The sequence below is a fragment of the Condylura cristata genome, unplaced genomic scaffold, assembly GCF_000260355.1.
Source record: "Condylura cristata isolate star-nosed mole 26May11 unplaced genomic scaffold, ConCri1.0 scaffold00017, whole genome shotgun sequence".
Taxonomy (NCBI): Eukaryota; Metazoa; Chordata; class Mammalia; order Eulipotyphla; family Talpidae; genus Condylura; species Condylura cristata.
Window position 1 is genome coordinate 20,400,462 of NW_004567118.1, and position 50,968 is coordinate 20,451,429.

Genomic DNA, 50,968 nt, shown 5'->3' on the forward strand with positions numbered 1-50,968 from the left:
TTCTTTCTTTCTTTCTTTCTTTCTTTCTTTCTTTCTTTCTTTCTTTCTTTCTTCCTTTCTTTCTTTCTTTCTTTCTTTCTTTCTTCCTTTCTTTCTTCCTTTCTTTCTTTCTTTCTTTCTTTCTTTCTTTCTTTTTTTGATGGGGTTGTTCACTTTATTTTTGTCCAGTTTTTTCAGTTCCTTGTGATCAGTCCTTTCTCACTAGTATTGTGTGCAAAATTTTTCTCCCGATCAGTGGGTGTCTCTTTGTTTTGGTTAATGTGTCTTTTGCTATACAGAAGTTCTTTATCTTGATGTAGTCCCAGGTGTTTATCCTTTCTTTTACTATCCTTCTGCTGCTGTTTTTGATAATTATGTGTAAGGGCATTGAGCTGTGGAATTTGTTACACACTTTAGTTCCCCACATTCCAGCTCATCTGCTCAGCCCAAGGAGCAAATGACTCATCAGTCTCCTTAGTTGTAATGCAGTTGGTGCTCTGGGGCATTTCATATCCTCAGCTATATCTTTGATTTGTGAAGCACCTTGCAGAGACTCCAGTTTATTTATCCCATACAGGATGTTTTTCTTACTTTCAATGACATCTGAAGATAGTGGACAGCAACAACATAAAGGCTTGGTGATTCTGTCCTATGTAATATATCTATTTATATATGACTTTATTTCTAGGTCCTCTTATACAATTTGTTACACAGAACCAAGAACACATATGGAGAGAGGACCTCTTCAATAAATAGCATTGTGATAATAGGACAGCTACATGTGAAAGATTAAAAGTACACCATTATGTTATATATGAGGAACTTACCTGGTTACATCCAGTTTCAATCCAGGACTTCATAAAATAATTCTATTCTTCACCTTCTCTCATCTGTTTAATTACCTGTTTCAGCTGTGAGAGTTGGGTTTTATTATACTCAATATTCACTTATTTTCAAGAAAAATTTTAAATATTTCAGAATTGGTAAATTATACTGCAATGCAAATACCTATGAAATGAGTTATCATTATTTTAATTTTATTCTTTAGTTCACAAGATAAAATTTACAAACATTGTATATTATTTATTATTCAATGATGAAAAATAAAGCATCTCCAGCCTTAGTACTTAAAAAAGAAATTATTGTACACATTAGTAACATCTCATGACATCTGGGGTTCAGGCATCTGGGGCTTGGTCAGGAGGCTGTGGTTCTCTCTCTCATGAAGGTGCAGCTCAATGTTGGGTAGATTGGTCTGGACTTTTCACATCAACGTGACTCATCCTCGTGGTTACTAGTAGAAGACCTCAGTTTTTGAGCTTATGTGATTCTCCACAGGATGACTTGAGTGTCCTCATGTTATGGAGAGAATGAGTAATAACATTATCTAGTGAAGAAAGAAAAAAAGGACACAATCACTTAGAAAAATTAGATCGAGTGGTTATTGCTCTTTATTTCTTTATTGTAGAAGGGGAAATAATGGCATTGAGTATACTGATGAGAATGATCTGATGGACATGAGAGAAAACAGAAACCAAATTCCATATTTTATTGATCTTTTTTGACTGGAGAATCTTTGGTTGTGATTGTGAGATTAGGCTGGAGAGATGACTTCTGTTTGCCACTGATCTACAAACTGCATTTCAGGATAAGGTAATTCAATCGCAAAGCTCATGCTTTGCAGAGCTGTGCATTCATTTAAAGGGATCTTTTCTGAAAAAAAAAATCTCTCCTTTTTAATGACTCAATTCTTATTTTTGATAGCATTAGACCCACATATTTAAAATAAAATGATATTCTGGTTCAAATAGACTTACAGATTATTTGGGCAAAGCCATTTTTTTTTTTACAACATAATACCAAAAAGGGTAAATGACACACATTATTAAATGTGCATTTAACTGTTAGTGACACCATTTAAACCCAAAAAACAGAAACATTTAAAGCGAACTTGGCAGGTAGGGCTTGCTGTAAGTAATGACATACAGCAAGTAGCATTTTTTGTCATTTTGATGTCACTTACTGTAGGAAAATTTTTTGGATACTCGTCCTGCAACCAACCAGAGAGAGAGGTCAAAATTCCAGGGGAATACAGATTATATTTTCAATTTATCATATGTTAGAAATAGAACTTGTCAAAGTGTTTACTGTTTTCATTTTATTTATATTTTTTATCTTAAAATGCTTTATTTTTTAATTTATTTTTCATATGTTTATTTACATTATTGTTCATTTTATAACAGTGTCTACTTTCCCCCTCCCATCATCACCTTAGCCAGCCTCCCACATTCCTTCTTCCTTCTGATTTCTCTCTGATTTTTACTTGTCTGTTTATTTTGTCTTGTTTTGTTGTATTTTGTATTAAAATACCCTTCCCTCACCACCAACCCCATCTTATCTGGCTTTCTTAATTGCCTCCTATAAGTGAAACCATTCGATATTTTTCTTTTTCCTTCTGAATTATTTCACTGAGCATGATCCCTTTCAGCTCCATCCATGTTGCTGAGAATGGCATGAGTTTATCTTTTTTGATTGCTGAATAGTATTCCTGTGTGTGTATGTGTGTGTGTATATCACAACTTCTTGATCCAGTCATCTAGTTTTGAGCATTTGGGTTGTTTCCAGGATTTACCTATTGTAAGTAGTGCTGCAATAAACATAGGGGTGCATCTATCTTTTTGAATTAATGATTTTGTGTCCTTTGGGTAGATTTCTAGGAGTGGAATTGCTGGGTCATATGGTAGATTCATTTTTAGTAGTCTGAGGAATCTACATACAGCTTTCCATAATGATTGGACCAGTTTGCAGTGCATTCGCACTGGCAGTGTAGGAGAGTTCCTTTTTCACTGTATCCTTGCCAACATTTGCTGTTAGTTTTTTTGATATGTGCCATTCTCATGGGTGTGAGGTGGTATTTCATTGTGGTTTTGATTTGCATTTCCCTGATTATGAGGAAAGTTGAACATTTTTCATACAGCTGTTGGCTATTTGCAATACCTTTTTGGATAATTGTCTTTTAAATTCTTCTGCCCATTTCTTGATCATGGTAGTTTTAAATTCTTTCTCTGATAGGTTATGGAGCTCCTACATGTCGTTGTTGTTGTGTTCTGGTTGCTGGCTTTCCCCCTGTGGTGTGTCTTTCTGGGGACTTGTTTGGTTGTTTGTGTTTCTCTGTCTCCCTGAGGCTTGCCTTCTAATTTGTGCTAAGTTGACACTGTACCACTACTATTGTCAGGTATCTCTGTTGGGTGCTCCTTTTGATTTTCATAGAACTGGTGGTCAAGCCAGTTGTGCCAAACTTCCACTAGAGTGTTGAGGTTGTGGCTGGGTTGATGGGCGCTGACACTTGAGATTCACTTGTTTTGGATCTACTTAGTTTAAGAAGGGGCTTGTGAGTTCTCTATCTTTGTTTTTGGAGTAGTCCTTTTATCAGATCAAGGGAAATTTGGGGACCCTGATTTCCAATAATAGGTAGTAGTTGATTTTGTTCTAGGTACTATGTGATGCCAGCAACCTCTTCTTGTGAACTTTCAGAACTGTGTTTTTCCCATTGTTTCTCTGAGAAACAGATGGGCTGGGAGGGAAGACTCAGTGCCAGAGTGCATGTTCAGTGCTGTGCCAGCCCTGAAGCAGTGTCTGGTGTTTAAAGTCCCAACACTGGTATGTTCCCAGGATATAGTCTTGCAGCCACTGTGGTTTTAGAGCTCCTGTCTCAAGCTGCATGCCATAGGCCCCAGATGGCCTCTTCCTGATACTGGCTGCACACTTTTTTTTTATTATTACAAAAGTTTATTTTTACATCATTTTGTACATTTTTTTTTCCATCTCAGTTGTAATCCCCGCGGTTTCCCATCACCAAGTCACCCGTGTGCCATCACCATAATCCCGTGCATTTCCCTCCCCACCCTCCCACCCCCGTTTTTTATCCCATTCCCCACTCCACCCCTGCAAAATGTCTCTGGTATATGGTTGTTCATTATTTTTGTTATTTTCTCGCCTGGTCCATTATACTCCTGCTACGAGTGAGACCATCTGGTATTTTTCTTTCTCTTTCTGGCTTATCTCACTAAGCATGATCTTTTCCAGCTCCATCCAAGTTGCTGCAAAAGACATGTGTTCTCTTTTTTGGTTGCTGAGTAATATTCCATTGTATATATGTACCACATCTTTTTTATCCAGTCATCCACTTTTGGGCATTTGGGCTGCTTCCATGTTTTTCCAATTGTAAATAAAGCAGCAATAAACATGTTTCAATCCATGTTTTTGTGTCTTTTGGGTAGATACCTAGGAGTGGGATTGCTGGGTCGTAGGGAAGCTCCATGTTTAGCAGTTTGAGGAACCTCCAAACAGTTTTCCATAGTGGTTGTACTAGTTTGCATTCCCACCAGCAGTGCAGGAGGGTTCCTTTTTCTCCACATCCTCGCCAACATTTGTTGTTGCTAGTTGTTTGAAGATGGCTGCACACACTTTTAAACTCACCTTTGTCGGGGGATTTACCTTTCTCTATCCCCTACAAGCCCCAGGGTGGCTGTGTGCACACAGCTTTCCCAATAATGGTGTCTGGAGTGCACTGGCCAGTGCTCATGGTCTGCCTGGACTGAGGCTCTAGCGATGTGTGGGTCCAAAACCCTAGCTGTGCACACTTTCCACTTTGTGTGTGTGTGGGCGGTGGGGGGGAGCATTTACCTTATCACCACTCCTCAACTTCCTGGAGACCCTGGCGGTGCTCTCTTTCTCTGGGCTGTGGTATGCTTGCATTCCTTGGGCTGTAGTAGGTCTTCACTGAGGACTGAGAGCTTCTCATAGACAGGGCTGGGTTATGCATACTTTCCCCTACTGTTTTCATTAAAAAAATAAATAAAATGAAGTGGTTAAAAATATTAGTTTCGGCCCTCCCTGGTGGCGCAGTGGGTTAAAGCACAGCACTGAGAAGCTGAGGCCACTTCCGCATGAGTTCGATTCCCGCCTGCCCTGGAGGTGACCACATGGCATGGCAGACCTCTCCTGAACTGCCCGCTGCTCCCCTCAGCAGTGTACTTGGTCGATCTGCCTGTTCTGCTCCCCACTCTGTCTCTGGTGAAGCCTCCCGCCACCCCTGAGCCTCTGGCCTGTACCCCAGTTCTATATGCACAAATAAATAAATCTTTAAAAAAAAATATTAGTTTCTGATATTCCAAGAAGTTTGATGATATGCTTTGGACCTAAATAAATTGTAATTTATCAATGAATATCTGAGCTAACTTTCTCTAGTTTTTGAGGTTAAAAGACAGAGGGCAATTTGGCCTAGACATCCATATGGGACACAACTCAGTTTGTTCAGCAAACCTGCCACTTAGATCTGCACGCTTTGCTTCTTTAGTTTTTTACAAGTAACTCTTTCATCACTTTTCAACAATTACTGCATTGATTCAATTTCCACTCACAGCATTCCTGAATTTGTTGGGGGAAAAAATTTCTATTCACCTATCAAGGTTTTGCATTTAAGTTTCCTTTAGTTTCTGTACCAGCGATAAAGTAATTGGTTTGACAGTCACTCTACTCACACACAGCTTGCTACCAGCTTGTCAGTTATAGCTGTCCTAGAAACACTCCATGCTTTAAGTGGACAAAGAAAGTCTACCTCAGGAATTCCTATAGCTTTTTTGACAACAATTTCAAAAAAATCTTTTTTGCTTAATTATAAATACTGTCTGCTCATTTCAAAAGCATTGTATGTTCATTTATTTAAAATTCAAAGAGATTAAAAAGCAATCCCATTGGTTTGCTATTACCCAGATACAACCACTATGGGACATCTTGCCATGAACACCTCCAGAATACTTTTATCTTTTAACATCAAAAAGGGTTCTAATACATGCTATTTCATAATCCTTTCTATATATTTAAAATAGCAATTTTTAATAATGTCCTTGAAAATGAACACTTTTATAGCATAACTAAAAGTTTGAGGGTATTAATTTTTATAAATGACATTTATTTTTCACTATTTTGAGGCATTTAAATTTGATTTTCCTTTATTTATATAGAATAAGTAATACCAAAAATATTGATCATTTATAAATCTCATCTATGAGATTATATTTCTGAGAGAAAAAGTTAAAAAGAGGCAAATGATGCTTGAAAAAGAGAAAGAAATACTGTTCGATTTTAGTCACAAGTGGAAGATAAAGAAATAGAGGAAACAAAATAAAAACAACCCTTTATCTACCGAGAACAGAATGGATGCTACTAGAATGAAAAGGGTGAAGGGTTGGTGGAATGAGTAGGGAGGTTTTTTTGAATGGTGATAGTTAGTAACTAATCCTTTGCTGGAGGGTATGCTGTGGTACTTAATTTTCTGAAGTGAGGCACTGGGCTAAGCATATCCTTGTGTGGAAGTGGGATTTTTTTTTTTTGAAGATTTATTTATTTATTTATGCATAAAGTACTGAGGCACAGGCTGGAAGTGCAGGGGCAGTGAAAGGATTCACCAGAGACAGAGTGCAAAGCAGACCAGGCAGACTGACTAAGTACCCTGCTAAGGGGAGCAGCAGGTGAGAAAGGAGAAGTTTGCTGTACCATGTGGATCACCTCCAGAGCAGGGTATTGAATTCCCATGGAAGTGGCCACTGCCAGCTTCACTGTGCTGTGCTTTAACCTGCCATGCCACCAGGAGGGGCCCTGAAGTGGGTATTTCTTAAATTAAAAATGAAAAGAAAAAGAAAAATGATTCTATGGGCAAAGCCACACAAAATACTACTACTAATAGTAGTAATAATGATGATGATGATGTTTGTGACTTTAACAATTAAAGATGAAACAATAAATTAAAAACAGAAAAAGGTTACACCTTTTGGCCAAGCACCAGTCAGAGCTGGGTACTGCCTATCAGAAGTCTTGGCAAATGGAGAAATCATGAGTGTTAAGAGAACTGAGGCATTACTGAATTCCTTGTTTAACATATTAAATGTCACCCTATCTTAGAAATGGAACTATGTATCCAGTTACATAGGATGGAAAGTAGTGCACTTCCTCCTCCATCATCTCTGAATTTACCATTCATATTGATTCTTCAGACTTCTTGATTCTGGCCCAACATAGATCTCAGCTGCTTTGCTCTCCCTTTCACTAATTCTATCCACTGTCACTACCTGTGGTGATTTCCTGAACTACTGGGAGTCTTTTCTCTGGCTCACTAATATCCTCTCTTGACTACGGCCATACCACCTTGAATGCACCTGATCACATCTAATATCCTCTCTTGCACATAAATATGGATTTGATAGTGCAGCTTTTACAAGAACACAAATCTTACGATCTTTTTATGTTAAAGATTTCTCCCCTCAAATTTTTTCAGTTCTGTTCACAACTATTTTTGTTTTTTCAATAGTGACTTTTATTTCATCTTAAAGATATATCACAAACTGTTCTGAGAAATCACCCCAATATCTTGGTGTTTCTGTAGCTGGACAACATCAATATTATTATTTAGTCTGCTGAAATAATCTTTTTTCAGAAACATAGATACCATCTACAAATTTCCTGATATCCTTGTTTTTAACTGTTATGGCTTTATTGAATCAAAACAGCTACAATTGAACAAGCACAATATCCTTTCCTTCAAGAATTAACTCATCTTTCTGGGTTTGAGATACTGAAAAAAGAATGCCTGGCTGTAACAGGCTGGTCCCCAGGAAAAGGGAAAGTTCCACATTCTCTGCCCTACGCAGAAGGAGGGTAGGGCTGAGCAAAGAAAAGGAGAAGGAATCTGAGGAAGAAGGAAGCAGGATGGAGAGCCAGAAGGAGACCTGAGGAAGCCACATGGAGCAGCAAGCATGTAATGAAGAAACTGTGCTTATTTCTTGGCCCTGGACTGGTTGTAAGCAATATGGGTGAGAGACCTGTGGGGATGTTGATTATGGCAGTGTCCTCCCAGACTTGTCTGGCCATTTCTGACCCTTTTCTATGGGTCCCGGCCAGAAAGTGCTTTAGTCTTTTGGCGGGCTTTCAGGCCTTGCTTTGGGCCAATCCCTTTTAGGTTGACTTTTGCCCACGAGAGGATGGGTAACTTCAGATGTTTGATTTAGAAGTTATATTTTTTTCCTTCTGTGTTGTGTACTCACTGTATTAAAGTTCCTTTTTCATTAAAGTCTTACATGATTTGTTTTAATGCAATGGATGGCAGGACCTATTTAGAGCAGACAGGTTTGTGGGTTCACTGGTACCCCTCTCTCCCTGCCCTGTAACATGGCTTCATCCAAACCCTGGGAATGTATTTTTCACCCAAGAAATTTCATATTTCAACAAGAGGTCTGTTCTGAACTAATATTGAAGCACTGATAGGGAAGTGAGCACACACACACCTTACATTGTTATAGAAGCCCAGTGTATCGGCCTTGATTATGTTCTCTATGGGACTACAGAAAGCTTCAAACAGTAACCAGTTCCTTTCTATTTCCTCATCATTTGTCAATGCAGAAATATTTCTTTCTTTTCAAGGAGACTGACTTCCAAATTGATGTGAGTGGAGGACCTCCACAGGGTGCCTCTGAGGCCCTTCACAATAAGTGAAAGCCACCAAGGAGAGGTCAACTTTATCTGGAAAGCTAACAGTCTGATTGCTGAGAATGACCTTCATTCTTGCGGTATATGGGCAAAGAGATCCCTTTATAACTTTTAAAATGAATATAAAAATCTTAAAAGTGATTTGAAAGGTTCTTTATGATCTTTACTTTGTCTACCCCTCTAGTTTTATATTTTTTGGTAGTTATCCATGACCTGTTTATTTAATATTTTCATTCTTATTTTAATGTTACAGACACAAAAAAAGGAATACATCTTGTTTATATGCTCACCTGTCACCATTGTAGATCATAATTTTGTTATAATGGGGAGTGATTGAAAAATAAATGAAGAATGATGATGATTAGCTAACTTTCTCCACATGGCTACTTAAATGATCTTTTTGTTGGCATACTTTGGAACATTCATTTAAATTTTCTTTTACTCAAAAGAAATACTAATCTTAGTCTGGGAAATGAGTTGAATTATTAGAAATTTAAAAATCGACATGGAGTGGTTTTCAAGTTGAAAGATGAAAAAGCTAAAATGTCTAGCAAGTGATCAGATACACAAATGGTATTCAATTTGAATCTTGCAGTTGATTTCTAATCAGCAATAAAGACTAACAAAATGGATGTATAATCTCATAATAATTATGCTTAAAGACACATGCAGCCCCTACAAATCTGCACTGGCTCCCGAAACTCTGTTGGTTGGGCCCAAAGTGAGTGGTGTTTACCTTTTAGTGACCGAGCGCTGCTGGAATAGCATGGATCATTTGGCCACTTTGAAGGGTCTGGTGGCTGGGTATCAGGGGCAGGTTCAGGAGGGTAGTTGAATTTTGCTGGTTTGTATCTATCCCTGCTCCTGAGATTTGGGTCTGTCCCTGCTCCTGAGGTGCTGATAGCTGAGGTTGGTGCCACGTTGCCTTTTTGTTTCCTTGATGGTGAGACATAACTTGTGAGATCCAGATTGGACCTTGCACTGTAGTTACTAGTCTCCGTTGGTTTTTCTTAAAGAAACAGGAAAAAAAATATTTATAAAGAGCCACAAAAGGCCCCACGTAGCCAAAGCAATCCTAAGAAAGAAGATCTAAAGTAGAAACACCATCTTCCTGACTTCACGCTAGATCATGAATTTATAGCAATTGTCTCCACAAGACTCTTTTGACGGGATAAGGGGGAGAAGGGAGCAGAGGGAAGAGCAATGTGAATGAAATCTGAGGCCCATGCTGAACCATAGATTTTTGTATATTACTTACGATTCTCTCTCTGTAATTGTTCTGTATGAAAACAACAACAAATCAAAACAAGTGTGTTAGATTGTGTGTTCACCTCCTTACCCATAGAATGTTGGTTTTAGATCTTGGTCCTTTTTGACAACAAAAATCATAAGGTCAAGACATAAGGTACAACATGATGATTGTAATTACCAACAAATTTGAAGGCTAAGAGAGTGGAGCTTAAAACATTTTTAGCCAAAGTAAAATAAGAAGTTTATAATATGTGAGGGATGGATGATAATTACATTATGGTGGTAATCACATAGAAAACACATGCATATCAAATACTACTTTTGGTGTATACTTGAAATGTATAAGAATATATGCATATATACAAATATATATATATATTTGTGTATTATATATATATATTCTCAGGAAAACTGTTTGTGTATGTGTTTGTGTGAAATAAAAAAAATCTGAGAGCATTATTAACTTGGATTGTAATGATTTTTTGCTACATATAACTTACCTAAAGATTTCTGTATGTGTCCTATAAGGAAAAAAGTAAAAGCATACAAAAAATGTTAGAGAGTATATCTCCAACCTCACAGAAATTCCACCTCAGTTCTTGGTCCCCACCTGACAAGGACATAATGTACAATGTAATGGATGCATTTAAAAAACAAAGTTGAATGTTGCTAAGAAAGTAGATGTTAAGCATTCTCATCAAAAGTAAACAGAAATTTGTGACAGGTGGGGGATGAATGGGACTATACTTATTGTGGTGATCATTCTGCAATATATATGCATAAAAATCTTATGCTGTGCACTTAAAATTTTTATGATGGTATATGAGACAACATACCATTACATTCAAAATGGTGTGTGTAAGAGAACAAAGTCTGAGGTCAATGCTAAAATTCAGTAGTGGTGGGTCTTGTTGTCATCACTCACCTATCTGTTCCTTTATATCTTCTGTATGAAAAAACCAAAGAAACAACACAAAAGCATGTTAGACAGTGTTTTCCTCTCCTTACTCACAGAAAACCTACCTCAGATCATGGTCCCATTTGACAATAGATACTGTAAACTACAGATATATGTACAATATAATGGCTACAGTTAATTTGCAAATATGAAGGTTGCTAAGAGAGTAGATCTCAGTCATTCTCACTAAAAGAAAATAAGAAGTTTTTAATGTTTGAGGGAAGGATGGTAGCTATTCCATTGTGATAATCACATCGCAATTCACATACATATCAAATTTTTATGCTGTACATTTAAAATTTATACATCATATGTATCAATTATTTTAATAGTACTTTGTGTGTGAGGGGCTTAGGGTGATGAGCAATATCTGAGATTAATGCTTAACTCAATCAGAGTGGGTTTTTTTGTACATCATTTACCTTTCTCTTGATGTCAGTATGACAAAAAATCAGAACAAATGATTGTTAGTGTGTTCTACCTACCCATAGAAAACCCACTTCATATCCTGACAGTTTCTGACAACAGAAACTGTAAAGCCACAGACATCATGTGCAACATATTGATTATGTTAACAAGAAATTTGAAAATTGCTAAGAAAGCAGATCTGGAAAGTTCTTAGCAATAATAAACTAACTTTGTAACCCTGTAGATGATGACTGGTAGCTATATTTAGAGTGGTAATCACTTTGTAACACACTTGCATATCACATCCTTATGGTAAATTTAAGATTTATGTTCTGTTATATACCACAGACTGAATGCAATGTTCTGTGTGTATGTGTGTGTGTGGCAGACAGAAATGAACAAAATCTGTGATTACTTTTGAATATAACAAACATGAATTTTTGTTATACATCACTTACCCAAAAATATTTTTAGGGTGTCTGTAAGAAAAAAAAGCCAGACCAAAATTATGTTAAAATTTTTTTTTGTCTCCTTATCCATAGACTATCCACTCAGAATTTGATCCCCATTTACAACAGATTTGTAAGGTTCCAGATATAGCATACAACATGATGACAATAGTCAAAGGGCAAATTTGAAAGTTGGTAATAGAGTAGAACTTAAAAGGTCTCAGCCACAGAAAAATAACTGTAATTCTGTGAGAGCATGAGTGGTGACTATACTACTGTGGGAATCATTTTGCAACACACATATCAAGTCTTTATGTGGTGCATTCAAAATATACTGAGGTATAATAATATCAATTGTCTTCACAGAACTCTGTGTATTTGGGGGAGGGGTAGGAAAAGGGTGATGTGAACCAAAACTAAGGTCAATGCTGAATTCCAAGTGGTATTTTGTTTTTTGGTATATTACTTACCATTCTCTTTCTGTAAATGTACTGTATGAAAAACAAGAAAGCAAAAGTGTGTCAGATTGTATCTTCTCCTCCCTACTGTTAGAAAATCCACCTCAGATCCCAGTCCCCATTTGACCACAAAAACGGTAAGATCAAGTTGTACATAATGGACAGCATGATGACTGTAGTTAAGAAGCAAAGTTGAAGGTTGCTAAGAGAGTAGATCTTAGCCATTCCCAGCAAAAACTAAATAAGAAGTTTATAATGTGGTATAAAGGAACTAAATAGGAAGTTTATAATGTGGCAAGTTTATAACGGATGGTATCTTTGCTATTGTAGTAATCATTTTATGACACAATTTCATATCAAATCTTATGATGTGCACTTAAAATTTACATGATATTATATGTAAATTATCTCAACAAAATGGCATATGGTAGAGAACAAAACCTGAGGTCAATGCTAAATTCAATAGTAGTTGGTTTTGTGGTGATAACTTACTTTTCTCATCTGTTATCCTTTCTGTGTGGGGAAAAAAAAAGACAAACAACAAAAAGTATGTTAGAGAGTGTCTTTCCCTATTCACACGAAAACTACCTCCGGTCTTGTTTCCCACTGACAAAAGATATCGTTAACACTACAGAACTGATGGCTCCTTCTACCTGACACAGAGACTCCTTTTTTGATTAAAAAAATTAACACAGGGCCCTCCCTGTTGTCGAAATGGGTTAAAGTGCAGCACTATGAAGCTAGCCTCAACCGCTTCAGTACAAGTTCAACCCCAGGTCAGGAAGGTGACCCACAGGGCACAACCAACCTCTTCTGTCTCACCCACTGCTCCCCTCAGCAGTGTATTTCAGTCAACTTGCCTGAAATTTTTGCTACCCACTCTGTCTCTGGTAAATCACCTCAACCCCCACACCTCCGGCCTGTACCCTAGTTCTGTATGCATAAATAAATAAATCTTAAAAAAAAAACCACAATGTTGGGCCCTCCCTGGTGGCACAGTAGGTTAAAGCACAGCACTAAGAAGCTAGAGCCATTTCCACACGAGTTCAATCCCCGCCTGCCCAGGAGGTGACCCACATGGTGCTGCAGACCTCTCCTGACTTCCCGCTGCTCCCTCAGCAGTGTACTTCCTCGATCTACCTGTTCTGCCCCCCACTCTGTCTTTGGTGAATCCTCTCACTGCCCCTGCACATCTGGCCTCTACCCCAGTTCTGTATGTGCAAATAAATAAATCTTTAAAAACATTAACACAATCTAAATACTCTCTGACTTGTGAATATACTAACATAAAATTTAATTAATTAATTTTCTTTCTTTTTTGTTTGATTTTGTTGAAAATATACGTGCCAAATACCTACAAACTCTTTACTACTCATGACACCCAAAAGGTTTGGTCTAAAAGACTTTCATATTTTCATTTAAAAATAAAAGCAATTAAGAGGAGATCTGGCAAGTGATTCAAAGAAACTGGAATGGCAATTGAGGAATTATATATTTCTTATAGGGAGAGATGCCACTGGATAGAGGATTTGAAATATGGAGCTGCTTTACCTTAGCTTGGGTCAAAGAGGTTGGTTGTGTTTTGCATACTCAAGTCAAGCAATAGAGACTTTCAATAAGTAATAACCCTACAAATAAACATGTCCCTTGGAGTTTCAGAAATAGAGGCCATCTTCTGATTCACACCTTAAAATGCTCCAAACCACTGGTTGCTGAACTGTCCGTTAGCCTCAGGAGCCTGTAGCTGTGGACCTTATCTTGATCTAAAACTGACAGCTGATAATGAACCATGTGTATAGACAATTAAAAAGAGTGCTCTTTTCTTATATGGAATATAATGTTTAATATAGTTTTAATAAATCAAATATACTTTAATGTGATACAGTTGCCTCTACAATAGAAATGACCACTACTCACTTTTGGACAAGGATAAGACTCAAAGGCAAAATTTTATAAAAGTTTGCTGTTACCATGGGCTGCTTACCAAGAGGTTAAAAACCTGATGACTCTTGGCCGAGTTTCTTTTGTCGTATTTATTTATTCATTCATTCACACATTAATTCATTTTACCATTTCTGAACTATCTTTCCATATCTTATCAAGTTAACTGCTATCGGAAGAAAAGAGAATAGCAGACTCAAGAAAAATCACAGACCTTGATACCAAACCAGTTCAAACTAGAGCTGTGGGCACACAGCCTCCATGAGATGGTCACCTTGGAGATGTTCACCCAGCTGCAGCTGATTGGTGCTCACAATAACAACAAAGGAACTTTTGTCAAGTTCACTGTCTGCTTTTTTAGTCAATAAAACTTAATTCCTTTGCTCTCAAACCCCCTTCCTAAACCCTACATAGACTATGAGCCCAGCATCTCTCCTAGAGCCTCATGTCCAGTAATAGCTTCCCAGAGCACATTTTTCTTGCTCTCTCAATAATTAATAAGTTGTAACTCTTTGTCTGCTCTTGACAGTATCTGTGAAGTCCTCTTTTCTGCTTGACCAGAAGGTCACAAGAGCCTTTCCTGGGCTTAGAAGCAGGCCCCTTGGCCAGTTCTGATTCCAAGATGTAAAACAGTAGACAGTGTTTGGTTTGCTTCTGGCTAATCCACCTATGTCATTGGAGGATGGAGTTAGAATGAGGGACCTAAGGACACGCCCTTGTCCGATCTTGTTTGATAACAAGAGCTGTAATCCCTGCACCCAGTTTGATTTGTTAGGTAAATATTTATTAGACCTGTACATACATAAATAAAACAAATATTTTTTAAAAAATCAAATATGCAGAATTAGGTGTGGCTAAATTATTTTCTCTTTTCCAGTATTTTTCTTCTCAATTTTAAATGCTAAAGATTTCCTATTGATCAGTTCCTAATTTCTTGTTACTATAACCTCTGATTTCCAGAAATGAAGTCAATTCCCACACTCTTACCTTTTCTACCACGCACAACATATACAGTCAATAGGGTGGTAACAACAGCCAGGAGAGCCAGGACCACAGCAAATCCCACTATCCAGGGGTAGGGAGACAAGGCATCTGAAAAACAGGAGCTTCCTACTTATGATCAATCTTGACATCAGATGACTTCCCTGCCGAGAATGACTCTTAAGATGTTTTCTCCTGGGAGACACATTTAGAAAGGGAAAAGTTTCTAAACTTCACCCACTCCTCCCTACAAATCAAAGGATCTCAGGAATCCTATAAAGGTTCATGTTTCCTTTCTTTTTCTTAATGTATAGGGACCCAGAAGGTTTATTATCTAAATTATGAAAATTTTTAGCATGTTGAAAACATTGCAATAATGTGTCAAATCTCAGTCAAGATTTAACAAATGTTACTATGAGAAGACATTTTCTTCTTTCATAATAAATGACACATGACAAGTGCAATAAAGGATTTCCTTTCATTCAGTTCTCCTCCCTCTTAGAACTTTACCATATGTCCTATTTTCCAATTATTTTCTACAAACAAGAGTATGTGAGCTTGAACATATATAGCTGAGGAGAAATTCTAAGATTAAAGGCAGGATTATGAAGTCTCATGGTGTAGTCATTGGAGTGAGAATTCTGTCTCATGAGCTATCTGACAACTAGTAACTGAAATAATGGCTATGGTCTCAATATTTTTCTATTAAATAAGTTGGTTCAGAGCCCTCCCTTGTGACGCTGTGGGTTAAAGCACAGCATTAAGAAACTAAAGCCACTTCTGCCTGAGTTCAATTCCCGCCTGCCCAGGAGGTGATTCACATGGTGCGGCAGACCTCTCCTGACCAACGGCTCAGGGGTATACTTCATCAATCAGCCTGATCTGCTCCCCACTCTGTCTCTGGTGAATCCTCTCACTGCCCCATTTCTGTATGCATAAATAAATAAATTTTTTTAAAAAAATAATAATGTGAGTTCAAATAAGCACCAAGAGCACTTTCACTCATGGATTACCCTTATTTAATATTTCAATGAGATGTCTGTTAATAAATAGTTAACTACTTAAACATATGTAAGAAACCTTCTTTTAAAAATTCTGTCCTTTACACTCATGTTTTCAAAGAGCTTTATATCATTATGAGTGGGGAGTATTGATTTCTTCTTTTCTCAGCCTTAAATCATTAGTCCCTCTTAATCCTTTGAAATTCCCTCAATTTCCTGCTTCAATGTAAAATTCCAAGCTGGAGTCTTGTTTATTTCCCCTCTTCTAACCTTGTTTTTCTAATGTTATTTTTAAAAAATCTTTTCCTCTTACATCTGCACTTGGCTCTTTCACATTTGTAATTTCAACTTTTCTCTCTGATTACCTTAAACCAGTGGGATTTCTCAAACTAAAGTACAATGTCTATTGTTCTATTGGCAAAGGTCCTTATACTTTTTAAAAAATTTAAATTTTACAAAAATATAATGTGAGTTGTTATTTTACTAAGTAATAGGGATGGAAAAATAGAATGAGTATTCCCTACAGAGTCTATACTCTACTGAGAAGACAGTGAAACATAGAATAAAAATAATGTAAGAGTGAAGAGGGCACTTAACAGAATGGGTTAAAGGTGGCTTTCTACAAGGGGAGAGAGGATTAAGATCTGAAGGACCAATAGGAAACTCTTAATTACAGAAAAATAGAAAGAATGTGGTGCTAATAGTTTCTATGGATATTATATGATTGGAACCAGCTTGATGTGAGGTAGGAGGGCGGAGGACAGAAGGGAAGGGAGTGATGAAAAATGAGGCTGCAGAAGACAAGAGGGCAAGAGATGGTCTTGTTGACAGACTATAGTATTTCAAACAGAAAATTAACAATGAAGGGAATTTTCAGATCATTTGAGCTTTGAATATTTAGAGTAGACTGGGTGTGTGAGCTCTTCGTGGTCTTGTGCTATGAATTATCATATTGTCATATAGTTAATCCTTGCAAAAGCCTTATGAGAAAGACACTATTATTGTTACTATTAAACAGTTGGGAACTGGGTATAGGAAAGTCATTAGATGCCTGAGGGCACAAAGCTGGTAGATAGAACTGCCAAAATTCAACTCAATTAAACATATCAGGGGGAAAAAAGCATTTTAAAAGGTGGCTTTCCTTAGGCAGTGAGATTCAGAGAAATTTAGAAAGAACTTTGACAGAGTCCTCCTAATATTTCATTACTGTTTGAGCACTTTTGTGCATCTATTCATGTTTTACAAAGTAAAATAATGGCATTTCTCTGTCACAATAAGAAATACAAAATAAGACAAGTTATATTTTTAGTAGCTCTCTACATAAGAGTTGCAAATGGAGGAAAAAGAACATCTTTCTAGGTTCTTCATTATAAGTCCGTGATAGTCAGACCTTCTTGATCAGTAGTGATATCTCAGGACACTGACTCTGAGGGGAACTGACCTGCTACAGAAATATACACTTCCTTCTCCTCACTGAGGACTGGGTTTCTTATGAGACAGGAGACAGCTTCGCTTGAACTTCCATCCACTGTTACAGATGTTTCCACACGAAATAGTCCACTTGCTTCTGTTGCCTTTGTCTCAGCATCTGGCACCAACAGCTGTCCTTTCAGGTCCCTCCAGCGCACCTCAGGCTCTGGGTACCACCCGGTGGATGTACAGGTCAGCCTAATTTTCTTGTTACCAGGCTCAACATGAATATGAGGAGCCATACCTGAACCTGAAGAAACAAGAGAGAGAGAGAAAGCACACTGCTCTCAAGAGTTTTATTGCCACTTCACATGGGCCAGTGAACTTGTGCTTATTAACGAAACTCTTTATACATCAATTCTCTTACTTATAAAAATGGGGTTAAAAATGCTGCCCAGAGCAACTTGGATGGAGCTGGAAAAGATCATGCTTAGTGAGATAAGCCAGAAAGAGAAAGAAAAATACCAGATGGTTTCACTCATAGCAGGAGTATAATGGACCAGGCGAGAAAATAACAAAAATAATGAACAATCATATACCAGAGACATTTTGTGAGGGTGGAGTGTGGAATGGGATCAAAAACGGGGGGTGGGGGGGTGGGGAGGGAAGTGCACGGGATTATGGTGATGGCACACGGGTGACTTGGTGATGGGAAACTGCAGGGATTACAATTGAGATGGGAAAAAAATGTACAAAATGATGTAAAAATAAACTGTTATTAAAAAAAGAAATGCTGCCCAGGGATCTCTAGTGGTGCAGCAGTTTAAAGCACAGCATTAAGAAGCTACAGCCACTTCAGCATGAGTTCGATCCCCACCCCAGAGGTGACCACATAGCAGGGCAGATTTCTCCTGACCCTCCCGCTGTTCCCCTCAGCAGTGTGCTTTGTTGATCTGCCTGTTCTGTGTACCACTCTGTCTCTGGTGAATCCTCCCACTGCCCCTGCAACTCTGGCCTGTACCTCAGTTCTATATGCATAAATAAATCTTTTTTTTTTAAAATGCTGCCCAAGGCCCTCCCTGGTGGCACAATGGATTAAAAGCACTATGAAGCTGGCCCTCCCTGGTGATGCAGCGGGTTAAAGCACAGCAGTAAGAAACTAAAGCAAATTCTGCAGAGTTCGATCCCTGCCTGCTCCGGAGGTGACCACATGGCATGGCAGACCTCCCCTGACCCTCCCGCTGCTCCCCTCAGCAGTGTACTTCATCGATCTGCCTGTTCTGCTCCCCACTCTGTCTCTGGTGAATCCTCTCACCCTCTGCATCTCTGGCCTGTACCCCAGTTCTGTACAAATAAATAAATCTTAAAAAAAAAAAGCACTGAAGCTATATCCACAACTACTGCAGCATGAGTTCGATTCCTGGCCAGGGAGGTGAACCACATGGTGTGGCAAACCTCTCCTGACCTACCCGCTGCTCCCCTTAGCAGTGTATTTTACTCAATCTGCCTGTTATGTTCCCCAGTCTGTCTCTGGTGAATCCTTTCACCCCCCACACCTCTGGCCTGTACCATAGTTCTTGAATGCATAAGTAAGTCTTAAAAAAATAAATACTGCCAACAGGGCCTCCTTGGTAGTGCAAGGGGTTAAGTCTCAGCACTATGAAGCTATTGCCAGTTACTGATGCATGAGTTTGGTCCCCAGCCAGGGAGATGATCCCTAGTCATGGAGCAGACCTACATGGCACAATAGACTTCTCTCTCGCCTGCTGATCCCCTTACAGTGTTTTTCAGTCAATCTGCTTGTTCTGTCCCCCACTCTGTCTCTGGTGAGTCCTTTCACACTGACCACACCTTGGCCTACATCACAGCTCTTATATGCATAAATAAATAAAAATTTTTAAAAATATTTTTATTTTATTTGTGCATATAGATGTGGGGTATAGGTCAGAGGTGCAGGGGTGGTGAGAGAATTCACCAGAGACAGCATGGGGAGCAGAACAGGCTGACTGATGAAGTACACTGCTAAGGGGAGCAGCAAGCAGGTCAGGAAAGGTCTGCTGTGTCATGTGAGTCACCCCCAGGGCGGGGATTGAACTCATGCTGAAGTGGCTTTAGCTTTAGTGCTGTGCTTTAACCCGCTGAGCCACCAGGGAGGGTCCAAAACTTTTTTTTAAAAAATGCTTCCCACAAAGAACATTTTGGAGGAAAAAATTAAAAAGGCCAGACCAACATTTAACAAATAGCCAAACACCAAGTATCTCTATATCAATTGTTTTCTTTTTCCTCCCTCTCCTTTGAAACATTACAAATCATTCTATGTGATAATTTTTAAAGTTGGGTAGCAGAAAACTCTATGAATTCAGCCTGTGAAGTTAAAGGAACACTCTATGAATCCAGACTTTGAAGTTAATGGACTACACTAGTTGGTTGTTTTCTGTGGTAAATTGTCTTCTGCAAATTTCTAGTTTCCCTTTCTTTAAAAGATGTGCTTTTCAGTAGGAATCTCTTGTGATGTTGGGAATGCTGTCAATATAAGTGTGATCCAAATATAATAGCCATGGGTAACCTGAAATACTAATAAGGACAACTGAGGTTTTAAAATTCAGTGAACTGTAGTATAGTCACACCACAACTAATAAAATGTAACTAAAAATCAGCATTACATTTACTGGGATTAAACCATCCTTTTTTTGGGTTGAATTATGATCCCTAAAGACATGTTCAAGTTCTAATCCTCAATATTAATGAATGTGAACTTATTTAGAAATATCATTTTTATAGATAAGTAATTACTAAAGATGAAGCCATATTAAATTAAGGTTGGTGCTAATAAAAAATGACTACTATTTATACAAGCAGAGAAGAATTTGGACATAGAGACACAGGAAAAATGGCCATGCAGAGATGGAGGGGGTGACTGGAGTGATTTCATCACAAATGAAGGAACACCCAGGGCTACAAAAAGTTGGAAAAGACAAGGAAGAATTCTCCCCTACAAGTTTGAGTAGGAGCATATTACTTATGACAACTTGAATTTTAGACAAAATTCAAAATTTAGAAAGCCTCCAGCTTTCTGAGAAAAGAAATTTATTTTCAAGTCACCTAATTTATTCTAACTTATTACTGTAAACTTATGAATCAAGTACAACCTTCCACTAAGTTCCTGAAAGAAAATTAAATGTCATCTGATGTTGCATGGAGGGCCAGACCCTAGAGAAAGACCAGCTGGTAACTAGTGAGTTGTGCTCTAAGGCCATGATAACCTGGAGGTCACAGTGGTGGCTTCCAGTGTTGATGCTGAGAACTGGTATATCAGAAACTAATGTCTTTTGGAAGCAGCAGAGCATTGTGGCTGTGAGGATCTACCCTAGAGTCCAAAGGTTGGGTTTTTACCTGTTGTAGAAACACAGTACAACTAGTGACTATTACTTTGTGCCTTAATTCTCTTTCTATAAAATCAGGATAATAATAATCTCAACTCATTTGGTTAGTGTAAGGATTATTTCATTTAATGTGCTTAATTATTCATAATTCATCTTCTGAAGTTATTTAAGAATACAAAAGAAAGGTACATTACATTCACCTCTAAGGAATTTTGATCTGAAAGGAGGTAACATAGAAACTCATTACTTATGCTCATGACAGGTTCTGTAATGTCTGTAAAGAAATGGCAGGCTCAGTTTTTGTTCAAAAATGTTTCTTTACTCTTTTTTCCCAGAGTGTATTTTTCTGGGAACAATGTCTGAGCAGGTGTGGGATCATAAAGATAAGCTTATTCACGCACCTGAGTAAACAAGAATATCACAGTAAAGTCACTGTAAGCAGGACCCATACCTGACTGGGAAATAAAGTGTCAACTATGGACAAGAATGAGGTACAGAAATCCATCCTGATTTCACTTAACAGATTTTCTTGCCTCTGTCTTTTGAAAGAAAATGAGATGGATTTCTGCCACTCCTCCACAACAGAAAAGGCTAGAATCCTTGTTTTCTTTTTGTTTAAATAATTATCTTCACAAGAGATGTGATTAGGTTTTTATTGCAACTTGAAATCAGAGTAGATTGATTAGATGAGCTTCACCTGAGAGCTTTCATTTCAGAGACTCACCTGTCACCAATACTTCAAATATTGCATCATCATAGTATGTGGAGCTTTCAAAGAAACAGCTATACTCCCCACCATCTGAGGGGCGGATGGAATGGATCCTCAGGGCCACCTGCCCTTTGGTGATGTTCTCCTTCAGAAACCCTGTCCTCCCTCGGTACTCTGGCATCTGCTTCTCTGTATGATCCTGGGAAGCACCATAATGATGTACAAGAGCTGAAGAGTGGTTTCGGTACCATTTTACATCCATGTTCTGAGCGTTCATCATTGGGCTAAGTTGGCAGGACAGCACAGCATCTTCCCCAACTTTGGCAATGATGGGCACTTTTGGCCCTATCACATGGAATTGCCCTGGAAGAAAATAAGAAAAGGATGGAGTCATCATTAGACTGTGGCAGGAATGGTTGCGACCTCCTGAGAGAGAAAATATACCAGTTCAACTAGAAAAGTGAGGTTAATTAGTGAGTAGATCTAATATATGGCTATCTAAGTATATTGGTAGTTAACAAAAGGTAATAACAGAAATTGTTGTCAATATACAATAGTGATGTAATCTTAATCAAAATTTGTGTTTTCCCATTTGCAAAGGGTTAGATTTCAAATTTATATAAATCATTTAATTCCATGTATAAACTCCATGTATTAGAGTGGTGTTCTCATTTTTGACGAGGAAATTGAGCCCATGAGTGATTAATAATTGAGTCAGTGATTAATGAATCAGTGATAATTTGCTCCCAAATACTAAGGCACAAATTGAGAATCCTAATATTAACAACCAAATGTTTCCTTGTTTTACACCATGTTACCAGTGGAGTATCACTTCTTTTTTTTTTTTAAGATTTATTTTATTTATGTATATAGAACTGGGGTACAGGCCAGAGGTACTGGGGTACAGGCCAGAGGTGCAGGGGTGGTAAGAGGATTCACCAGGCAGAGTGGAGACCAGAATGGGCAGACTGACGAAGTACATTGCTGAGGGGAGCAGTGTGCGAGTCAGGAGAGGTCTGCTGCACCATGTGGTCACCTCCGGGGCTGGAGATTGAACAAGCACGAAGCAGCTGCAGAGAACTTCACCGTGCTGTGTTTTTACCCATTGCGCCTCCAGGGAGGGCCTGAGTATAACTTCTATGAAATATAATGGGAAACCACTAGAAATGATGTTACTCAGAGAAGTAACAGAAGCTTGTTTTATATATGTATATGTATATATACACATATATGTGTATATATATGTATGTGTGTATGTATATATATATACACACACACACATACATACGTATGTATACACACACACACACGTATACACATTTGGTCTTTGGCCCATTCCCCTGACAGAGTTCCTACAACCTTTGGAGTTTCCTGAGTGATAAGATTTTTTTTTTATTATTGATAAGGAGTTCCCTTTGACTACAGCTAAGTTCAAAGTATTGTGTTGACTCAAGGTAGATCCTCTAGAATGCTTTGATTGGGGCTGATCTCCAGAGGAATGAACCCTGAGACTAAAGGATCAGAATCTTTTACTCCACCCCAAAATCTTGAGAATGGAGGGAAGCTGGAGATTTTCAATCACCAAAGGCCAATTATTTCATGTAACAAGTCTATGCACTGAAAGGGAAACTTCCACTGAAAACTGAAGCAATGGAGCAAAGAGAGTTCCAGGTGGGTGAACATGTCAATGTGATCTGAGAGTGGGGCATGTGGAGTCCACAGGAGAGCGCATGGAAGCTCTGCTCTCCACCCCATCTCCTGGCCCTTTCTGTGTCTTCCATGTGACTGTTCCTAAATTGTATTGTTTTAATAAAGCAGTGATCATAATCAGCATTTTCAATATTCTTTAAGTCATTCTAAAGTAGTATCAAGCTTGAGGGGACATTGAAACCCCTGGATTAATAGTCAGGTGGCAAAAGTGAAGGTAATATTTGGACTCCATAGGTGGATGACTTTGAAATGGGCAGTCTTGTTAGACTGAGCTCTCATAAATCTGCATGAATCCTGAGTAGTATATGTCAGATTTGAATTCAGTTGTCAAATAGAATTGGAGAGTTGATTGTTACTGGGCTCTCTACTAAGTTCTTAATTGGTAACTATGGAAGCTAAAGAAAAGTATTACAATTCAAATGTCACTTGCTCTAGACCATTCAGTTCATAGAAATGGCCCTTAATGTCACAGGGAGGCTAGAGATAGTAATAACTAAGAAAGTTCAGGGCTTTTCCAGTGACATTAAGCAGGGGAGAATTAAGAGAGTGATAATGTGAGTTAAACTCAGCAACTTGGAGCCACTTTGAAGTACTGAATTTCTCAGATGATTAGCTTTATTCATTTGTGATTTCATTCCCTTCTGAACTATCCCACACCAAAAATTTCAGAGACAATGAAACGAAAATATATGGCAATATCCAGATTTAAGGGGGAACATTTGACGAACTAACTAGTGACATGTTGAGAATCAACATGTGTAACCATAAGTAGGAAGGAGAGTTTGAGCAATGAGGCAAATGGAGCTACCTGAGGAGATGCTCCCTGGGTTCTCAGTAAGGCCTGGAGGGAGGCCTCTCTGGCAACTGAGGTACCAACCATTCAAAGTTCTCTTAAGGGCTTCCCTGGTGGCACAGGAGTTAAGTCTCAGCATAATCAAGCATCTCCAGCCACTGCAGCACCAGTTCCATCCCCAGCCAGGGAGCTGATCCACATGGCACTGCAGACCTCTCCTGTCTTACCCGCTGTGCCCCTCAGCAGTGTATTTCAGTCAGTCCAACTGTTCAGCTCCCGACTCTGTCTCTGGTGAGTCTGCTCACCCCCTGCACCTCTGGTCCATACCCCAGTTCTTATATGCATGAATAAATAAAATAAATCTGAAAAAAAAAGTTCTCTTAAGTTTTCATTCACCTCACTGAATGAAGAGAGTGGAGTGGTGTTTCAATGTTCAAAGGTAAAGTTTTCACCTTTTGCCAGCTACTTTTAACCACCTGTCCACTGAGCAGGACTGATACTGATGACAGTGCACAAGGGCTATCCAGCTCAGGGTCTCAGTGTTGGCGAGTCAGACCCCTTCCCTCCCCTGGTATGTCATGGCCATTGTCCTGGGTCTGGTTCACTTAGATTCACACTATTCTAGAACATGGTGAACATGTTTCTACATGCAAAATATCCACACATGGTATAATAGAGGCAGGGAGCAAGTGGGTTCTGAGTAAGCTGATTCAAACTTGTATGTATTAAAAAGGAAGAAATATACACTTTTAAATGAGTAAATTTGGAGCTGAGTAAAGGATATGAATTAAAAACACCTAAGTGACAAACCTGAAGTCCAATACCAAGTTCAGGGAAAATGAAGGGTCAACACAACAGGCACATGGTGGGGCAGACTGTGGGACTTGCAGTGGATGGCAGTGGCACACTCCGATGATAACCAACACCCCACACATGGTGGGGAGCCCCCACCCGCGGACTAGGCCCCCCCAGGGACAGGCTGGATCTACCACAGATTCTCACTTGCCTCCTCCTGACTATGACGGAGAGACACTCAGATGCACTTGTGAAAAGCTTGTGCCGTTTTAAAATTTCAAAGCATCTTTTTTGGGTGCCATATTTAAATTTATTTTTCTGTCCACTAGAATGCCTTTCATTAAAGTCAATAGGAATTTTCTGTGTTAAAATGTACTGATAGCTCTCTGTTTCTATTTTGATTTAAATGCAATATGTCGAGCATATTTCAATCTATCTGTTTAGCAAATGCATGTATTCTCATATTGTTTTCTAGTTAAACTTATCTAAGCACAAAATTCCCATTTAAAAATTGATATTTAGGGCCCTCCCCGGTGGCGCAGCGGGTTAAAGCACAGCACTGAGAATCTAAAGCCGCTTCCGCATGAGTTCGATTCCCGCTTGCCCCGGAGGTGACCACATGTTGTGGCAGACCTCTCCTGACCCGCCCGCTGCTCCCCTCAGCAATGTACTTCGTTGATCTGCCTATTCTGTTTCCCACTCTGTCTCTAGTGAAGCCTCTCACTGCCCCTGAGCCTCTGGCCTGTACCCCAGTTCTGTATGCACAAATAAATAAATCTTTAAAAAAAATTGATATTTAATTTGAAGAGTTCAAACACAGATATAAACAGAGACCATTTGTTAAAGCCTAAAGCATTTCATCACTCTGGCCCAGGTAATGCTGCTGGGTGGGAGCAACAGGACCCTGAAGTCCCTAGTCTCTGACTTCTGGTTCAGAATTACCCACAGTTGGGGGCAACACATGCACTTTTCTTTTTAGGCTCAGCTTTAGAAAGTGTCTTTAGAATAGGGTAACAACAACATAAGCCATCACTTTTAGGTTGTTTGTAGTTTTACATAATTGTATCATTTTCCTCACAAATCAAAGATAAAATAGAAAAGAGACTCAGAAAAGCAGAGACAGAAGGACATACTAAAGTAAGATAAAAATATAATGGTCCAGGAAATTGGGGAAAAAAACTGCAGTTCTAGGAATATTTTGTGGAATTAAATGATTTCTTATTTAGGCTCCTGGTAAAGAAAGTAATTTCTCCTTCACTCACCTGTGCTTGGCCAAGGCAGAAGGGCTGAAAGCAGAAGGGTCCCGATGACCTTGCTCGAGGTATGCATCTCAATTGGGGGCCTCAGCATCAGAGAATCACACCTCTGTCCTCTCATGCACTGTCATGGTCACAATCCTGGGTCTGGTTTCCTGATACTCATTTTTCCTAAAACACCGTGAATATGATTCCTAAACACAAAACTGGCTTGAGAACTCCCAATGGGAAAGTGAAAGCAGAAGTGGACTCTGAGCAAAATGACTCAACTTATTGTGTCAAAAGGCACAATAAGGAAGAAACATAAAGCAGAATTACTGATTATATGAAGAGGCAAATAGCCCATAGTATGAAGAAAAATCTCACTTAAACTCTTCATTTCAGTTTCCAGACGTGGTGGCAGAAGATTGGGGATGAGGCCAGGGGAAGGGGGCTGGTGGTAGTGTTACAGGGAAGCCCAGAGTGCACTGGGCCACCTGTCTGTGGGGACTCACCTGTGCACTCACAACTCAGTTACACTGCAGGTACACACAAAAGGGTCAATAACGGGTTTATTTACACAAGGGGAAAGGAATAGGAAACAACCCAGGGAAAGAGAGCGGGACACAAAGTAAGTGCAATACATTACGGCTAGGCTGACTGAACACACTGAGTCATGCTGTTCGGAGAGCTGCTTCCCAAGCTAGACCCTGAGATGCACTCACGCCCTATTTATCCCCCAAATGTCCCAGAATTCATTCCTGCTAGCTCCGCCCTTCAGTCCTCACAGTTCTTCCCCTGGTACTTCTGGGAGTTGTAGTTTCCAATCACTGGAGTAGGGGATAGTGTCCAGAAAGCTGAAGTAGTGGGTGGAGTCCATAAGACTCTGCAGAGTTCCTTTAGGACATCCTTCCCCTTAACAGTAGGACTGCCTTGAGTTATTATTATATTTTCATTTTGGCACAAGGAAATTCCAGAAGTGTCACAAAACAGACAGGGACTTGTGCAAAAGTGAAAGAGTTGAAAGATGGCATGTCTTCAATGGACTACTGACAAAGGAAGTTTTAGTGGAGATATGCTCCAGTAGAATTAATCTCCCCCTTTCTTCCCACATTTTTTGCTGCAGGGACAAGAGCAGTATTACTGCATAGATATTTTGGTTATAATTTTTAAAGCACCCTCAAAAGTTAAAATGAAAATCTCTAACATGAAAAATGGTGAAATGCATAAATAGGCATTGTTTATGGTTTCTCTATAGCAACTAAAGAGTATATGCAGATGACTTATATACATGGATATAAGGTGATTTATATATATATATAATGTCATTGGCTATGAGGAAAATACAACATAAGATGAAAATAAGATATTGATACATATCTGTTAAAACAACTACAACTTATTTTTGAATAACAATAGCAATGCTGGTAAGAACACAGAAAAATGGGATTCATTAAGCATAAATTGCTAATGAGAATGTAAAAAGGTACAGTTATAGTAAAGATTATTTTGTAGTGTCCAGTGAAACTAAATATACAACTACTACTTGACTCAGTAATTGTTCTTCGTGGACATTATTTTAGAGAAATTAAAACTGATGTCCACATAAAAAATATGCACAAATATTCCTAAAAGCTAAATTTATTACAATAAAAGTATTGCAATAATTGACATGTTCTTCAGTGGGTGAGTAAACTAACTCTAGTTTCTCCAAAGTATGGAGTACTACTCATCAATAAAAATGATTATATTATTTATACCCAAAACAACATGGCTGAATTCCAGCGGAGCTATACTGTTTAAACATCAGTGAAAACAGTTTCATGTGGCACAAGCATTCTTTAAAGGGTACTTGAGATGGAGAAAGATTAGTGGTTGACTGGGCTAAGGCACTGATAACAGGTTAGAGGGATGGAGTAGAGGGGGTGTGTAACTAAAAAGCAGTAAAGTCACTTTTGGAGTTGTTGGGTTTGGAGAAAGAGGTCCTTGTGTTCATTCAGGGAGGTTTTACCAGAGCTCCCCTTTTACCCACACCAGTGATTTTCCCAGGTGACACAAAGACGTTAGTTATATCCAAAAAGTCAGGTTTATTACAGAAAGGGAGACAAAAATAAAGGACACTCACATAGACACAAGTGGGCAGAAACGGGAAAGAGACAGGTTTGCCTAGAGGTCTACGTGGTCATAGGTGACTGGCCTTAAGAGCTGCCTCTGCTGAGGGAGGTCAGTGCAGAGAAGCCCTGGTGTGGTGCAGGTCATGGGCAGGCAGGAATTGGCAACCTGCATAGACACAGGTGGACAGGACTGCTGCCCCTGCCAGTGCAGAGATCGTACTGATATAGTCTTCTCTTTGGGTGGGCCTCACTCTGTGGAGTGGTTTGTTTGCTATTGATTTTGGACAGCTGTGTAGACTTTGAAAGGGAGGAAGATTCTACAATGGCCCTCAATTTCCACATCTTGACCTCTGGTCTACGCCCTAGGACACTAACAGCAACTGATACTTTGCTTTGGTCTGAGCCTTGGCACCTAAGGATTTTCATTTCCTATATTGGGTTTAATGACTGTGTTAATCTCTTCTACCCCCAACTCCAGCTCCTGGCACTGTGAGCCAGGTTACTCGTCTTGTGGAGCCTCCTTTCCAGTTTTTCTATCCTTACCCTCCATCAGTTACTTGTGGGTAAAAGGAATTGAATGTTAAAGAATTTCCTTAGCCAGTGGTAAATGTATTGTCATTCATTCATTGTTAATATTACTCTTGTCAAACCTCAAGAAAGTGACACTCCTGTGTTTTCTAAGACAAACATAAGAACCAGAAAAATCAATTCTACCTCCCACTGTTGGAGTTTAAAATATTGCCGCATTCAATAACGACCTAGGCCCATGTCCGATGCAAAAGTAAACGAGACTTTATTAGGCCAGCTTGAGACAGGATCCTTCCTTTATGTGCCCTGACACAGCAGGCGCACCCCTCAAGGAAGGATCCCAAAGATCTACAGAGTGGCGTTTATAAGGGCAGTTAGTAGGGCTGGGGGTTTTCCACTGAGTACGTCTGTTGCTGGTGGGTGCCCGCAAATTCCTGTTTGTCCAGATGTTAAGGATACAGCAGGCGCTGGAAACTTATCTTGGTCAAGCAGGAATCTAGGTTTATCTTTGGGAACCCACCCAGCCAGCGCCTTCCAGGAATAATGGCTCCAAAGGGGGCGAGCTGTCTAGTGAGAACTTACTTTTCACAACATTCCCAACACCCACAAACCAGTGTTAAGAAAAACTCAAAATGTTAAATGCTGACATATTAAGCTATTTATTGTGTCTATTTCTACAGCACTAGCTCTTTCTTCCATGGAATATAAGAGGGAACAGTAGGGAAGGGCAGAAGTGCCTCCAGAAGATAGTCTGAGCTTTGAAGTTTCACCCAGATGGGTAGGGAGGTGGCACCCTGCTTGAGATCACATAGCTTGTGCCCCCGAAACTGCACCTACCTCAGCTATGTGTACCTGGACCTGGCCCCTCTCCTGTGCCTTGCCAGGGTCCATGGGGCAAGACTTGGTCCCTGGGGCCCCTTATCCTCTGGTTCTATGCCTACCTTTCTGTTCACCACACTTTTTTTTTTAATGTATCCTTCATTTTTGTAAAATATATGATTTCTCCATGAAATTTCCACCACCAATTTACCCGTGCACCGTCACCATAGTCACTTATGCTCTTCCCACTCCTGTCCTGCTCCTTCCTCTTCCTCCCGTACAGAATGTCTCTGACCTATAGTTGTCTAATGATTTTGATTTTTACTTTATTATAGTTACATTTTTTCTGATTCCTTATTTTTTTTCTCTATATTCCTCTTATAAGGGAGACCATTTGATATTATTTGTTTAATTTCTGGGTTATTTCACTGAGCATACCTTCTAGCTTCATCCATGTTGTTGTGAATGACATGAGTTTATACTTTTGAATACTGAGTAATATTCCATGATGTAAATATACCACATCTTCTTGATCCAGTCATCTATTTTTTGGACATTTGGATTACTTCCATAGCTTACCTATTGTAAACTGTGCTGCAATGAACATAGGGATGCAGGTGTCCTTTTGAATTAATGTTTTTGTGTCCTTTAGGTAGATTCCTAGGAGTGGAATTGTTGGGTCATATGGAAGCATCATTTTTAGCAGTTTGAGGAACCTCTACTCAGCCTTCCATAGTGGTTGGACCAGTTTGCATTCCCACTAGCAGTATAGGAGCATTCCTTTCCTCCACAGTCTTGCCAACATTTGTTGTTGCTAATTTTTTTAAAAATACGTGCCATTCTCATCTTCAAACAACTAGCAACAACAAATGTTGGCGAGGATGTGGAGAAAAAGGAACTCTCCTGCACTGCTGGTGGGAATGCAAACTAGTACAACCACTATGGAAAACTGTTTGGAGGTTCCTCAAATTGCTAAACATGGAGCTTCCCTACGACCCAGCAATCCCACTTCTAGGTATCTACCCAAAAGACACAAAAACACGGATTGAAAAAGATACCTGCACCCCCATATTTATTGCTGTTTTATTTACAATTGGAAAAACATGGAAGCAGCCCAAATGCCCAAAAGTAGATGACTGGATAAAAAAGATGTGGTACATATATACAATGGAATATTACTCAGCAACCAAAAAGAGAAACACATGTCTTTTGTAGCAACATGGATGGAGCTGGAAAAGATCATGCTTAGTGAAATAAGCCAGAAAGAAAAGGAAAAATACTGGATGGTTTCACTCATAGCAGGAGTATAATGGACCAGGTATAATGAGCAACCATATACCAGAGACATTTTGTGGGGGTGGAGTGGGGAATGGGATCAAAAACAGGGGGGTGGAGAGGGAAGTGCACAGGATTATGGTGATGGCACACGGGTGACTTGGTGATGGGAAACCCATGGGGATTACAATTGAGATGGAAAAAAAATGTACAAAATGATGTAAAAATAAACTGTTATAAAAAATAAAAAAATATATGTGCCATTCTCATGGATATAAGGTGGTTATCTAATTGTGGTTTTGATTTGCATTTCCCTTATTATGAGTGATGTTGAACAATTTTTCATGTGTCTGTTGGCCATTTGCATTTCTTCGTTGAAAAAATGTCTTTTAGCTCTTCTGCTCACTTTTTGATTGGGTTGTTGACTTTGTTTTTGTTGAGCTTTGTTAGCTCTATAGATATTTGTGACCAGTTCCTTATCATTAGTATTGTGTGCAAAAATTTTCTCTCAATCAGTGGGGTGTCTCTTTGTTTTGACTAATGTCTCTTTTGCTGTACAGAAGCTCTTTAATTTGATGTAATCCCAGCTGTTTATATTTTTCTTCATTTTCTTTGCTTTAGGTGATATGTCTTTAAAGATGTTACTGATAAGTATGTCATGTAGTATTTTGCCTATGTTTTCCTCTATATGTTTTATAGTTTCAAGTCTTATGACTAATTCTTTAATCCAGTTGGTTTTTGAGCATGGTGTGAAGCAGTAGTCTAGTTTCATTCTTTCGCATATAGTAATCCAGTTTTCCCAGTATCACTTATTGAACAAACAGTCTTTGTTCCATTGCATATTATTTCCTCCTTTTTCAAAGATTAGCTGTTCACTAGTCTGTGGGTTAATTTCTGGGAGGCAGAAAGGCTGAGCAAGCAGAGTGTATTGCTCCTGGACAGAAGCTGAGACGGAGCCCCTAGAGTTGGGTCCACAGCTACTGCCAGCCCTGTGGGGGGAAGGGTCTCCTATACAGATTCTAAACTCAGATTCTAAAGGGTTGACTCATCACTGTGTCCTTTGATGTAAGACCCAGTTCACTGTCACCTACTTCTAGTCCCATCCCGGATGCAAAGCCCAGTTTATTAAAGCCTTATCACCCTTGGATGCAAGGCCTAATTTATTACTGCCCTTATCCAGTCCCACAGTAAATCTTAGATAATATTATGTTTTAAGGTTTTGAACAGATTATGTACATTTCATATATATTTTAAACTTATCACAACTGTTAAAAACATTTTACAACATCAATTGTAATTTTTCACAGTCCTCTATTTGTTTCAGGAAATAAGTGATTCTCATACTGAAGGAGATTCCTTCAGTATATTCTTTGCATCTTGATCACATTTATAACTCTGTCAATTCTATCACACACTATTAACACTTTCCCCAAACTGGGTTTTCCCCACAAAGTGAAGTAACAGGAATTATAAATCCTAATCAGATTCACATCTAGTCTGCAATCCTCATATAACTTTGGCTTGATATTTATCTTTTTATAAAATAATTTTTACTCATTATTTGAAGATTATTTTGGACAAATCAATCACTACCACCTCTAAAAAAAAATCAGAGAAAGAGTAGCTTATATTTAGACTCTTGCTAATTCTTATGGGATAATTAAGATAATTAGCATGTTAGATAAATAAAGCAGGGGAGGCTGTCTTCTGTGAATATCTTGAGAAACACATACTGCTCATTCTCCTGTAATTAGAACTGGGAGAGTAGCCTGTCCTCAGTGTAAACATGCAGCTGTCAGATCATTCTGTTCCTTCACTCTAAAGGGAAAATAAAATTACTGCATATCAGAACATGCATTGTAGAACTGAACCACATCTGAGAGGTTGATTCTAGCCTGAGACACTTAAACTGAGGAATTGACCTAGGGGAGGGTCTCATTATAGATCCATCCCTAACCAACTTAAGTATCTGTAGCACTTTAAGAGCCTTGAAATTTTGGTACTTGCCAGCAGCAACCTCGGCAATGTGATTCCCTGGTTCCTATTTTCTATCCTCTACCAGCATTAGAGCTGGTAGAAATAGCTACAGTAGCGTCAGTAGTATCAAGCAAGAGATAATATAAAATCCTGGTAACAGCATAGGATTATATCCTGCACTCTCCAAATGTAATACAAGTTCAAATGTAATACAAGTTCACTCCAAATGTAATACAAGTTCAATTTACCAAGGCAGAATAATAAAGTTCTTTATATCAACCCATAAAAATAAAAAATAGGAAGAAAGGGGAATGAAGGAATGGAGGAAGTAACGCAGGCCTGAACAAAACTAGACTAGCCCAGGCAAGCACCTACCCCGCCCCCGCCCCACCCCCCCGGAATGCAGGATAGGTTGAAGAGGGACAATGTATATTTAAAATTGATTGGATAATGGGAATGGTGTGGCCCAGGCTGATTGGATCTGAGGCACCAGGAAATGAGACATCTATTCCTGGAAACCTGTCATTGAGGGTTGAACTGTGACCCAATCTGTTAATCCTTGAATCCATTTGCTAAATTGAATCTGCGCGGGCTCTGAATTTGCACGGGCTCTGACATATGTAACAACCAACAAGGCCAATATATTCCCTGACTTTCCTTTGGTCGGGGTCTTGCCTGAATCCTGCTGGTCCAGCAGGGACCGGCTTGACCCTGGCTAGCCAGCCCAATAAACTCTACTTTGCGAATTGCATTCTTGCGTGACCCTCTGTCTTTCGTGGTAATCCAGTTCTCGGACCCTAACAGGGAACAGACCATAAATGATGGAAAATAAAAATCCTAGAAAAGCCTGAACTCAGTAAAACTGTCTAACTAGCCTGATAAGGAATTCAAAGTAGCACCTATGACTATGCTTGTCAAAGTAAAATAAAAAAATAATGGATGAAGAAAAGCAGTAGAAGAAAGATAGTGGATATTTCAAATGGAATTAATGGATAAAAAAACACAATTCAATTTTTGGGATAATTTAGCAAATGAACAAGAAAGTATGCCCACTCTAACCTCTATTATTTAACATAGTATTAGAATTCTTAACTGTATTAAGAAATAAAAGGCATCCAAAATGTAAAAGAAAATGTAAGACTGTCATTATTTATAGATAATATTACATCTTAAATAACTCTAAAACTCTAATAAAGTTTTTCCACTATTAGAAACAATAAACAAACAGCAAAGTTGCAGACCACAGAATCAACTCACAAAAACCTCTTCAGTTTCTACACACAAACAAGAAAGAGTAATTAAGAAAGCAAAAACATTTTAAATTAAATTTAAAAGAATAAAATACTTCAGAGCAAAATGATCAAGAAGGTGAAAAATCTGTACACTGAAAATTATAAGGCACTGCTGAAAAAAACTGAATACAGAAAGCAATGGAAAGACATTTTATGCTCATGGATTAGAAAATTAACAGTGTTAAAAAAAGACAGTTTTACCTAAAGGAATATACATAATCAATGTAATCCTTATCAAAACCCCTAAGGCATTATTTATAGAAATAAAACAAAAACAATCCTGAAATTTGTATGAATCCACAAGACCTCAAATAATCAAAGAGCTCCTGAGGTAGAAAAAAAAAATATGGAGGTATCACTCCCTAATTTCAGACTAAATTATAAAACTATAGTAATCAAATTACTATAGTAATCAATACCAAACTATAGTATGATATTGGGATAAAAATAAAAACACAGATAAATGGTACAGAACTAGGAATGCAGAAATATACCTATATCTACCTATGTATCTTACATCTACTTAGGTGAATACAAATAGAAAACTTATGACACAGGAACTAAGCACACAAAACAGAGAAAGAAATCCCTTCAATAAATGATCTTGGGAACACTCTAGAAAGCCACATACAAAAGAATAAAACTAAAACGCTGTATTATAGACTAGGAACTTACTTGATACCTGCAAGTCAGTCCAAAACATCACAAGGTACATTCTATTCTTCTTCCATTTTGAAATGAATAACTACTTGTTTCCACTATGCGAATCCTGGATCTTATTGTCCTCAATATATTTTAACATTTTTAAGCTTACACTCAACAAAAAGTATTTCAAAATTGCTAAAGAACACTGCAATGAAAAAAACCTATGAAATGATTTTTGAATTATTTTACTAGTTTTTGAGATAAAATTCAAATATATTGTATGTTATTTATTCAATGCTGGGTAACAAAACATTTCCAACTTTACTTAAAGTAGAAGTAGTCATACATATCAGTTTGTGGCTCAAGCATTTGGGAGTTTGGTCAGGAGGTTGTGGTTCCATCTCCCATGAAGGTACAGTTCAGTGTTAGATAGTCTGGGCTGGATTATTCACTTCATGGTGACTCATCCTCAAAACTATGAGGAGGCTTTTTTTATCTGCCTGAGACTCTCCACAGGATAACTTGAGTGTCTTTATCTCATGGTGGCTGATTCCTCAGCATGAGTGATCCAAGAGATAAACATGGAATTTGCATTTGGGGCCTATGCTTGGCTGCTTTTAACTCCACTTATTCCTGTCAGTGCTAGCACTTATTCAATGAGATAGTATTTTCAAAAGAGCACAATACTTATTCAATGAGATAGTATCATCAAAAGGAACACTGGAACCACCTTGGTGAATGACAACCACACAAAGAAATACAGTAATCGTAAGTATACAATCAAATGGATTTTCTTCCATGAATATATACAAAAAAAACTTCATCCTATCACTTTGGGTTAGCTTCTGCTCTTTCCCAGTCAATATACCCAAAGTAACTAGTCTGCCTTAATCTTTATGCATAATATTGTCTTTTCAAGAACTTAATATGTCTATAGAAAAAAATACTATCATTTTTGTGTCCATTTTCTTTTTCTCAACATAACATCTTTGACAACCATTTGCGGTATTGCATATATAAGTAACTCATTATTTTAAGTTCAAATGATACCTCACTGTATCAATGTTTTGAAATATATCAATGTGACTTTTAGAAACTGAGGAGGAAACTATTTAAAATGATAGACTACATGAAAAGGTAGATCAGTTTGGTTGTTGATTGGATTGATTTTACTGAATTTTATGTTATATAATATAGTATTATGCTCAAGGTACTGATTTTTGACACAAAGATGAAAACATGGCCTCCAAGCTTGGAGAACCCAATACTTATTGATGAAACAAAACCTTACAGTGTCAATTTTTTCTAATGCATGATAAGAAATGTAGAGCAGATTTGATTGGATTCTCAGTCATAAAAGTAGGAAGGATGGGAGAGCTTTGCATTTCTTAAAATCAAAAGGAATAAAAGAATGGGAACTATGTGAGAAATAGCTTGTAAATATAAGCAGTATAAAAATGGTGCCGTAAGTGTGCACTCTTTAAATTTCCAAGAGACTGGAAGGAGACTGGAGCTGAGGAAAAATCTTCACATCCCTGACTATGCATGCTGCTTATGAGATGACCGCATGCTGTCATGGTCTATGAGGATGACTCTTCATAGTATCTTAGCTAGGTACTGATACAGGATCTATTGCTGATATTTTGGTAATGGTAAGACCATCAGTGTTTCCCTCAGTGTGAGGTCCAGGATATAAATATAGCTTCAGGTTCTTAGTAAATTCGTATTTGAAAGTATAGAGAACAGAATAATCTGTTACATTGTAGAAAGAGATTAGCCCTTTCTCATATTGCAGAAAAATACCCACTGTTTAGAGGGGTTCTGGGACATTAAGAAGTGAACGGGGGTTGGAAAGTGCCAGGTACTCATTGTTTTTCAGGGAAAGTGCCCAGAACCCATTTTCAGGAGTAGCAGAGATGTACTTTCCTTTTCTGCAAATTTCATCTGTACACAACCCTATTACCCATCTGTTCTTCCCTGCTACGCTGACCTCCCAGTAATGTTTACTGCCAGAGAACTTATTCTTACTTAAGCACAGCTGTTGGAGACCAGCTCCAACTATTGAGGTGTCTGGAGGCAAGACAGGTAGGACCCTAAGGTGGGAAGGCGTCGGCGAGTGGAGATTCCTAAAAAAGGGGGAAAGGGAGAAAAAAGGGGAAAGGGGGCGAGGAAGACATGGGAGTCAGAGTTGGGTGCAAGTCTTCCTGCTCTGCCTTCAGCAGAGGTTTATTTTATACATTAGGAGCAAGCAGTGGGATGACATCAGCACACGAACTGGGCTGAGAGATTACAATCATCTTTTTTTTTCTAAGAACAGTTTAGGGTCGTATTGCCCTTTAGCTGAGATATAACATTCTAAAATCAATTAAGGTTAAAAACAGGTACATAGGTGCACAAAGTTTATGACTAATATTACTATAGTAGAGATCAACTAAGATAGAAGCCCCTTAAACCTTATCTACTACTTAATGGGTTTTTGTTTTTCTGCCTGAATCATCCTGGGAGACAGAAGAGGAAATTCCTTGCTGATCAAATCTCTGAATAGGAGACGTAGGTGAATTTTCTTATCTAAAGACTACATAGTAGAATCCTGAAAAACTAGCCAGAAGACTTTTGTGGATTCCTTTAAGGTGTAGCAGGTGGAAAACTTGACTAGTTTAAAAACAGGCAACCTGGATGAATTTCCACATCTAAAGGCCAGACAATAGGAAGTTTGAGTAATTCTTAAAAAGCTAAATAGAAGGCTAGGTGAGATAATGAATGATAAGATTTGGGTTATCCTCCATCCGGCAGTGAGAGAGACTTTGCAAAAACAGCCCTTTTGCTTTTAATCAGACAGTAGTCAAGTCACTTGACTTCAGGGGAATTTTTTCACCCTGGTGCAGTGTTTGCTTGTCAGGGCAGGCAGGCCTTGTGCGGCCGAGGCAGTCCAATTGTAAGCTGAAAGTTGCTCAGAATATTTTGATATTATGGTTATACAAAAAAGGGAGGTCATAACATAAGTTAGCGTGGAAAGTCTGATTTTTCAGAGCAATTCCCCTCCATCCGGACCGTGTCTGACGACAGAGGTTGCATAGCTCGTGTCACACAGCCTACAGAGTATCAAATTGTTTATCATTGTTAGGAAGAATTCGTTTTTGTGGAAAAGATTTCACAGACATCACAGATTTCCTATCATCCGAAACCTAAAGATAAGGATGAGCAGTGGTTTCGTTCAGTGTGATGTCAACTGCAGAAAAAAGGAATAGGGCAATTAATTATAGGATTAAGATAAGACCTTTTTTAAACTTCTGTATCTTTACATAAAGGCAAATAATTTTTCTTTTAAAAAAATTTATATATATATATATTTTTTTTACATTATTTTTCATTTTGTACATTTTTTTCATCTCAGTTGTAATCCCCATGGACTTCCCACCACCTTTTTCCTTTAAGAAAGGACTTAAAGCAGGATGAGAAACACTTCAAATTACTTAGGGGATTCTTTAAAAAAAAAAAAAACAGAGAGAGATAAAATAACATCATCCTAAACCATTGTCCATGATGCTATTCTATGCCCAAACCTGAAGATTGTTTTTGGACTAAAAAATCAATCCATCTCAATTATGAAACTGATTAGTAGTGTTACATCAGTTTCCAGAGGAAAATACTGAGAAGGGTAGAATGATGCACAGCCTGCTTGTAAAAAGTCTTTAGTAGTGGTCCAAATTTCAGGATTTTTATAAAATATTTTCACTGGGAACATTATGCTCACTATGGACTAAAATATAACAGGGGGTTAAGAAAATTGTCAGGGAGAAAAACTGCACAAGTACAGAGTCTAAAACTTGTTCACTGAGTCCAAAAAGCAGGAATGTGTTCATTGCAGCTGGAGGGGATGCAGAGGGCAGAAAGCAGATGGAGGAAGAAAGGCAACAAGAGAGAACAAGATCATTTAAGCCCATGAAGATGATATTCAGGATTATTGGGATTTTGTGGATGTGATGGAAAGAAACAGGAGGGTAAAAATTACAGAGAATGGGTGTTAAAAGCTATTTAGTTTTAGAAAGGAGAGTTACACAGAAAAAATAGATCATATGTTTGATGTTCTTTACCTTTATTTTTCCTAGAAAGGAGACATAACAGCATGTGTACATGATGATGAGAATGAAGTGACAGACATGAAAGAATTGAGGAGAAGGGAGGAGTAAGAGATGAAAAACCAAAAATCAGATGCAAATTTTATTGATCTAGTTTGACTGGAAATTATGGGGGTTGTGACTGTGATGTTAGAATAGAGTGATGAATTTTTTCCAATTGATCTGAAATCTGCATCTCAGGATAAGGTGATTCAGTGCACCCATGTTATGCAGAGCTCTTGCATCATTTAAAGGAGTTTTTTCTGAAACAGAATTTCTCATACTTAGTGACTTGATGCTTATTTAATGTTAGGCCCTAATATCCAAAACTAAATAATATTTTTCAAAGTTTAAATATGTCTTACAGATTTATTTGGGTAAAACTAAGCATAAACCACTCATGATTAATGTTGCATTCACCTGCAAAACTTCGAACTTTATTCAGGCATACAAATAGATAGAAATATTCAAATTTAGTTCAATAACTGGGCAGGGCCAGGGCTGTTGAAGGTAATGACATATAACTGTAATATTAAGAATTTTGATGTCACTTACCCTCTACTCCTAGGTCTTTTCTTCATTCTGCAACCAAGTAGAGAGTGGTAAGAATTCCAAAAGAATACAGGTGGTATCCAGTTTAGCAAATGAGGGAGAGACATAGCACTTACCAAGTTCTTTACCAAGTTCTGATTTCATCTAAAAAATAAAAAGAAGAGGTTAAAAATACTTATGATACTCCAAGAAAATTGAAGCCAATCTTTCATACAATTTATCAATGAATATCTGTGCCAAATTTCTGTCATTTTTGTTAGGGGGAAAGGATATCCTGAAAAATCCTACAGATAGAGGTTTTGTGGAGTCCACCCCCACTCCAGACCAAGAGATTAAGACAACAGACTACAAATCCTATCAGCACCAAAGAGAGAGTTGCTAGGACCTGAGGGTGGAGTTAAGCAGCCAAGTTTGGTATAAAACCAGACATGTGGGTCTTGTGGGGTGGGGGTGGTAGTGTTTGTCTTCTGACCTTCTGGCTCATAGCTTGACTCATAGCTTTCACTGGCTCTCAGAGTGCTAGTGGGATTCTGGGACAGGTTAACTGGTAGAATGCATTTACCAACTTATCTCCCTCTCGTTTTTTCCTGAGTTATTAGTTTCCCCTTCTTTTGTAAATAAGTCCTTTATGAATCTTTTTGTGTGTGCCTTCAGTTGAGTCTTAAAAGTCTCTTTAAGGACATGTGTGAAGACCCATAGTCAAGCAACCCATTTCATACTGGGGTTGCCCTGTAACAGTTGAGGCTCAAAGAGGAGAGTACAGCTTGTCCTAGATATCCACGTGGGACACAATTCATGTTATTAAGAAAAACTGCCACTTACATTTGTACACTTTGTTTCTTTATCACAAATAACACCTTTATTACTTTTTTTTAAAGATTTATTTATTTATGCAGACAGAGCTGGGGTACAGGCCAGAGGTGCAGGAGTGGTGAGAGGCAGAGTGGGGAGCAGAACAGGCAGATGGACAAAGCACACTGCTAAGGCGAGCAGCAGTGGGACAAGATAGGTCTGTCTCGCCATGTGGATCACCTCAGGGGCAGGCGGGGATCCAACTCATGAAGAAGTGGCTCCAGCCTCTTGGAGGCTGTGTTTTAACCTGGTGCCATCAGGGAGGGCCCTCCTTTATTACTTTTCAACTATAACTGTATTGATTCATTTCCCAATCACAACATTCCTAAGTTAATTGAAAAATTATTTTCTATTCATCTAGTAATGTTTTATCTTTATTCTGCTTTAGTCAAAGAGATATTTGCAATCAGTCTGACAGTCTCGCTACCCACTGGGCAAGCAGCATGTCAATTGTAACTTTGTGCCAGAAACATTACATAATTTAAGTGAACAAAGTATGGATTTTCTTAAAAAGTCAAAAAGAGTAAAAAGCAACTTCATCAGTTTTCTATTATCCAGAGAAAAACACTTTTAACATTTCCTCATGTATACATCCAGAATATTTTCATCACATAACATAACAACAAAGAGATCATCTAATACATGCTATTCATAATCTTCACTAGTTATTTAAATATAACAATTTTTAATATTTTCCATGAAAATGATCACCCTCTCATAGGGTAAGTAAATGACTGAAGGTATTATTAATTTGAAAAATCATATTATTATCTAATCTTTTTTGAGGCATTTAAGATTTAATTTTTCCATATTTTGATGAATGCCAAACCAAAAACACTGATCATTCATAAATTTCATCTACTAAGTTATCTAAGTGAAGTTAAAGAGAGGCAAATAACACATGGAAAAATAGAAAAGGAAAGATAGATGAATACTATATGATTTCTCTAATTTGTAGAATATAAAGAAACATAACAAGCAAACAATTACGAAAAAAAAAAAAAAAAACTGTGATTCTGACAACAGAATGGTGTTTACCAAAGGGGAGAAAGGGAAGAAATGGTTGGAATGGGTAAAGGGATTTGATTGGATGATGGTGGATGACAACCAGCCCTTTTTTGGTGTGTGTGGTGGGATGGCAACAGCTGTTTAGGTGTGAACTTCTGAAACATATGCTGCATTTTAATACAGTGTTATTTCAATTCAAAATGTCTTTCCAATTTTCTTGTGGGTTTACTAACAACCGTTACCTGTTACTTTAACCAGTTACTCATCTTTATGGAATTAAAATATGTTTACATTTTTTAAGGAATTTTGAGATAATGACACAGGGAGCAGTTTTATTACTATGTATCAGACAAAGGAGGAAATTAGCAGAATCCTAAATCCTAAGATTTATTTATTTCACTATATCTATACAGACGTTTTCTGTCTTCAATCTCTCCTTCAAATGCACCTCACCCTTAGGTTGTGATCAAGTATTTAAACTCAGGAATGAGATAAATAACTTACCATATCGCTCCCTGAGTTCACCTTTTAAAAAAAGAAAGAAAGAAACGTTAGAGGGCAAATCTAAGTACTTAAAGTATTTAAACTCAGGAATGAGGTGAATAACTTACGGAGTTGTTCCCTGAACTCACCTTTAGCAAAAAACATTAGAGGGCAAATCTAAAAGTTCTACTGTTCATTGCTCAGTGTAGGTCACAGGGCCCATTATAAATGAGAGAGAAATCATCTACTTGTGTGGTAGCCAAGAATTGTTCAGCTGGATCACAAAACAAGAGAAATTACACTCACCCAGATTCTTGACAGTCTATGGACAGCTCACTCTGTCATTCAGAAAAGTCTGAGACATAATCCTCAAACTGTCTGAAAAAGAGTCTCTCCCACATTATTCATTACAAATCTGAGGCCATTAGAGGAGGCAGAGTGAAAGGGAAGGAGACCCGGGTATGTCTCTCCAAACTGTGTTTCTATGTTAGGAGAGCATGAGGTTAAGCTGTCACACCTTTCACCCAGCAAGGATGGGCTTTCTATCTGGGAAGACCATTGTAAATCTCTCGTGGCCCTAGACACCTGTATATATGATGGAACCAAGCACCTACTCCCCAGTCATTGCTGTAGGGCACTGCTAGTAGTCTCCACTCTAATTTCCCAGACCTGTGTTATCCATTCCGCTCTTAGTGTCCCGTCATCAGGCTACCTCTGCCAGAGGATGTCCTGGGGACAGCAGCAGGAGGGAGCTCTGTGTGCATTGCAGTAAATAGGTTGAGAATGAAATTTAAAAGGTGCCCATGTCTTTCTGACATTTTAGCATTCTACAGTCTGCATATGATATCTCAGGCTTTTTGACTTTTTAACCAAAGCTGCCGAGGTGCTTCTTATCTTGTTAATGCTTAGTGAAGTAAGTCAAAGGAAAAAACACATTTTTCACTAATGTGAACTATTTGGAGAGATAATCAGATGAATTAAATAAAATAAAAATAAACATTTAGTTTATAGGGTTAATTTAGTGATTACCAGCAGGATAGGGGGGAAGAGGGTAGGTAAATCAAGTAGAAGAAACCAATTGCATGGGAATGGAAACAATTGGATTTTAGGTGGTAAATTTAATTTAGCATTTACACGTTATGATTTTTAATGATGCACATCTGAAACATATAGTGTTATAATGAAATGTTCCTTCAACAAAAAGATACTAGTCAAATTAAAAAAGACAAATAAGCACTAAGGCAATGAGTGGTCTGCCCTAAATAGGGGACAGAGGAATGGATTTTCCAATGAAGCATTTTCTGCTAGGGTTTAGAGAGAAGGCTAGTTTGAGATGGCTGGTTGTGTGAGTAAAAATTCTGGTGTATCAATGTCTTTTTACTTATGCTCACAAACATAACAAATGCTCTGAATACAAATCCAACCTGTATTGCCCCATCCCTCCAAAATTTAGAGAACTGTCTTATGATAACAGAAAAGGACTCATACGCTAAACTAAATTTCAGTTAGTAAGAAATGTCACAAGTCATTTGATCATGTCTAGGTGGATAAACAATCGTAATTTCTGAACCCACAAATTTAAGTACCAATCACCAGAAAGCCAAATAAACATGTTTTTTTCTTGAGGAGATAACAGACTTTGACCAAACGACCTCTTTTATCTGACAAACATGCAGAGCCAGGAGTGTATAGCTAGAATTGTTTTCTCTTTTCAGGTGTTTTTCACCTCAACTTTAAATGCTAAAGATTCCTTATTGGAGGGAAAGAAGAAGTAAAACTGTCACTATTTGCAGATCACATGGTAATATATATAGAGAACCCTAAAAACTCTACAGAAAAACTCACTAAAAAAGTAAAAACAGTGTAGCAGGATACAAAATCAGCACACAACTATCAATAACTTTTTTATATGCAATCAGTCTGAAGAAATTAAAAATACCATTCCATTTACAATTTTACCACCCCCCCCCATTAAGTATATGGGACTAAACCTAACAGATGAGATTAAAGACCTATACAAACAAAATTGAATAGTGATATAAAATATGTATATATAGACATTTAGAAAAAGGAAATTATAAAACATGGAGTGATGCTATCAACATGATAGCAGAGGGACACTGGGATTAATTTCTTTCCTAAAAACAACGTATGAAAAGGAATAATAATGAGCTCTCAGAGGGACCCACATGCTTTGGGCCAGCTTGAGGACACCGGTGATTCACCAGGACACAGAAAAGCTATAAAGTGACATAGGAAGGGAGAAAATAAAAATCACTGGCCATTTGGCAGATTCAGGAGTCCCAGCTGATGAAAAGCTGGCCTACATCATACAGCCAGGACTGGAGCCCAGCTTGGAACCCACAGCACCTCACCCTGCGACATCTGTGACCCCCAGATACCCACAGGTGCAACCAAAGCCTGGGCACAAGACACCAACTCCACAGGTGCGATCCTAATTTTTCTTCCCCCAGAGTCCCAAAGAGATCAAGCTCAGGAGTAAACGTCTGCTAGGAGGTGCATATTACTCAGCTCTCTGGCGCCACCTAGTGATCAAGACACCAGCCACCTCCAAACAGAACCTCTGAGGTTGCCATCCCCTCATTGGAGACTTGCAGCTGAAAGCGCACTCCACTTAGCCAGCTTCAACCGCCGGTGGACAGGGCAACAGCTGGAGCCTTACAGTGTGCTCTCTACATCAGGGACCTTTTGACATAACAAGTCCTGCAGTTGTGGGAAGACATGCTTGTCCCCACACTCACACAACAATTTCAGGGACCCAGAGAGAGTGCAGAACCTCCCACACTTCCAGCTGCACTGGAGAACACCAGAAACCTCTGGGCAACCACAGCTCTTTCTTTTTCATTTTCCCCTCCTTGTTGTATTTGGCCTTATTTTCCCCAAACATACTTCAAAGGAGATAGCGGAGCCTAGACCAAACAAAAGAACAATTACTAGCTCCCTAGGAACCAACAAAATCTGGAGAGGCAATTCTTTCCCCACCTGTTTTGTTGTTGCTATTCTGGTTTTTAACCCCTTCCTTACCTTTTTCCTGTTTTGTTTTGTTTTGTTTTGTTTTTGTTTGTTTGTTTCTTTTACATTCCTCCCTCCTCCTCCTCTTTTCTCTTGCCCCTTTTCTTCTCTCACCTTTTAATATTTTTTTTATTTCCTTGTCATTCTTTCTTTCTGCTTCTTCTTTTGCTTTTTCTTTCTTTCCTTCCATTCTACAGAGCCACAACCTAGAGGGACCTAACAGTTCAACATAGAATCACTTCCCACTCAGCCCTCAGGCACCTCACAGCAGACTCACTTGTTCCTGGTGGCACAGTGCTCCACAAGAGACTCTTGAGTACCTCAGGTTGAGACATTGATCCTATCCTACATAGTGAGGGCTAGAAAGGCAGGGACTCCTGGAGAATATTACATCTCAGAAAACATTTGCCACAATAGAAGTGTGTGTGGGTGGAATCTATGAGAAGCCCCTACCACAAAGCTCCACCCAACCTGAATTCTGGATGCCCCATATGAGAGTTTGAAAAGGCCACCATTGACATCAACCACTAGGTGAACATGCACTCAGATGGAAACTGCAGGAACCCCCAATTCCTAAGTCCATTAGCCAGCCACCAGCGCTCTGGGAAGAGTGACTAGAAGCACCACCTGCCTTCAGCAGTGGCCTAGTTGAAGTGAGCAGAGTGGGTAGCTGTGAAAGCCCCCACCTCTACCTCTACTCATCAGCCACAGTGGCCCAAGGCACAAGGCAGATACATCCATACCTCAGCAAGAGAAAACAGAAGGCATTCCCACCACCACCAGTGGTACTGGTGTGTTATGTAGAGAGCAAAGCTGAAAGCAAGCCATGGGAAGAAAGAAAAGTACCAAAATCAAGCAGGCCCTCCTGGGAACAAAAAGAAAGTAAGTCAACCTCCAGAACCAAGTAATATGGACACAGAAGAATATCTCTGCCTGACAGAAAAAGAATTCAGAATTGCCATAATGAAACAAATTAAATAGCTAAGAGAAAATGCAGAAGGGGAAAAGAATGCAATCAACAAACTGAAGAATGAGAATAAATCCATAAAGAACAAATTAAATGGAGGATGTTAAAAGTTTAGTGGAGGACATAAAGAATGCTGGGGAAAGTCACGAAAAAAGAATAGATGAGATGGATGAATGAATCAGTACCCTCAAAGACACAGATATAAAAAGAACCAACAAAGAAAAAGAAAGAGAAGTACCAAAGAAACAGAATGAAGAAACACTTGGAAAATTATCTAACACCATAAGAAAAGAAAATATAAAGTCAGGAATCCTTGAAGGTGAGAAGAGAACAAAAGTTACGGAGAAACAATTTAAGGAAATAATTGAAGAGAAATTCCTAAACCTGAAGAAGGAAGTAAAAATAGACAAAAAAGATATACATACGAGAAGTTATAAGAACACCCAATTACCATAATGAAAGAAAAATTGCAACAAGACATATAATAGTAAAGTTTCCAAGAGTCCAAGACAAGGAAAATAATGAAATATTGAAACAGATAACTCACAAAGGAAAACCAAATTAAGCTGACATCAGATTAATCTGTTGTCAGAAACACTAAGGAAAGAAGAGGATGGAGTGATATAGTCAACAAACTACAAGACAAAAAATGCCAACCAAGAGTACTTCACCCCTCAAAGTTCCCCTTCCTTTATGAGAAAAAAAACATTCTCAGACAAACAAACCCTTCAGAAATTCAGTACCACTAAACCCCTACTCCAAAAAATGTTACAAGAAACCTTAAAGCCTAAACAACAGAGGAATAAGTAGGAAGAAGAGGAAAAGGTAAGGAATAAAAAAATATATATGAATATAATTGCAAGTACAGGATACAATGTATCAATAATAATCGCAAATGTAAGTGGACTTAACTCATCAATAAAAAGACATGGAGTAGCAAGCTGGATTAAAAAGCAAAATACAGCCTTCTTTTGTGCCCAGGAATCACATCTAAGTACAAATGATAAACATAAGTTGAAAGTAAAGGGCTGGAAAACAATTCTACAAGTCATAGAAACAAAAAGAAGGGAACAGCTATATTTAAATATCAGCTGAAAAGACTTAAAACTAAAAACAAGGTAAAAAGATACATAGATGGTAACTACATTATGATCAAGGAGACAATACATCAGGAAGATATGGCACTCATCAATATATACTCACCAAATGAAGGAGCAACAAAATACATAAGACAACTATTAATCATTTCTGAAAACAGACATTAGAGAAAATACATAGGTAGCAGGAGATTTTAATCCCCCACTCTCACCATCAGACAGATCAATGAGACAAAAAATAAACAAGAACAGTATAGCCCTAATAAAGACCTACATCTCATTGGCCTAACAGACATTTATAGGTTACTGCACCTCCAAAATCCAAGTACACATTTTTCTCAAGTGCACATGGATCATTCTCCAGTGTCAATCGCATACTGAACCACAAGACAAACATCAATAGGTACATAGATCAAAATCATACCAACTGTCTTATCATAAAGATATCAAATTACAAATAAACTATGAAGAGAAAGCAAGGCATCTTCCCATTTCATGGACATTGAACTCCAAAATACTGGAAGATCACTGGGTTAATGTAGACATCAAAGAAGAAGTTAAAAAAAAAATACCTTGAGCTGAATGACAATGAAGACACAACTTTTCAGAATATATGTGACACAGAAAAAGCAGTAATAAAAATATATAGCAATGTAGGCCCACATCAAAACACAGGAAAAATCCCAAAGAAACAACCCAATTTCCCTTGTCAAAGAATTAGAAAAAGTACAACAAAAACATCTTTCAAACCCAGTAGAAGAAAAAGATAAAAATACAAGCAGAAATAAATGAAATAGAAATAAAAAAGATAATGATGTAAAATAAATAGAAATAAGTTTAATGTAAAAAAATAAATAAGACAATTGAAAAGACAGATGAGCCAAAAGCTGGTTCATCAGAAAAATAAATAAATAAATAAACAAAGTAGATAAACCTCTAACCAGGCTCACAAAGAAAAAACAGGAGAAAACCCAAGTAAATAAGGTCATAAATGAATAAGAAGAAATGACAATGACACAGCAGAAATCAGAGGATAATCAGAGATTATCATGAATATTTATATGCAAACAAGTTCAACAATCTAGAAGAAATGGTCAAACTCCTAGAACCTTACAATCATCCAAAACTGGATAAAGAAGAAATAGAAAACATGATTAGAACTGAAAGGAGAAAAAAGGAAAGAGAAAAATATCAATGGTTTCATTTATAGGAGAAATATAGGGAAACCATAAAAATGATCAAGAAGGGCCCCCTGGTGGTGCAGCAGGTTAAAGCACAGCAATAAGAAGCTAAAGCCACTTCAGCATGAGTTCCACCCCAGCCCCAAAGGTGATCCACATGGCACAGCAGACCTCTCCTGACCTGCCCGCTGCTCCCCTCAGCGGAGTACTTAATCAGTCAGCCTGTTCTGCTTCCCACTCTGTCTCTGGTGAATCCTCTCACCATCCCGGCACCTCTCACCTATGCCCCAGCTCTGTATGCATAAAGAAATCAATCTTAAAAAAAAAAAAAAGTCTTCTACACTAACAAAAATTATCTGGAAAAAAAAAATTCAATAGCATCCAAACTGTGAAACACAAGGAGGTGAAAGATCTGTACAATAAAAATATAAGTCATTAGTGAAAGACTTTGAAGAAGATATAAGTACATGAAGATATAAATATATTTATATAGAAGATATAAATATATATATAAAGATATCTCATGTTTATAAAATGGAAAGTCAATATTGCTAGAACAGCCATATTTTTTTTAAAAATCACCTAAAAATACATTGCAATGCCTGTCAAGGTTCCAATGGCATTTCTAAAGAAATAGAAAACTCAATCTTAAAATTTGTATAGACATATGAAAGGCCTCAAATAGCCACAGTAATTCTGAGAAAGAAAAACTAAGCCAGAGACAGGACATTTTTCTGACTTCACACTGATTGCAAAGTTACAGTAATCAAAAGAATTTGGCATAGATATAAAAACAGAGACCAATAAAACAGAATGGAGAGTTCAGAAATAAACCTATACATACAGATTTTTGACAAAGGAGCCAAGGTACTCAATGGAGAAAGAACATTATCTTTGATAAATGATACAAAGGAAATAGGATATTCACATATACAAGAAAGTCCCTATCATACATACTCACAAAGTTTAACTCAAATTTGATAAAAGTCTTAAGTATAAGACCTAAAACCACAAAACTAAGACAACACAAGGAAAAATCTACTTTAGTAATACATAATATACAACATAATGTACAACATGATGACTGTACTTAACTATAACTATGATCAATACTGAATTCAATTGGAGTACATTTATTATGTACATCACTTACCATTCTCTTTCTCTAGTACTTCTGCAAGGAAATAAAAAACACATAAGAAAGCAAACGTATATTAGACAGTGCTTTCCTCTCCCTATCCACAGAAAGCCCACCTCAAATCATGGTTTCCACTTGACAACAGAAACCTTCGGTAACAAATATAATGTGCAACATGGTAATTGTAGTTAGCAAGCAAATCTAAAAGGTACTAAGAGAGGAGATCTTAAAATTTCCAGCAAAAATGAAAATGTAAGTTTGAAACAATACGATGTGGTGGATAGTAATCAAACTTAATGTGGTAATCATTTTGCAATATACACATATGTATCTGTATGATGTACACATAAGAGTTATACAACGTCTTCTATGAATTGTCTAAAGAGAACTGAGTGTGGGGGAAAACAATATGAGGTCAATACAAACTTAAAGTAGAGTGGGTTTTGTTGTACATTACTTAATCTTTTTGTTTCTCTATTTCTTTTGTACAAAACACACACATACACCCACACACAAACAACAAACCCAAATAAAAACCTGTTACATAGTGTCTTTCTTTCTCTACCCACCTAAAATCTACCTCAAATCAAGGTCATCACCTGACAATAGAAATAAAAACACCACAAACTTGATGGCTCATTCTGTGTATGGCACATAGAGAAACTCCATTTTCTAAAGGAAACATATTAACATAAACTGAAAAATGCTGTTTGATTTGTGAATGTATGTAAATGGAAAGGAGACAAGATATTAGAATTATCTTGTTAATTATATAATTATAAATGAAAAAGAACTGATCGTTTCTAGATGGAAATGAATTGTTAATAAAATTTTAGTTGACAAAATTTCTTTTTCTATAATAAGTTGCCATAAAACAGAAATGAATACTACTCATCCTTCTCTTTAGTCAAAAGTTCTGTAAAAAAACAAGATAAATATAAGACAAATCTATAACAATCATAGTTTCTTTGGAAGAATTTCCAAAGAAAACGAGTGGACTCACATCTTTCAAGCTATCATTCAGTATAATACTAGTCAAAAGTGTGGAAATGAGGGATGGAGAGGAGAAAGATAAGAAGTCACATTTCATCAGTTCAGCTGGGTAGTCTATAAATTTCAATAGGCAGGATAAACCCAAAGGGATTAAGCCTGAAACTTGGGATGAGCCCTCTGTGAGGTGTAAAAGGATTATGAACCCCATTATCTGGAGACAATGATTAAGGACTCAACCCCTACAAGTCTTTCTGCTTATTATGTGGAGCGCAGCACTGGAATTCCGAAAGAAAATGTCATCCAGATTACCCATGGCATCTGAGCACCCAGTGACAAGGACAGGGAGAGGCTCCATGAACTTTGGTGAGGGGACATATCTAAAAACTTGCCTGATACAGGCAACCAGAGCCTCACAGCTCCTCAAGAAGAAACCCTGGGCATTGCCGAACAGAAATGTTCCCTTGAGCACATTAAAGGGGGCACAATCTGATGATAATGTAAATACCAACTATAAGTTTAGAAAGTGGTATTTAACATCTAGGAAAGGATTCCAGAAATTGATAGGGACTGGATGAGTTTGAAAAAAATCCCCCAGATATGAGGAGGCTTCACAAATACAGAGGAGACAGAAGGTCCTCCAAGGGCATTTTATAAAGACTTGCTTTTCTGAATTCCAGTGGACGTGGAAATGAGCATGGAAAATAAACTGAAAAGCAAAAAGAAAAAGACTAGCAGGCATTGATGAAGATTTTGATGGGGGACTAGGCCCTGCTCTGCACTTGAAATTAGGTACCACATGTCTTTCCAATTTTCTTGTGGGTTTACTAACAACCGTTACCTGTTACTTTAACCAGTTACTCATCTTTATGGAATTAAAATATGTTTACATTT

At 38.1% G+C, this 50,968-nt stretch overlaps 1 protein-coding gene and 1 pseudogene across 1 annotated transcript; both read right to left on the minus strand.

Annotated features, from left to right (window-relative positions):
• Positions 1-7,442: 7,442 nt before the first annotated feature.
• On the minus strand, positions 7,443-8,596 carry LOC101626652 (annotated as a pseudogene).
• An 8,786-nt stretch (positions 8,597-17,382) lies between these two features.
• LOC101626879 (butyrophilin-like protein 2) lies at positions 17,383-22,578 on the minus strand. The gene is made up of 3 exons (XM_012726074.1): positions 22,575-22,578; positions 21,488-21,835; positions 17,383-17,690 (listed from the first exon to the last, which is right to left on the minus strand). Exons 1-3 carry the CDS (start codon positions 22,576-22,578, stop codon positions 17,383-17,385), a joined length of 660 nt encoding a protein of 219 aa, XP_012581528.1.
• Positions 22,579-50,968: the final 28,390 nt, after the last annotated feature.

What these genes read in the sequence shown, in the direction of transcription:
- LOC101626879 (XM_012726074.1), bottom strand. An exon ending in ATTTGAAGTATTGGTGACAG is followed by an intron (nt 17,691 to 21,487) that starts GTGAGTCTCTGA and finishes TTGTTTCTTCAG; the next exon opens with GTTCAGGTATGGCTCCTCAT.